The following is a 71,624-nucleotide window of genomic DNA, read 5'->3' as shown; positions in this document are numbered from 1 at the left end:
TTTCTTAGCAAAGATACCAATTTGTTACTTCCTTTACCAGTTCATTTTACAGATGGGAAAACAGGGACAGGCTTAAGTGACTTTCCTAGGGTCATACAGCTAGTAAGTGTCTGAGTTGGCAAGTGCCAAGTTGGTACAAGATTTGAACCCAGGTCTTCCTGACCCCAGGCTTAACACTCTATCCAATTCACCATCTAGTAGCCTTTCATTATTTGCTAAATAGGTTCAAATCTTAGACACCAATGTGAAGTGGGTAAGTTTATCTTCCCTTAACCTCCCTCTCTGCACTTTGTATGTCCTCTTTCCTTAGAATCATAAAGTTGTGGGGCAGCTAGGTGGCACATTGGATAAAGCACCGGCCCGGAATTCAGGAGGACCAGAGTTCAAATGTGGCCTCAGACACTTGACACTTAGTAGCTGCATGACCCTTGGCAAGTCACTTAATCCTCATTGCCCCACAAAACAAACAACAACAACAACAACAACAACAAAAGAATCATAAAGTTAGACCCAAAATGTCCTATCAAAGTTATATAATCTAATCCCTTTACTTGACCTTAGAGGAAACCGAGGTCTAGGGCACTTGACTCACTTGCCAAAAGCAGACAAATTTGAACCTGGATCTTTTCATTCCAGTTCTAACACTCTTTCCACTCTCTCTCCTTTCAGGGTCTCCTTCCTTCCCCCACCCCTCCCCTAGGTTGCCAGTGTTACCCACACTGCTATGCTTAAGGGAAGACTCTAAGAAAGGAGCCTTTTTAAGCTCATTCATTTTAAGATATAGGGACTTATCCATTGACCCAGCCAGGAGCATTTTCATTTTAAAAGATGACATGGAGAGAGAAAAGAGAAACACTGAAGGATCGAGTTAAGAAATTTTAAAGGGATTAAAGTGCTAATGACACTAATAATAAAACTAATAATAGCCAACATTTATATAGGCTTTAAATTTTACAAAGTGCTTAACATATATTAGCTCAGTTGGTATAATCCCAGGCTTCACTGGGTAGAAAGGCGGTGAGTTGCAAAGGAAACCTAGAATCCTTGGAAGGAGGATTGGAAATAGCAATAGATTTGGAGTTGAAGGGCATGGGTGTGAATGCCATGGGAGCATGGTCTAGTACTTAATCAAAATCAGTTTCTTCAGGTGTAAAAGGAAGGGGATGAGCCAGATGACCTTTCGGGTGTCTTCTAGCTCTCAATTTACAGCATGATGAAATCATAGCATACAGATGACCACAAACTCTGCCTACACTAAGGGCCAGCCCTGATGCCAAAGCTTTTGATCTTTTGCCATTTTGGCTTCAGAGGATGCCAAGGACTAGATGGCAAAGGAAGCTCCTAAGTTAATTGAACTCACCTCCTACACTGAATCATCCCATATCTACAGAAGTCAATGCATAATAGGCTTTGCCAACTCCTATGGGCTACACACCAGGCTGTGCTGGGCCTGCAGCTCGATCTCCAGAGCACTGATGGTGCGCCTCAGATCACAGATCTCCTTCTGGAAGTATTGTTGCTCTTCTGAGCTGGATACCACCTGCTGGCTCAGTTCCTGCAACTGAGGCACAGATAACATATTTTAACATTTTTTTAAAATGGCATTAAAAGGTGATGGGAGCTTTTCTAAATGCAAATATGTGTGTGTGCATGTGTGCAAGTATATGTGTGTGTATGTACTTGTGCTTGTCTATCTCAAGGTAGCCCACCTGGGTGTTGAACCATTCTTCAACATCTCTGCGGTTAGTCTCCACCAAAGTCTCATATTTGCATCTCATTTTTTGCAGTGCCTCATTCAGGTCAACAGAAGGGGCAGCATTCACTTCTATGTTGAGTCTGTCACCAAGTTGGCACTGTAATGAATTCACTTCCTAGAGAAAGGGAAAAAAAGAGAACTTGTTCAATGAATGGATTATTACCACATTTCACAGGACAATAGCCTCTTTCTAGGTTCCACTGAGTATCAGCAGTTAGTTTCCTAAATTCTTAATGGTAGTTCTGAAGAAAGGATTGACTAGAACATTGATAAGCCAAGCTGAAACTAAGATGAGGTGAGGAGGGTTTTGCACTAGGGCATAGAAATTACATGGGAAAAATAGAGTAGAGCAACTTCTTAGCAAGAATAATTAAAAAAGAAAGGTACTATATAGTGGATTGGGTTAAGATCTCTACCCTTACTTACCTCTCCCACTATCCCCCCAAAAACTTGAATTGTAAAGGGCTTTGAAATATTTCTGAGGACAACCAATGGAATAAAGCAGTATAGGGGACTAGAGTCATGAGAGATCACTTTTCTCAACTGTGTTAATTGAAAGCCAGGATTGCATAAACCCACTTAGAGAAATTCCCTCAGTCTTTATGTTAGGCTAGAAAATGTGGCTTTTCTCCATCACAGTAGAAGCCAGAGGAGCTTCTGATTTTTCAATCTAGGTTCCCTTATACAACGTTTAAGAGCATATTGCATTGTACCTATACTACTGAGATGGGAACAGCTTGGGTAGATCAGCAGTAGTCAAATTAACTCTTCTTAAAAAACATAGAAATGAAACATTTGGTAGGGAAGGCCACTTGGAAGACTGGCTCAACAAATGGCCAATTCTGAGGTTTGGATCCCTGATGACTTTATTGGTATTTTGCTAACCTCTTCGTGGTTATGTTTGAGGTGAAGGAGTTCCTCTTTCAGAGACTCAACTCGCCCTTCCAAGTCAGCCTTGAACAAGGTCAGTTTATTCAGGATTTGATGGAGGCCATTGATATCAGTTTCCACCAGTTGCCGCTGGGACACTTCAATTTCATACCTTTAAATCCAAGAGAGAGAAAGTAAGAGAAGGGGAAGGAACAGATGGTTCAATAACCAAAGGTAAGAAATCCAAGCAGCAAAAATCCTCTTTAAGTTTGTCTATGGACCCTCTATTTGCTAGCTTTTATACTGTGGAGTATTTTAGAGGTGAACTCCACTCTTTCAACTTTACCCTTTAACAATCATTTTTAATTGTCCCTGGACCAGGAGTAAAGAGACACGCAAACACATTTGCTAGTATGACATCAAACTGTGATTTTCCTGAAAGAAGGAGGATTAGTCATTTCCTAACTATGTTGGAAAGAAAGACTCCCTTTGAACCTTGATGAAGAATCCAGGGGAGTGACTAAAATGTTATAATTCTGTAAGCATGGGAATTAATTAATTTGGATGTCTATAGCTAGTAATTAAATTTAGTTGGTTGTATCAGGGTTCAGTATTAAGGTTTTAACAAAACATTTTTCAAAAAAAAAGAAAAAGAAAAAGAAAAAGAAAAAGAAAGGTCCTTGCTGGACCCCTACATGTGTCTCCATTGGGACATAGTTGGTCCTCAAGTGAATGCTTAACCTTGGGCTGGCCTTGAACAAAACAACATCTTGAAAGGGTCCAAGTGAGCTTACTTTGCTCTGAAGTCATCAGCGGTCACTTTAGTGTTGTCTATTTGGGAGACCAGCCTGGAATTTTCAGCTTTGGTGCACAAGATCTAGGATTTAAGAGATTGTGCGAATGAATGAGACTGGAAAGTCAACAGTTCTTCCTAGGATGTTTTCCTTTGGTGCTATCTCAGCTGCTGTGAAGGACTTTTAAAAATAAAATCTCTATCTGTGGTTTCATCCATGTGGGGCACCCTATCTGTAATTTTTCATCTTAGAGAGAGTTCCCTGAGTTCCTTGACCAGGTTTCCCATGTTTTCCTGACTCAATGGCTCGTCCTCTATCTACTGTGCCAAGGTGCCTCCAGTGAAAAGTTAATGTTTTCAATAATCTTCATGGTTCAGTTTATGATCCCAGAATACTTTTGTAATTGATAAATTAAAAACTGTTTTTCAAGACTAAATAATAATAGCTAACATTATACAATGCTTTATACATATCTCATTTGATTCTTGAATTTGATCCTTAAAAACCTTGGGAGGGAGGTACTAGTATTACTTTCACTTTTATATCTGAGGAAACTGAGGCAAAGAAGGTTTAAGTGACTTACCAGGGTACACACCTACTAAGTGTCTGAGGCTGTATTTGAATTCAGGTATTCCTGACTCTAAGACCAGCATTCTATCCATTCTATTACTTAATTGTCTCTAGAACTGTCAGCTATTATTAGTACTAGGTAGTCCAATTCAACAGCAAAGGGCATCTCTGCAATGATGAAGAGATATACAACTTTGGATGTGACCCTTAGATAACATTTTTCATCCCTACTTGAGGAATCCCCTCCAAAAATATACAGAAAACAGCTTGAAACGCTCTTTGCAAACCTTATACATGAATGCTAGCTATTATTATTTCCAAAAATGTTAAGTTCTAGCAAATACCTTTGTGTCAAAGGTCCTAAGCTGGATTGTACTGAGACGCGAGAATCATTACCTTTTGCTGAAGCTCTTCTATGATCTTGAAATAAGAGAGGTAATCAGGACACACTATAGGGGTCTGTTTTTCATGCTGTTCTCGGATCTTGCACTCTAGGTAGGCGTTCTCCTGCTCCAGGTTTTTCACTTTCTCCAGGTAGTTAGCCAAGCGCTGATTTAATATCTGCATGGTCTCTTTCTCATTGCTATCAAAGCTGCCTTCACCGCAGCTCACTCCACAGGAGGATACCCTGAAGTTGTTCAGGAGGTAGATGGGAGAGCGATAGGAAACTGGATGGCAGGCATTAGGTGGACAGACCTTAGCCTGGCACCAGCTGATTTGACGACCACTTGGTTGGCAGCTGGTACAGGCAGAGAGGGCCCTGGAAGCTGAAAGCTGAGAGTGGCTTTTTAAAGCAGCTGAGGAAGAGCATTTTGGGGGACCACAATCGGAGGCCATAGTGTCAACACTGACAATTTCAGTTTCGTTTCAATGCCTTCCTTATCCTACCTCCATAGTCCACACCACCCAACCCCAAGTCAAAAGCCAGACTTCTTCCTTCTTCACACATTTATATAGCCTCCTATGAGGGGGCGTTACTGTAAGGAGGATGTTTTCCTTTCTAATGTTTCCATCAATTTCCATAGAAACATCTAATTAGTCTGCTTATTTACTTGCCCAAGAACTCCTAGTCCCATAAAAAAAGGTGTAGTTTGAGTTGTTATTAAATTATTACCCATCTCATAACTATTATTTGCTACTGGGCCTAGGGCTTCACAGGATGGCTTCAAAAGAGACGCTCATACCAGCATCACCCAAATTATTAGCCAGCTGTGAGTGGATTCAAAAAGCAAGTCTCTTAAGTGTCTGCTGACTTCTCCATCTGTCACTGATATTTGCCAATAATGAGAAACAGGGAGATGTAGGAGATAGAGAGCTGATCCTGGAGTTGGGAAGATTTAGGTTCAGATCCTGTCTCTGACACATACTGACTGTGTGACCCTGGGCCAATCATTTAACCTCAAAGTGACCCAGGCAGTGTTCTGAGACTATAATTTGTAGAACAGGTGCAGCTGTCCTTTGGTGGAGGGAGTTTTCTCATGGAAAGTTCTCTATACCAATAGGGTTTAGTCAAAAAGAGAAAAGAAATTGGTCTGAAAAGCTATTATGAACTGAGAGGCATAGTTTCCAGAAATTAGGGAGGTGAGAGGTCTTATTCAGCCCACATTTGGAGTACTGTAGCATTTAAGAAGGACAGTGGACTGCCCAGAAGGCAAACAGGAAGGGAAAGGGTTTTGAGTCAATGTTAATATGGAGTTTGGCTGAAGAATCTCCGAATGTTAAAAGCTGGAGGAGAGAGGATTTGGGAGGTGGGGGGAGAGGGAAATAGATATCATTTGTTGCTGTTGTTGAGTTGTTTCAGTCATGTCCAACTCTGTGAACCCATTTGGGGTTTTCTTGGCAAAGATCCTGGAGTAGATTGCCCTTTCCTTCCTTAGATCATTTTACAGATGAGGAAACTGAGGCAAACAGGGTTAAATGACTTGCCCAGGGTCATACAGCTAAGTAAGTGTCTGAGGCTGGATCTGGACTTGAGATGAGTCTTCCTGCTTCTAGACCTAGTACTTTATCCACTGTGCCACCTAGCTGCCTTGTAGATAACATAGCTGTCTGAAATATTTCAAGAACTGTCTTGTGGAAGAGAGATCCATGCTGTTGCTTGGGCCTAGGGGCAGAACTTGAAACAATGAATGTATGGAAGTTGAAAAGAGGTATACTGAATCAGTATCAGGAAGATTAGGATCCTAAGAAATGCAGTTATCTGAAAGTAGAATGAGCTGCCTAGGGTAGTAATGGGTTCACTCACTGGAGAATTTCAGGCAAAGGCTGAATGGCCACCCATCACCCACATGGCACCTACATAGGGTGATGGGTTGGACCAGATAGCTTCTGAGGGCTCTTCCAACTCGAAAAATTCTGTGGTTCCAGCATCTGTCTTCTTCTGAACAGTTATTGTATGGGAGAAATATATAATAGTCACTGGGGAATTTAGTTGACATTACTTTGCATAAACCAATTGATTTTCTTTTTACGACATGAGTGAGTGAAGTTAAACTGTGGGACTAAGTAGTGTTATTTATTTTAAAAGTAATCCATGGGGGGCAGCTAGGTGGCATAATGGATAAAGCACCAGCCCTGAATTCAGGAGTACCTGAATTCAAATTCAGCCTCAGACACTTGACACATACTAGTTGTGTGACTCTGGGCAAGTCACTTAACCCTCATTGCCCCCACCCCCCAAAAAGAAAATAAAAAAAAAGTCATCCATCAAATACTTACTTGATTAGTAGAACTGGTACTATATTAGTTTTCTTCCCCCCCCTTTTTTTCTTTTTCTTCTTGCATAAATACCTCCCTCCCTTCCTCCTCCCCCTCCCCCTTCCTCTCCCTTTTTACCCCCCTCCCCCTCCCTCCCTCTCTTCCCTCCTTCCTTCCTCCCTCCCTCCTTCCCTCCTTCCCTTCCTTCCTTCCTTCCTTCCTTCCTTCCTTCCTTCCTTCCTTCCTTCCTTCCTTCCTTCCTTCCTTCCTTCCTTCCTTCCTTCCTTCCTATCTGTCTATCTGACTACCCATCTTTCTGGTTGTTTTGGAGGTGCTCTATAGAGAAGGTAGTTTTTATCTGAAGTTCTCTGTGTGTGTGTGTGTGTGTGTTTGAGTGTAAGACATTCATTAAGCTCTTCCCTCATTAACAGAAACTCTTTCCTTAGCAAGGGAAGAATTTAATGAAAAATTTGGGCATGTTAATATCAAATAATTTTAGATTATCTACTTGAAAGGTAATGGGTAGAAGAGAAATTATTGTCCTTTTTAGAAAGATGGAATGGAAAAATTACCACCTTTTGTTTAGAAAATAAATGACAGAATTTTCCCTACATTTAGTGTTTTTTTTTTGTTTTGTTACAACATGACAGTCTTCTCTCCATTTCTGCGGCATGTAGAAAAGCCCCACAAAATTCACAAGATACAACAATGGAGGAAATTCAATGCCTTTCTCTTTTCTATGGGCAGTTACTAGTCTGGTAGCTGAGAGAGGTAGATTGTGGGAATAAAGCTGTTGGCCATGGAGACAAGTGGCACAAGGTTATTTTGATGCTAAACAATATTAAAAACAAACTTCTTTTGAAGCCAAATCAGCCCATAGTGTGTGGAGTTGTGAACTAGCCTGGGATATATTTGGTTACTAGAGTTTGAGGAAGTTATAAGCAGGTGTGTGTTTGTAAATGTTTAACCTAAAAATATCTCTCTGAAAAGAAAAATGTGTACACTTTTAAGTTTAATCTGAATTATTAATATTTTTCTTCATCACTTTTGACATGGGTCTTAGGACAGGACAGACATATCAAGGAATCAAGGGACTATTAAAGTTTAAACTGGCCAACTAGATATCAGGACAGAGATGTCTAAGAAGTAAGGGGAGATAAAATTCTATAGCAGGAAAGTCAATTAGGCCTGGCTACTACCTGAACTAGGAGAGAGAGATAACCCTACAGTTCAGGACTATCATTCCAAAAAAAGAAAAAGAAAAAAGAATATCCTCCTGACTCTAAGGAATCTTTCTCCACCCCACCCCCCAAAGGAACTTTTGCCTTCCTTCTATTCTGGGAAGAGAATGTTTCTAAGCCATCTCAGTCATTTTCTCTAGCCCCCAATAAAGGACAATTTTAATTTTAATTGGACTGTGTGAGAGAGTATAATTCTTTACAGAGGAGTACTTAAGGACCCCCAACACCTCTTTCCCCCTTGACAATGTTCTTTTTTTCTTTCTTTTTCTTTTTGTTTAGAATTTTTTTCCAAATTACATGTACAAACAAATTTTGACATCAATTTTTTAAAAACTTTGTGTTCCAACTTTTCTTCCTCTGTCTCTCCCCACCCTGCCCCCCAAGAACTCAAGCAATTCTATATAAGTTATACATGAGTAGTCATGCAAAACATCTCCACATTAGCCAGGTTGTGAAAGAAAACAGAAAAAAAAACTTCAGATTAAGGGATTATCAAAAAAAATTATGCTTCAATCTCTTTTCAGATATCATCAGTTCTTTCTCTGCAGATGGACTGCAATTTTCATAAGTCTTTCAAAGTTATCTTGGATCATTGCATTGCTGAAAATAACCAAGTCATTCACAGCAGATCATCTTACACTATTGCTGTTAGTTTGGATATAATACATTTCACTCTGCATCAGTTCATATAGATCTTTCCAGGTTTTTCTGATAGTTTTCTTTTTTCCCCCCTTTTATTTTTTAATTTTTGTGGGGCAAAGAAGGTTAAGTGACTTGCCCAGGGTCACACAGCTGGTAAGTGTCAAACATCTGAGGTCAGATTTGAACTCAGGTACTCCAGAATCCAGGGCCAGTGCCTTATCCACTGTGCCACCTAGCTGCCCCTGGAAACATTTGGTTTTTCTTATAGCATCCTTCTCGTCATTATTTTTTTTTGTTTCTGATAAAATAATTAACAAAAATAATTATGTTTCAATATGTATTCAATTCAAATACCATCAGTTCTCTTTCTATAGATGATTACATTTTTCATAAGACCTTTGGAGTTGTCTTGAATCATTGTGTTGCTGAAAATAACTGAGTCATTCACAGCAGAACATCTCACAATATTACTATTACTTTGTATACAGTAGATTTCACTTTGCATCAGCTCATGCAGGTCCCTCCGTGTCTTTCTGACAGTATCCTGCTTATCATTTTTTTATGGTAAACTATATTTATATAGTACTTTAAAGAGAGATTTCCTTACGATGAACCCATAAAGTTGATTATTGCAACAACAGTAATAGATGATTTTTATATAGTACCTTAAACTTGACAAATAACTTTCTTCACAATAGCCCAGCAAAATAAGTACCATACACTTTTGCCATCATCATCATCATCATCAATCAAGCATCATGCATCAATTCTCTTCATTATCCTCAGTCAATCCTCATCATTGTCAAGCAATCCTCCTTCTTTCAATCCTCCTCATCAATCAGTCCTCCTCTTCCTCCAATCATCACCAATTCATCCATCAATCCATCTATCACCATCCTCAATCATCCTCCTCCTCATCTTACATCATCTTGCCTCTGCTTCAAAATTTTTTCACAATTACTATTAACTGTTTCCTTCCATCCTATTCCCTTCTCATGATATTTACTGTATTTTCTATCTTCTTTTACCCTATCTCTCCTTAAAAGTGATTTGCTTCTGAGTACCCCCTCCCCCACTCTGCCCTCCCTTTTTTCACCCCTCCCTCTTTATCCCCTTCCCCTCCTACTTTCCTGCCGGGTTGGATAGATTAGTCCACCCAATTGAATGTGTATGTTATTCCCTCCTTGAGCCAACTCTGATGAGATTAAGGTCTTTGAGCTAATTCTGTTGATTGTAAGGCTCATTCACTTCCCCACTCCTCCCCCATCTCTCCCCTCATTCCATAAACCCTTTCCTGCTTCTTTCATGTGAGATTTCATCTGATTCTAACTCTCTCCTTTCTCCTCCCTCAGTGCATTCCTCTTCCCCCTCAATTTTACCCTAAGGATGTCATCATGGGGTAGCTAGGTGACATAGTGAACAAAGCACCCACCATGGACCCAGGAGGACCTGAGCCCAAATCTGGTCTCAGACACAAGACACTTACCAACCTTGACCACCCCCCTCAAAAAAAGATAAACAAAAATAAATGCTTTACAGATATCATCCCCTCATAATTAATTCCCACCTGTGCCCTCTAAATTTATTCCTATCATCTGCCCTAGTACTTAGAAAGCTCTTATGATTTAGACATATCATCTTCCCATGTAGGAATGTAAACAGTTTAACCTTTTAACATCTCTTATGATTTATTCTTCCTGTTAACCTTTTTATGCTTCTCTAGGATCTTGCATTTGAAAGTCAAATTTTCTTTTCAGTTCAGGTCTTTTATCTTCTGCTTCTAAAATATTGGGGCAATTTCCCTGACAATCTCTTGTAAGATGATGTCTGAAGTCTTATTTTGATCATGCTTTTCAGGTAGTCCAATAATTTTCAAATGATCTCTCCTGGATCTATTTTCCAGGTCAGCAGTTTTCCCAAGAATATATTTGCTTTATTGTGTCTTGATTTCTCAAAAAGTCACTAGCTTCCATTTGTTCAATCCTAATTCTTAGGCAATTATTTTCTTCAGAGAGCTTCTGTACCTCCTTTTCTATTTGGCTTTTCAAGGTGTTGACTTTTTTCTCATGACTTTCCTGCATCATTCTCATTTCTCTTTCCATTTTTTCCTCTACCTCTCTTACTTTGTCTTTAAAGGCCTTTTTGAGAACCTCTATGGCCTGAGACCAATTCATATTGTTCTTGGAAGCTTTGGATGTAGGAGCCCTTATGTTACTTTATCCACCGTGCCACCTAGCTCCCCCCCCCCCAAACAACTTTCTTAAGTCAAAAGAATCAACAAAGCAATAAACTTTTTATTTGTAGCGTTTCATGAATTCCAAGATCTAAATGCTCACATTGAAAATTTAACAATTATCTCTCAGAGTTTGCTAGAGCTGGCTCCACAATACCCCTTGGTTATAAGTGGTTCAGTCAGGACTGGGAATAAGACCTGAGTTGTGTGGTTGATTACAGTTAAGAATTAGTCTGAAAGGTTCTGAATTATATATTGGGATTTGTTTTAAAATCCTGATATATATTAAGTGTTCTTAGTATTTTAGGTGTCATGGACCTGTTTGGCAATCTGCAGAAGCCTATATACCCCTTATCAGAGTAATATTTTTACTGTAATAAAAATGCAAAAATGGAAAATTTTGCAAAAATATAAAATATTGACAAAACTATTTAAAATGTTTTGTGCATACAACATATAAAATAAATAGGAGTAAAAAGGAAACCAAAGGTTAATTAAATTAAAGATGCGTTTTTTTCCTACCTAAGCTTACCAACCCCCTGAAACATAAGAGTACTGGTGACCCCAGATTAAGAAATTTTGCTTTTTATGTTTTATCTTTAAATACAAAATTCCATACTGTTGTTTAAGTTGACCAATTTCAAGAAAATATTTTGAGAAAAGGAAACAAGAACTAATATTTACTTACTTCTAATTTTCAAATATCATTCACAGGCTGTTGTTGAAGAGCTTGTGAAGAGGACAGATGATATTATAAGGTGATGTCTTGACATTCATGTGAATTGGATTTAAGTGAGTCAGAACTGCACAAAGTCATCAATTTCACCCTCTCTTCTAGAGTTATCCAAGTGGTGAGACAAAAGTCAGGATGACTGGCAATGGCCTGGGATACAGGAGATGACCGTGGCATCTTGGATGTTTGACCAAACTCTAAGCATTTTATGACACCTCCCTCTGTTGCCTTCATGGCTTTTGGAACAAATTGCTCTCATCCACCCATTCCACTGAGGGAAGTCTTCACATGCTTTGTGTAGACATCCCCCTAACGTGGTTTGTGGTCAGCTGGTTATCTTCAACCTGGTTTAGTTCATCTCCTGGGACCCCTTTTCCAGGTGTGGCCCCTGCACATGCTACAGATTCTTAGAGCCACAGGTGAGAGCTGAGTGACAGGCAGACACCAAAGGTGGATAAGCAGCCCAGAAAAGGGCTCACACCAGAGCCCTCACACCAGAATTGTTAGTCCTCCTTGAATAACTGTACAACATCAATTCATATGTATACTATGTGCATATTTGTTCATTTATTCATTCAACAAGCACTTAATAATCACTTACAATAGGCCAGGAACTATGCTAGGGGCTAGGGAATATAAATATAAAGTAATGGTCCTCATATTTGGAAATTTTATTTCATGAAAGGGGCAAAAAATGTACATTTTTATGAAAAAGAGAAAAGCAACTTGAGGGAAAACACAGATGATTCTGTGAAGAACTGAATGAAGGCAGCCCACTTAGAGACAAAAGTATTGATTGATGGTGAAAATGGTGGCAGGACATTGTTTTTCAGAAAGTAATTTATATGTAACTGTCTTTAGGACTATGGTGTGTATAGCAGGGAAACTTTGAATCAAAAAATTAGTTGAGGATGGTGGGGAAATTGCATATTGAATGTTTCATATTTTATAGAAATATGGATTTTGAATTTCTCAATCTAAGATTGATCTGACCCTACATACAAGGAGGTCTTGTTTCTAGGCAGGAGGAACATGAGAAGCTAGGGAATCAGAAGGAAGAAGTTGACATTAGAATCTACCTATAGAAGCTAACAGAGCTGAAGAGTTGACATTGGCAGAGAAGAGATATAATTGCAATTCCTTTGATCTGAGACTAGCTGAGACCAGATAAGTAGGCTTTTCAATTGGTATATGGAGATGACCTGAGAGGGTGGGGCAAGGAAGCTCTGATACTAGAAGTTGACTGGAGAAAGCTGAAGCCTTTTTAGACTAGGCAAAGGCTGCATTGCTCTTTAGCACCACCTACAGGTTGAGAGAGAGAAGACACTCTAGAAATTTGTATGAGGTACTCTATTGGGAACTCTCAATGAGGAGAACCTTATCCACCAATGAAGATCATCAATCACTTTCCAATTAATAGCCTTAGAGAATTCCTTGGTGGGGGTGGGGTGCTGGGCATGTAATTGTAAAGTTGAGTGACTGCCCTGGAGTCACACAGCCAATTTGTGTCAGGTGTAGGACAAGAAGCCAGCCCTTTATGCACTATATCACACTTCCTCTCTTAATATATGCAGGTGGATATAATCTTGCAGTAAAGTGCCTGAACCTGTCCTGTGGCATGGAGGTAACTATTGATTCTTTAAGACTGTGCCAATGGAGCACAAGTTCTGACAGGTCCTACCTTACTGGAAAAGCCTAGAGTATAGGCCCAGCAAAGGAATGTATGTCTGTTGTTCAAAGACAAATCTACCTAAATTTGGTGAGATTTATCACCAGATTAGCCCTAGGGTAATGCTTTTGTGGGCTACAGTGATTTTCAAAAACCATCTACAATTTATAGAAATGTTATAATTTGCATTGGTGGAGGGAATAAGTAAAGCTGTGGAATTACAGATCTCTGATTTATAGAACTAATGTTGTGGGCCCAGAGCACCCCAGAAGTTCTCTGGGGCACATCAAGGAATCTTCTCCTTGAGGAACTCAGCCAGAGGACAGATACACCCAGAGAGATAAGCAGAACCAGTTCAGACTGAGCTAGCTAGACCCCCACCCTTCATTCTAGTCTCCCTCAACCCTGGGGGGATAAGATTAGGTGTGGCTGCTTCTTTTATGTTCTGAGGAGATGGCTTGAGAGAACAGCAGCCACCCCTCACCCAACTCCTCCAGCAACCACCACTGGGGGATGATCCTCCACCCCTCACCCAAATTCCTCTAGCCACTACCAGTGGGGAATGGTCCTCCCTCACTAAAGGAACTTTCCACTGTGAGATGGTCACCCCAATCTGTCCCCTATAAAAGTACCTGCCAGTCTCCTGCTTGAGGAGATTGGTATCTTAAAGCCACATGCTTTGTGCCATGCCCCTCTCCCCATGAAAAGTCCAAGGATTTCTTTCATGGTTTCTCTTCCCCTCCCTTACCTTGCCCCTAAATAAACTACCATCTTATTCTAACTGCTTTTGTGTGCAAGAGGGTGTAATTCTTTTTTTTTTATTTTTTAATTTTTTTTTTTGGCAGGGCAATGGGGGTTAAGTGACTTGCCCAGGGTCACACAGCTAGTAAGTGTCAAGTGTCTGAGGTCGGATTTGAACTCAGGTACTCCTGAATCCAGGGCTGGTGCTTTATCCACTGTGCCACCTAGCCGCCCCCTGAGGGTGTAATTCTTTAAAGAGGAATTCCTAAGAACTCCAACCCCAAGCCCCCTACCCCATTTTCCCCATGACAACTACTATAGAAAACTTTAAGTATTACAGAGTATTTTTGTTACAACAACCCTATGAGGAAATTTGCAGCACAAACCTTACTACTGTTCAGATCATGTGTCTGTGACTAAGATACCCACCACCACCTGGGGTCATCTTTGAAGAGGTAAGTCAATTTTTGGAAAGATCAATGCAAAATTAAATATCTACTATGATGCTAAATATCTGGTGATTATAATTTTCATATTACATCATATTTTCTCTCTAATTCTCTTCCACATTTCCTCTTAGGAAATGACCTTAGTTACCAAGAAGACTAATACTATCCAGGATAATTGTCCTCAAATTCTTTGATTTCAACTTCAAAATATGTCCCAGAATTATCACATCATTTTGTCACAGAATTTTCTCCCTTCATTTCTCTCTTTTTGTCCATGCCTCTCTTTTTTTTCCCAAAGTTAACCCTTTCTCTGTGCTTCAAGTCTTATCTTTTCCCATCCATATCGGTAGTTCACATAAACATAAAACATGTATAACCAACCATCCTATGTGATTGTGGTGTTATAGAGACCAGTCAGTAAAGAATGGGAGCTTGCAAGATTAGCAGCTTCTCAGATAGACTTAGGGGCCAGCTGCTCCAAATCACTCCTTCATTGGTAGTGATTGGAAATAGCAAATGAAAAAACTGTGCCGGAGGGTTCACTGATCATGATGGTCTGAATATTCTTGGCCAATTTTGTTTTGGGAGAGACAAAACAAGTTTTGTAGCATCATTGAGGTGAATTTCATAAATGACAGATTGGAATGAGATAGAGAACCCAGAGGGACTTCTAAACTCAAGAATTATGTTTGTTACTTCTGTAATTGTGTGTGAGTTCAAGGGTATGCTGAAACCAGCTAGTATAAGCCTAGGAAAATCAATTGTTAAATTTTCAGCATAAGCATTTATATTTCTGAAATTGGCAAATACTACAAACTGGGACTTGGTTTATTGTTTTATTTGTTGTCTAGTCTTTATTATTATTATTTTTGCAGGGCAATGAGGGTTAAGTGACTTGCCCAGGGTCACACAACTAGTAAGTGTCAAGTGTCTGAGTCTGGATTTGAACCCAGGTCCTTCTGAATCCAGGGCTGGTGTTTTATCCCACTGTACTACCTAGCTGCCCCCATTTGTTGTCTAGTGTTAAGAAAAGTGGTTAAAAAATGTGCAGATGAAACTTAAAAGTGTTTCATGTGTACTTTTTTTTCTTCCTGGAAAGCTGATTGTTAAATATTAACAGCACATCCCTATGTAGGTTTGTTTTTCTTCCTGAGGCTTTCTCTTAATGGCATTGGACTCAAGGACCTTGGCTTTTCCTGTTTCTGGGCTAGAGCAGTGATCTCCAGGAAAAGTATGTTCCTTTGTATCAGAAGTAAACTAGAGACATGATCTGGTCTGAGCAGGTCAAAACAGGATTCACCTTTCATGATATCTAAATTTCAGTGCTAGTGAAAAAGTGCATGTTGGCATTCCTTCATTCATAATTAAAGAGTGGGAGATTACTCTCTGGAAGCTTGACTCACAGGTGAAGGACTACCTGTGTGAACATAGGGCAGTCACTTTATCCCTCTGAACCTGTTACTTGATCTGTAAAATGAAAGGGGTTGGACTATATGACCTTTAAAGTCCCTTCTACCTCAAATAAAAGATCCCTACATAGTAACTTGAAAAGAGACTGCATTTGTAGCCAGAGCACCCAAGAGTCATCAGTCAGGGACCTTCCTTTCAGCTCACTTGTGCTTCCACCTATTCAGTTGCCCCTGCCGATTCAGTCCTTCCTGGGAGGTACGTGCTGTTATTAGCCACATTTTACAGGTGGGATATGGGGGCCCTGGTCACAGTTCCAGGTTGGAGAAGAATGCTGGTGGTCACTCACAGACCAGAGCACAAGTCAGGAGAGCAGTGACCATACCTTGGAAGAACTGAGGGGTGTGGAGATTCCCAGAACTAGCTCTGGAAAAAAAAAAAAAAAGGAACTGGCAAGAATGAAACTCTCTCGGAGAAGGGTTGGGGAGATAAGTCTAGTAATGTCTGTTCTGCCTCCCTTGTAGCAACTCCCAATTATAGCCTCTCATCACATGTGGTCCTTCTCTCTACTTGGAGCTCCATATCCTTACATATGAGTGTTCTGTTCACTGTTCATAGAAACATAATTTTTTCTACTTATGTTTTGTAAAATATTTTGGAGTTTGGGGGCTAGAATTTTTTTTTCCCCAAAAGCTAGGACAGCTTACTTTTTGTCCTGTGTATTTTAATTTGTGATTTCTTGAAATATAGCTCTAGAGAAACACGCTTTTAAAAATAATGGTTTTAAAGATGTCCAGTGATTCTCTGGAGCAGCCCATTGTGTTACAAATGGAGCTACTTGACTACCTCTTTAAACCAAAATCACTCTGGCTTTCATTGAATGGCTAATTAATAGCCCCAGTCCAACAAAAAATGAATGTAAATAGCAAATGTTTTCTGTTCTGGCTAGAAACTTTAAGAGTCTTCTCCTCCTTGACTGATATTTTTGTGATGGTAAATTAGACCATCTTTTGTTTGAATTCTTACCTAGCTTAATCACTGAATGGGTGTTACCTCCCACTAGCTGAAGTCTGGAAAGACTTTAATTTAGAAAAGCCTAGGTCACCCTCTGCATCCCTAGCCATCACCAGTCATCTCTAGTTTTGTCTTGCCATTGAACTTTAATAACTGGAAGAGAGAGTGAGGCTGATGACTTTGCACATTTGATCTAATTCATGCGCAATTTGAGGCATCACTCATATAACACGATGTTATTGCTTTTCTTTGAAAATGAAGGATGACCACCACCACAAACAGTATTAAAGAGTGCTACCAAAGAAAGAAGACAACCCCCTGAAAATCAGCTATTCCATTCTCTCTCTCTTTTCTTTTTTCAGAGGTTAAGTGACTTGCCCAGGGTCACACAGCTAGTAAGTGTCAAGTGTCTGAGGTCAGATTTGAACTCAGGTCCTCCTGAATCCAGGGCCAGTGTTTTATCCACTGTGCCACCTATTCCATTCTCTTCTTGCATCTTAAATCTTTCTATTCACCAGCTCCTTCCTCTGTCTACAATCATGCTCAAGTGTCTTCATCCTAAAGGAAAAAACAAACACCTCCCCCCAAAAAAAACCCCCAACTATCCTTTCTGACTAAAATGTCAAACATTTTAAAAGAAGTTTATTCTGTCTAGACCTCCTCACTATCCACTTAGCCCTTGGATTTGGGTTTCTGCTCCTTTCCACTCCATTTTACTGAAACTATTGAGATGGGGGGAAATGGGGGATGGGTTGGGTTAGGGGTTGGGGTTCTTGGGAATTCCTCTTTAAAAGAATTACACCCTCTTGCACACAAAAGTAGTTAGAATAAGGTGATAGTTTATTTAGGAGCAAGGGAAGGGAAGGGTGGGGGGAGGGAAACCATGAAAGAAATCCTTGGACTTTTCATGGGGAGATTTGACATAAAGCACATGGCTCAGAGGTACCAAATCTCCTCGAACAGGAGACTGGAAGGTACTTTTATAGAGGACTGATGGGGGTGGACCATCTGCCCGTGAAAAGTTCCTTTAGTGAGAGAGGACCATCCCCCACTGGTGGTAGCTGGGGGAATTGGGTGAGGAGTGGAGGACCATCCCCCACTGGTAGTGACTGGAGGAATTGGGTGAGGGGTGGCTACAGACCTCTCTTCAGCACACAAAGGCCGCAGCCACACCCAAATTTATCTCCCCAGGGTAAGGGAGACCAGAATGAAGGGTAGGAATCCCTAGTTTAGTCTGATTTGGTTCAGTTTATCTCTCTAGGAGTTATCTGTCCTCTGGTTTAGTTTCTCTAGGAGAAGATTCCTTGGTGTGCCCCAGAGAAATTTTGGGGTGCTCTGCGCCCCATGACACTATTTTCTGGAGGGTAACTAATGACGTCTAATAGATTTTTTTTTTCAGTCTGTATTTTTATTTGCACTTCTTAAGAACCTGATGTTTGACCATCCATTTCCTCTTAAAACTGTGAAAAAATATATTTTCATAACTGTATCCTATGGAAAACAGAGTGAGGAATTCATGGAACAGATCAGACACCAGTTTGGAAAAGACAGCCCTGGTTTATTTGTCCCAAGAGCAAGCAGGCATGTACATGAGGAGACTCCTTCCAAAGATGTTCAGAGACTCCTTTTTTAGTGAAGGTATATAAACTTTCTCTGCTCACTGGTTACAGATCTCGGTTCAGGTCTCTATTGGTAAATCAATCAGATCCAGATTGATTAACTTTTGGTTTTCCTGTCTTGTTACTGCAGGATGTTATCAGTTCCATTAGCATGATATAAATTAGTTTGACAGTTCAACTTAAAAGCAGACAATATAACAAGAGTATATGAAGTACAAATTAAACTTAAAAACAAACAATAAGACAAGAGTATATGATTCAAAAGGGGCTGTCAAGGATAAGGATAACCAGATGTTTTTACAAGAATAGCTCTAGTAGCCATAAAATCTACCAATTATCCTGGGGAAAGAAGTCAGTAGATGGGGGCTTATATGCTAGCTATAAACTCCCATGCATTTACAGAGACAAATGATACATAACATCCCAAATAATTCTTGGATTCACTTGACACTCACTTGTATATTATCTGGGTTCAGTTGGAGGGCATTTTGAATTTATTAATCCAAGATTAATAAAATTCCTTTGGATAAGGCAGCTCCATCAAATCCAGATTGTTTATATAGTCATCAACTATCTCATTTGTATCTATTAGATTTTGAATAACAAAACTAATTCAGTGCTTGTTTTTTTATACCAGTTTTCACCTGTAATCTTATTTTTTTTATGTACTCAATTCTCTCCCTCCCTTTGCTACTCCTCTACATATAAATTTCCAGCAATTTTATCTTCAGTTCTCTCTCCTCTTTTCTATTTATTTTCTCATTCTCAAAGTTCTAAATCCTATAGGGTCATAGATTTAGAGCTATAAGAGACTTGAGAAGTCACTTGCTCCAATTCCCTCATTTCATGGACTTAGAGAGATTAAGTAACATCTCTGAACAAATGAGCCCCAAATTTCTGTCTCTAGCCACAGCCTCTTTCCAAACCTCCAGCTTTGTATTCCTATACTACCTGGTTACTGGACAATTCTGTTTGGATACTCCATTAACTTCTTGAACTCCACATGCCTAAGGGAAAATTCATTATCTTTCCTTCAAAAGCAGTCCCTTCTCATGACTGTGTTCTTATAAATGGTCCTATCAAAATCACAGAATAACTTCTTCTTCATTCCCCAGACCACTCACCAAATCTTGTCATTTTTGTTTTTTTCACTGTTTCTGGCATCTATCCTATACTTACCATTTTTAATTGTTTCTACCACAGGGTCATCTTATGTCTAGACTATTGAAAAGAGCTTCTAATTAACTTTTCTGCCTCCAGCCTCTTCTTCCTCCAATCCATTTTGCATCTTGCACCATATTCATCTTTCCAAAATTAGTACTTTAGTGCTCTCTGATCAGAACATGTCAAAAGACTTACCAGTCTAAAAACTAAGACAAAGACTTTTACTACATAAGAGAAGAGTATTTCATATTGATATGGTGGGAAATGGGGTACGGGTTGTGTTAGGGATTGGGGTTCTTGGGGATTCCTCTTTAAAGAATTACACCCTCTTGCACACAAAAGGTAGTTAGAATAAGGTGATAGTTTATTTAGGAGCAAGGGAAGGGAAGGGTGGGGGGAGGGAAACCATGAAAGAAATCCTTGGACTTTTCATGGGGAGATTTGGCATAAAGCACATGGCTCAGAGGTACCAAATCTCCTCGAACAGGAGACTGGAAGGTACTTTTATAGAGGACTGATGGGGGTGGACCATCTTCCTGTGGAAAGTTCCTTTAGTGAGAGAGGACCATCCCCCACTGGTGGTAGCTGGGGGAATTGGGTGAGGAGTGGAGGACCATCCCCCACTGGTAGTGACTAAAGGAATTGGGTGCGGGGTGGCTACGGATCCCTCTTCAGAACGCAAAGGCCGAAGCCACACCCAAATTTATCTCCCCAGGGTAAGGGAGACCAGAATGAAGGGTAGGAATCCCAAGCTAGCTCAGTCTGATTTGGTTCAGCTTATCTCTCTAGGCGTTATCTGTCCTCTGGTTTAGTTTCTCTAGGAGAAGATTCCTCGGTGTGCCCCATGACAATATGATAAATTATACCACCTACTAATAGCTAAGGACTCTCTATGAAATCCTACATTTGGCAGCAAAATCATCTCTGAATGTCATTACGCAGTAACGGTCAACATTAGGAAGAGAAAAAAAGAATGAAACACAAGCACAAAACTTTACTGTTGTTGTTAAGAGATTTATTAAAAGATACTCTCTAGGCTTTAGGAAGGCATGAGATTGGAAGTCCCCAAAATTTGAATTTATATTGAAGTGGAGGTATGATGGCTCCAAATATGTCTTCAAATAGGGCTCTCCTTTTGTAAAGGAATAGTCCCATCTCTGATATGTGATAGAGATGTTTTCTACTTCTCAGATATTTCAGGTCAGTAATTGAGAGGGGGTCATAGGTCTTATATGTTACCTCTATGCTTTGGAATTTTTAGCCCAATGTTTAGTTGAAGGGGATCAGAATATGGGATTGAAATGGGCCCCAGTTTACCCAAGATTAGATAACAAGGGAGATGTGGAGGGTATTATCCTAAGAAGTTGTAATAGAGCAACTTAGGCCCAGCTAGACACATGCATTTATAAAGTTATAATTGGAGAAACAGAGTGAAGACTTTTTTGCTTGGTTTTATGGGTGAAAACAAAAAGAAGCAAGAAGGAATTATATGTATAGGTAGATAGGATAGAGGCCAGTTAATATGGGCATGAGACTTTCTTGGCATTTCTGATTTTATATTTACAGGCCACTGATAGAAAAGTACCCTTGGGTGGTTCACTCAGTGGAAGGTCAAAGGCCCAATTGAGGAATCTATGACAAAATACTAGCTTGGGTTCCATTTGGGAGAGGCAATAAACTTCCAATGTATAGAGAACTTAGCAAAGGGGAAAAAAGGCTTTCATTAGTAATATAGCTATGTATATGTGTATATGCACATATATACTTTCTAGGAAAAAATGTCAATTCATTTACATTTCCAGGAGGAAAGATGAGATTTCAGTCATAAAATCCTAAGAAGTAAACATACCTTTATTAAGATCATAACAAAGGTCATAAAAAATATAAACCAGACATTATTAAATGATTTCAGGAGCAGAACCAAGATTGCAGATTAGAGACAGCAAAACAACTGAACTCTCCCAACATTTCCCTTTAAACAACTTTAAAATAATGCTTCGAATCAAATTTTGGAATAGCACGATCAACAAAAGGTCAGAGTGAGACATTTTTCTGCTCTGAGAAAACTTAGGAGATCAGCAGGAGAGACCTATAATATCTGAAGAGAAGAGAAGAGAAGAGAAGAGAAGAGAAGAGAAGAGAAGAGAAGAGAAGAGAAGAGAAGAGAAGAGAAGAGAAGAGAAGAGAAGAGAAGAGAAGAGAAGTTAGGCTCTTACTATGTTCTAGGCACTGTGCTAAGTGCTGGGCATACAAAAATAAGAAAACTAGGTGGTCCCTGCTCTCAAGGAGCTGAATTTCTAAAAGGAAGGTAGAAAGAAGGGCATATAGAGTAAGGGAGCCACAGTGAGGGAAATGGGCAGCAATGCAGGGACTTCTGATGACATGGCTGTTCTGGGTAAGGACTCACCAATCACTAGGTAGTTCTTATGATGGAGTCATCCTGGGTTGGGGAGAGGGGAGGAAGCAAAGCAACCAATGTGGAAGGTAGAAGGAGAACTGGCCAGAAAATGAGCAGGGAACAACAATAAGGAAACTGCAGCCTAGAAAAGAGTAGTGGCTTGATGGTGATTCAGTGTATGTATCCTTCCTTTTTTCCCTGCTTTTTTGTCTTTGCTCATGTCATTGACTACTCTCTCTCTAGTATGTCTTTGTTGAAATTTTGTCCATCCCTCAAGGCCTACCTTAAGCTCACATCCTCCATGAAGCCTTTCTTTTTCCCTTCAGAGAAATTTTCAAGTAACCTTGTCTTTCTCTGAACTCATATAGCATTTTTATCACACGGTGATAGGGACTATATCAGGAATTTCATTTGTACAAGGAACTTCTTGGTGAGCAAACTCCCTCTAGCAATGCAGGCCACATTTTCTGTAATTTATAGTTTTAGAGAGCTGCCTACAGCATCGAGAGTTTAAGTGACTCATTCGGAGTCACAAGGCCAGTCTGTGTCACAGGTAGGACTTTATCCCAGGTCTTCTTGGAGTTGAGGATGGTTCTCTATTCACTATGCCACACTTTCCTTCATACTTTTATCATTTACTGACTTGAAATATAATTATTAATGTACACATCTGATTTTCCTTACTAGACTATAATCTCCTTGAGGACAGGGTTAGTCTCATTTGTCTTTTAAAAAATTAATTTTCAAGTGTCTTACTCATCTTTGTCTCCCTTTGTACATAGGTACTTCATAAATGTATGCCAACTAAATAAATATATGTTGATTGCATAAGAAAAAGAATGAACATTAGAACAGAACTAAAAGTGTGCCTGGAGCTTAGTTGCTCAGATTTTCTTTTGTCTTGCAGAGCTCCACTTTGGGCCCCTCCCCCCAAATACACCTGGATGGAGAGAGGACCTGTGTGGCTCATTCTGTGGAGTCCCTCTCCAATAACCCAAGGTAGGCACGTGTGGAGAAATCCTCTTCTTTTCTCCAGATCTGACTGCAGGAAGTTCTGTCTTCCAGAGATACATTACAATGCTGAAATCTCTCAGGACAAGGACCATCTTTTTGCCTTTTAAAAAAAATTCTCAGCTCACAGCCCAGTGGCCAAAGTAGTAAATGCTTAATAAATGCTCACTGTTGAGTGAGACACCATGGAGAATATATGTCTGCCCTATAACTATGACCTTTTGTTGATTCTTGGTTCCTTACCTTACTCCCTGGTTTTCAGTAGTGGCATCTGTTGTACCAGTTCCCCAACCACTTCCAGCTGCCTGACCTCCTGGTTCCCTACTAATGGTCCATTTAATAGTCATATTCTTACCTTTGTTGTTCCCTGTCCAAGCTCAGTACCTGGTTTGTTCCTCATAAATAGGCCATTTCCTAGTGTGAATATTGGTTCCCTTTCTCTTCCTGACCCTTGTTCCTGGAGCTCCCCCATCTGGGGCTTATTAGTATTTCATTACCCCACTTATAAATGACCAGTGCCTTATGTCCCTTTTCTAGGGACAGGAACTGGGAACAAACTCTGCTGATCAATTCAGTCAGATGGTAATAGAAGGGACCTAATATCATAGCTTCACGATTTCTTGTTTTTCAAAATACTATATGCTGGCATATAGTGAGACAGATCCCTATTAATAGCTTCCATGTATACAATGAAGACACAAAAGAGCTGACACCATGGGTGCTCAGGCATGTCCTGATTTCTTCCCTGAATTTTTTCTGCCAATTTTGACCAGATATTCTTTCCATAATAAGTAAAACTTCTTTGACTCTTCACTTTCCTCCTTCTTTCCCTCCCTTCTTTATCTATCCTTCCTCCTTCCCTCCCTCCTTCCTTCCTTCCTTCCTTCCTTCCTTCCTTCCTTCCTTCCTTCCTTCCTTCCTTCCTTCCTTCCTTCCTTCCTTCCTTCCTTCCTTCCTTCCTTCCTTCCTTCCTTCCTTCCTTCTTCTCTCTCCCTACTCCCTACAGGGGTTACTCATGGGCTAAGCCCAGCTCTGATTGGTCTGGGAACTTTGATCTGATGTTTTCTGACCTGGGACATTTTGGCCCCACCTTTGACCTACTCTGTTTTCGTTGTCCAATTTGTTCCTCATTAGGCAATCTGGGGGCCATGCATTCTTGAAAGGCTCACGGCACTAAACTTAGTGCAGACTCCCCATAGGCTTAGACTATTATATCTTTTTTTTTTTTTTGGTGAGACAATTGGGGTTAAGTGACTTGCCCAGGGTCACACAGCTAGTAAGTGTCAAGTTAGACTATTATATCTTAGAACTCCTGGTCCTTGGCTTTGTTGGTAGCAGGGATTATAGGTACCATCATGCCCAGCAAGTAACACACTTTCTGTCCACATAGCCCACAGCCTAACTGAAGGCTGAGCTCTGCCTTACCAAACCAGTCATGTATTAGCCCCCACTGTATGGCATGGTACATAAAATATCTTCAAAGAGATTCTGGCATCAGAGCCAATATGGCAAAGTAGGGGAAGCACTAAAGTCAAGCTCTTCCAATATTCTCCTCCAAAAAACTTTAAAATAATGTCTTAAATCAAACTTTGGAGCCAAAAAAAGGTCAAGGTGAGACATTTTTCTAGCCCAAAGAAAACTTGAGAGGTCAAGGAGAGATCTATAATAGAGGAATGGAGGATGGTCCAGAGCTGTCAAGAATGCTACACCATTGGTGGGACTTGGTGGTGGCAACAGCAGCATCAGCAACTTTGTGAACTCTCAAGCCACAGATGGTAAGGGGATTAGGCAACTGGTCAGAAAAAAATTACAGGAGACCTATGTGCTTGAACTGCATGCAGGACCAGATGCTGTTTGGCAATTCCATTGTCAATACCACCTTCCAGATCAGAGTTCAGGAATAGAAAGGAGCACTCCTCTCCCTGAGGAGCACTATTGATTTGATCATAAGGAATCAGCAGCCTTAAGGAATAATATTGCTTATGATCCCAAGAGAACATGGGCCCTGAGAAGATTATCACTTCTGGTCCCAAGGGAGGAGGAACTCCATGCAAATCTGAACTAGAGGCACATGTAGAATCTTTGAAGGAAAATCTACTTTGTCTCAAGAAAAATCATAATGAAGTAAGGAGGATGGGGTGGGGGGAGAGGCAGTTCAAGTTAAATGAGTAGCCAAATTAAACTGGTGGAACCAGGAACAGGGCCCAACTTTAACATAAAGTTCAAAGTCAAGAAATAGATTAGAAAAATGAGCAAACAATGACAAAAGTCTGTTTATAAAAAAAGAAAAACCTATAAAAATGTTGACAGGGAATAGCAAGACCCAAGCTTAGAAAAAGATGATTTCAAAACAGCTACAATCTCAAAGGAAAAAAAACAAACAACCTATCTATTTGGACACAAACCCAACAAGAATTACTGGATTCAGACAAGAAAGGGTGATATCATAAGTAAATTAGGTGGATCATAAAAAACTTACCTGTCAGATTTTTTTATAATAAACATTTTTATTTAAATTTTGAGTTCAAAATTCTATCCCTCTCTTCCTCCTTCCCCTTGCCCCTTTGTAAGGTGGTAAGCAATCAGATACAGGTTATACATGTGCAATTATGTAAAACGTTAGCATATTGGTCATTTTGTATAAGAAAACTGGAAAAAAATGAAATATATAACATGAAAAAAAGACATGCTTCGGTCTGTGTCAATATCAGTTCTTTCTTTGAAGGTGGATAGTATGCTTTATCATTAGTACTTTGGGATCGTCTTGGATCATTTTATTTCTGAGAATAGTTAAGCCATTCACCGTTCTTCATCAAATAATATTCTAGGTCACTGTGCACAACTTTCTCCTGGTTCTGCTCACTTCATTATACATCAGTTCATATAATTCTTTCCAGGCCCTTGTGAAATCATCCTGCTAGTCATTTCTTATAACACAATAATATTCCATCACAATTATTTACCACAGCTTGTTTAGCTATTCCCCAATTGATGGGCATCCCTTTGACTTCCAATTCTTAGCCACTACTAAAAGAGCTGCTATAAATATTTTTTTGTATAAATAGGTCTTTTTCTCTTTTTTGGGGTTGTCTTTGGATATAAGCCTGGCAATGATATTGCTGGATCGAAGGGCATGCACCATTTAATAGCCCTTTGGGCATAGTTCCAAAATGCTCTTTAGAATGGTTGGATTTTTTCACAACTCCACCAGCAGTAGTTTAGTGTCCCAGTTTTCCTACATCCCCCTCCCACATCCAATATTTTCCTTTTTTGTTATATTTGGCACTCTGATGGGTGTGAGGTCCATTTCTCTGATCAATAGTGATATAAAGCATTTTTTCATATGCCTGTCAGATCTTTGAATAAGGGAAGAATTTATGGCCAAACAAGAGATATAGAGGATCATGGGAAATAAAATGGATAATTTTGCTTATATGGAATTAGAAAGGTTTTGTGCAAGCAAAACTAATTCAGCCAAACATTAGAAGGAAAGAAGAATACTCAGAAAATTGTTTTACAGCAAGTTTCTCTGAGAAATTCCTCTTTTTAAAAATATATTAAAAACTGAGCCAAATTTATATATATATATATATACATATATGTATACATATTATACACACACACATATATATTATATATATATATAATAAAAACCATTCTCTGGTTGAAAATTGGTCAAAGGATATCAACAGGCTGTTTTCAGAAGAATACAGTTATCAATAGTCACATAAAAAATGCTCTAATTCATTATTGATTAGAGAAATGCAAATTAAAATACAAATTAAACTCAAATTAAAACACACCTATAAAACTTGCTAATATGACAGAAAAGGAAAATGACAAGTGCTGGAGGGGATGTGGAAAAATAGTCACTAATGCACTGTTGGTGGAGTTGTAAATTGGTCTAACCATTACAGAGAATACCCAAAGGTCTATAAAATTGTGTAAACCCTTTGACTCAACAATGCTACTATGAGGTCTGTATCCGAAAGAGATAAAAGACAGGTGGATCAAAGGCTTGATTACCAAGAAAAAAGTAGCAAGAAAAAGGGTTGACTCTCCAATATTTCTTCTCAGTGCTATAATGCAAACAGACACAGAGACAGAGAAAGAAAAGGAGAGGGAAAGAGGGAAGGAGAGACAGAGACAGAGAGATAGAAATATATAAAGAGAAAGGGAGACAGAAAAGCACAGAGTCAGAGAAGAAGAGAAAGATAGACACAGAAACAGAGCTATGTTTCCATTAAAATGTGAACTCCTTGAGGACAAGACTGGTTCATTTTTGTCTCTATTTGCAATGTCAAAGTGCTTTGGGAATAGTACAGACTCTTCTTACATGCTTATTGTTGAATTGTTCTCTCTTGTTTTCTCTCTTTAAGAAAGAACATTCTCAGTCATTTAGCAAATCATATTTTTTGAAATCTGGGCAGATATTTGGAAAATTCACCCAGGACTCAATGGCACTTTATAAAAATGCCCATGAGGATAACAGTCACATGAATGAGCAACACCAAAAACTGTATTAGCCATGCCAAAGAAATGAAATGAGTCCTCTTTGAAAATGAACAAGAATCAAAGAACACATGAAAGCCATTAAGGAGAGAATACAGAAAAAACAGAAATGTGAGAAGGATGCTTGGAGGGTGACCAGTGGGGGTTGGGGAGGGGGTAGTAGTGCTTTGAAGTCCATGGATCAAACCCAGTTTCTTGTCTCAGTGGTTCAAGCCAGACTGTTTGCTTCCTTGATGAGAGACATGTCAGTACTGGATACTCAGACTTGGCATCCTTCAACTGTACAAATCAAACAAGCTGTGCAGGGTTCACAGGTATTGCCACAGGTAGAGGATGAGGAACATGGATTGCAGGGAAGTCTGTAGATGAATGATTTAAAATTATATTTAAAGGGAAAGAGTTCAGTGGAAATTTGCATAAATGGAGGAAACTACTTAAATGAGAAAGGTGGTATTGAATTTCACATTAGAAATTTTGGACATAGAAAATACATTTAGAATAAGAGTTGGTTTGAAAATATCTTTTGACTCAGTGATTCAACTACTGGATTTACACTGGAGAGAACACAAGGGCGCTGAAGTTCAAATCTGGCCTCAGATACTTACTAGTTATGTGACCCTGGGCAAATCATTTATTCCTGTTTGCCTCAGTTTCCTCATCTTACAATGGAATGGAGAAGGAAATGGCAAACCACCCTAGTATCTTTGCCAAGAAAACCCCAAATGGTGTCATGAAGAGTCAGACACAATTGAAATGAAAACTCAGATTAAATGCAGTGGATAACATTAGTGCCATACTATGAAAGTTAAAGCATACATTCTTCCTGTCTCTTAATTAATTACAAAAGTAGGATGTGACCTGTAAAATCAATAACAACCACAACATTATGGGTTTTATTTAAATGATTTTTGGCTTGTATTTTATCCCCAGTTCTTAGAACAGTGCTTGGCATATAAGAAATGCCTAATAAATGCTTTATATATCTTTACTCTCTTCTCTGTCTCTCTCTTTTTCTCTCTGTCTCTGTCTTTCTATCTTTTCCCCCACTTCATCTCTCCATCTATCTATCTATCTATCTATCTATCTATCTATCTATCTATCTATCTATCTATCTATCTATCTATCTATCTATTTGACAGATGTCCTACAAGGCAGCTGGGTGGGACCTTTCTCCTCATGATGTGGGTAAATGAAGTCTTAGAACAAGAATCCTTTGGCAGGATCTAAATCTTTGCAATCCCATTGTAATTATTCAGAGATTGGCATCCTACTGATCTGATCACACCTACTTGCAGTCTTCACTCTCCAGCAGGCTTTGGTAGGTGGCGATCTCACACTCCAGCAGTGCCTTCATGTCCAAAAGGACCTGATATTCTTGGTTCTGCCGCTCCAGGTCACAGCGTATGTCAGCTAGCTGAGACTCCACATTATCAATTAGGCATTGCATCTGGGCCAGCTGAGTGGTATATTGTGCCTCTGTTTCTGTCTTGGTGCATTCCAGAGATTCTATCTGTATGAAAAAAGAGGAGGCAGCAAAAGTTAAAGAGCCGTGAATTCTGGGATAACCTCCCCTCTTTGGACTTCAATCTCCTTTTCTATAAAATATGGTGATTAGACTAGGTAAAGGACCTTATAGCTTTGTGATGTTGCTCTTACAGATTCATAATAGAAACCTTCAATATAAATTGTCTCCCCCTTTAAAAACATGAGTTCTTTGAGAGGTAGGACTGTTTTACTTTCCTATTTGGATTTATATACCTAAAACTTGGTACAGTGTTGTGCACCAAGTAGATGCTTAATAAATGCCTTATTCATTCATTCATTCATTCATTCATTCATTCATCAATCAATCAATTAATTCAAGAATCTTTATGTTCTATAGTATTTTTGAAGCCTGAGAGGTTTTGCTGTTTAATATTTTAACATTTTGAAATTTACAAAGCAGTTTACATGCCTCATCTCATTTAAGTCTCATAATAATCCTGTGAGGTAACACATTTTTTAAAGATGAAGAAACTGAGGCTCAGAGAGGTGGCCCTTTCCGCATGGGTTATACCTGGTAAGTGTCAGAGATAAGATTCTAACCTGGGTCTTCCTGACTCCATGGTCAGTACTGCTTAGTATTCTATTACTTGGGAGGAAGGCATAAGTACTACTATCTTTTTTAATTACATGACACTCCTGTTTCTTCTTTTTCTTCTTTGCTTATGGGAGAGGTCAAATTTCAGTGGTAATATGGCACATATTACCTGGTGAAACTTAGGGACTTTCAAGATTAACATTCGATCTAAGAATTGGACAAATGTTTGTAAGATCCATAAGGATAAAGCCCTTGCTTTATTTATAATTTGTACTTTTCCTAGACCTTAGTATACTGTAGCTCCTTGATCAATGTTTCTTTTTTATTTTTTTATAGATTAATGTTTCTTGAATGAATGAATGGATGGATGAATGAAGCACTTATTTTATGCAGAACTCTGTGCTGGATGCTAAGGAAGATGCAAAGCTTAGGTAAAACATGATCTCTAATCTCATGGAAACTACAATCTAGTAAGATGAAAAAGTTTTAGAAATTCACTGGTGGTGTCCTATCCCTGAAACACCTCTCCTCCTCATCTCCACTTCCAAGCTTTCTTTGCTTCCTTCAATCTCTGTTCAAGTTTTATCTTCTGCAAGAAGTCTTTGTAGATTCCTCTTAATGCTAATAGAGGCACATTGGATAGAGTGCCGGGACTAGAGTTAGAAAGACTCATCTTCCTGAGTTCAAATCCAGCCTTAGACATTTCCTAGCTGTGTGACCCTGAAGTCACTTAACCCTGTTTGTCTGTTTGCTCATCTGTAAAATCATTTGGAGGAGGAAATAGCAAACTCCTCCAGTATCTTTACTAAGAAAATTTCAAATGGGGTCACAAAGAGTCAGACATAACTGAAACACTGGTACAACTTAATGCTAGTGCCTTGCCTCTGTTGATTTTCTCCAATTTATCCTGGACATATCTTATTGGTACACGGTTGTTTGCATTTGATCTCTCTCACTAGAAAGTAATCTACTTGAGAGCAAGGACATCTTTTGTCTTTGTAGTATCTGGTACCTAGTAGACACTATTACATTAGGGATAGGAGTAAAATCAACTATTTGGCCATCAGTCAGTCTTTGACACCTAAATGAAGTTATAGAGTTGGGAATTAGCACCATTGGGTTACTCGGATCCTTTGATGACTGTCTAATTTCAGGCCCAGGTGGCTGTTCTATATGGTAGCCATCCATGGATGTTGTGGACTATGGTTGCTAGGGCCTGTATTGATTTCGGTCCTAGATCAACCCAGGCCATTCCATTAGATTCATTGATCCCTCCCCGGGGTACTGGCATCTGTGTGTCCCATACCAAGCCATGCTGTGCCTGGAGTTCAATGTCCAGAGCATTTGCTGTCCTCTTCAGCTCAAGAATCTCCGACTGACAGCACTGAAGCTCCTCAGAGCTGGACAGCTGCTGCTGATTCAATTCCTCTGTCTGAAACACAGGAATGATTTTAAAGGGAGAAGAAAAAAGAAGATGCAAAGAAGGGAGATGGATATAAAAGCATGGCCTGAAACCTCTCGTTACTTGTTAGTTTCTGGCCTCAAGTACTGACCTGAAGGGTGAACCATTGCTCAACATCTCTGCGGTTATCAGCAACCACTGCTTCATACTGGCATCGCATGTCATCCAGGACCTTGTTCAGATCAACAGGTGGGGTTGTGTCTAGCTCCACACTAAGTCTGTCCCCAAGCTGTTCCCTCAATAAATTCACCTCCTAAAGTAAAGTAGGTCAGAAAGGTGACAGTGTAGGCAGAAATCTTTGGTTCAGCCACCATCCCATCACACCAAACATTTGTAATTAAAATAGCTACTGCTGTTATGCATGCAGCATGTCTTATTACAACATTCAATTTCCTCTTCTGTGTGTTCAGAAATATGTGATTTTCTTTCATGCTATATAGTGGTAATAATTCCAGATTTCACTATCAAATATTTCCATCAAATAGGATTAGAAAAATGATTCTTTTAAGGTAATAATAATAATGATAACTCAAATTTATAAAGCATGTTGAAGTTTTTAGAGCACTCCTTAAACATTATCTCAGTTGATCTGCATGACAACCCTGAAAGGTAGATACTGTTATTATCCCCATTTTATAGATGAGGAAACTGAGGCTCAGAGTGGTTAAATGGCTTGCCTGGGACACTCAGCTATAATTTGTCTGAAGTAGCGTTAGAATCTAGGTCTTCTTGATTTCAAGTCCATAGCAGAAGGTAAAGGTTGGTCTTGAAGTCAGAGACAATCTAGATTCAAATCTTGCTGTGGGTGCTCAAATGACCATAGATAAGTCATGAAGTCTCCTTGAGGCTCAGTTTCCTCATGTGTAAAATTGGGATAATAAAGACTTGGCAAATATTAGAGCACTATATAAATGCTAGCTACTGCAGAGAGGTAGCCATGGCTGGTCAAGTGTTGTGTCCCCTCCATGTCTACAGAATGTGTGTCATTATAGCTACAGAACAGAAGTGGCAGAATTCAGCTGGACACTGAAAGTGCTTCCACCATTTTATTCTTGATCAGTTAGTTTCTGCATGTGTTGATCATATATTTTGCAACATTAAATCCATAACTTTAATTTGGCTACTTGTTCTACTTGGATTGCCCCTCTCCCTCCCCTTCATCCTCCTCCTCCTCCTTCTCTTTCTCCTCCTCCTTCTCTTTCTCCTCCTCCTTCTCCTCTTCCTTCTCTCCTCCCCTCCCCTCCCACATCCTTACTTCATGATGGTTTTTCTTGAGACAGAGCAGATCCTCCTTCAAAGATTCCACGTGGGCTTCTAGGTCACATTTGCACAGGGTCAAGTCAGCTAAGATATTTTGGAGGCCATTGATGTCAGCCTCTACTAGCTGGCGAAGAGACAGTTCAGTCTCATACCTTTAATCACAAGAGAGAAACTTAATTTCATTCTGTTCTTATTCTTCATGATGCAACCTATTTAAAATCACACAGGTGAGGGGGCAGAGCCAGGACCGAAACTTAGCCTATAGATACACAACTAATATATATCAGAGGTAGGATAGGTTCTCCTGACTCCAAGGCTAGCCCTTATACAAGCAGCTAGCCAGTGCAGTGGATAAAGCTTTGGACCTGGACACTTGCTAGCTTTGTTACCCTGGGAGAGTCACTTAATCTCTGTTTGCCTTAGCTTCCTTAACTGTAAAATGGGAATAGTATTCCTATTTGGAAGGGTTGTTGTAAGGATCAAATGAAATAATATTTATAAAGCATTTAGCACAGTGCCTGGCACATAGTAGGTATTATATAAATGCTTATTCCCCTCCCTTCCCCTTCTCTATCCCATGCTACCAGACTTACTTTGATCTAAAGTCATCCGTGGCCAATTTGAAGTTGTCAATTTGAACAGCTAACCTAGAATTCTCTGCCTTGGTACACAAGATCTGAAAAACAGGAGATTAAATAGTATCAAAGATTTGAAAGGAACTAACATCCTTCTTTTAAAAACCATGACATTTCGGGTAGTTAGATTATGTAGTGGTTAAAGCACTGGCCCTGGATTCAGGAGTACCTGAGTTCAAATCCGGCCTCACACACGACACTTACTAGCTGTGTGACCTTGGGCAAGTCACTTAACCCTCATTGCATGCAAAAATTAAAAACAAAACAAAATAAAACAATTTGGGGCAGCTAGGTGGCGCAGTGGATAGAGCATCAGCCCTGGAGTCAGGAGTACCTGAGTTCAAATCCAGCCTCAGACACTTAACACTTACTAGCTGTGTGACCCTGGGTAAGTCACTTAACCCCAATTGCCTCACTAAAAACACCCCCCAAAAACAAACAAAAAAACAAACAAAAAACCCATGACATTTGGTGGTTGTGGGGTGTGGAAGAGGGTGAAGGGTGGTGGCTGTTTGAGTGTTTGTTGGGAAGTATATTATGTCAAAAAAAAAAAAGAGATCGCTTAAAATGTAACAAAAAAGGGTTATGAGACTATATCTCTTCACTATTACTTCCATTTTTAGATTCATTTTATGCTCTTTCACTCTCAAAAAGAAAGAACTGAGAATTTGTAGACCAACTAGGGAAGAAGAAAACATTTCATTCATTTAATTAGTTCACTATAATTCTACAAACCCAGTACCTCTAATACCCCAACAGCTGTAAAACAAAGGTATTTTCTTTCTAGAAAGGATTTTTTAAATGAATATCTCTACCATCCAAGTCTTTAAATAATGACATTCTTCTATAATTTCCATGATTGTAAATGTTATACCTCTGCTTAAAAAAAGGTCCTTTTCAGAGAATCCTAGATTTAGAACTGCAATGAGCCTTAAGAGGCTATCACGCTCAACCCTCCCATTTTATAGATTAGGAAACTGAGACACAGAAGGCTTAATTCATTTACCCAGTGTGATGTAGCTAGTTAAGTGTCTGAAGTGGGGAATTAACGCAGGTTGCTCTGACTCCAAGTCCAAGATTCTATGCAGCAGCAATAGCAACAGCAATAGCAATGGTAGTAGTATAATTTATGTAGTGTTTTAAGGTTTGCAGAACACCTTACCATGTTATTTCATTTGATCTTCCATATAATATACTGATAGTATTTCAGATTTTACTTTTAGGAAATATTTTTAGAGCTCTCTCCCCCGCCCCCCATCCTCATCTCCCTCCATTAATAAAGTAGCCCCATTCTCCTAGGGAAAATATTCCAGCAGATTGGGGGCAGGGGGTGGGGAAGAAGAATTGGCCAACAGACCTTTTGTTGGAGATTTTCAATCGTGTTGAAGTAACACTGGTAGTCTGGACACACAAGAGGGACTTCCAGCTCACATTGCTCACGGATTTTGCACTCCAGGGCTGCGTTCTCTTGTTCCAGGCCTCGGACCCTCTCCAGGTAACAGGCCAGGCGGTCATTCAGGAACTGCATAGTCTCCTTCTCATTGCTGTTGAAGACTCCTTCCTCGCACCAACCACAGCTACCCACAAAGTAAGAGATGTTACAGCTCCCCGGTGTGTAGCAAGTTGCTAGGCGACTGGTTGGCCGACAGGATCTGGCAAAGAAAGTTGGTGTTTGGCATCTGGATGTTACCCCAGTACTATGGAGGCAGGGAATCTCAGTAGAACAGGTTGAAACAGAGGGACAGTCTGATGCCCCAGAACAGGACTCAGGAGTATCACTTTTGGGGGAGCACTCAGAAGTCATAGTATTAGAACACAAGGACAAGGACTGGCTGCTAGGCTCAAGGTGCCAACACTTGGTCCTTTCCTTCCTCATTGGGATTTTTATATAGCCTCTCCAGGGCTGTTGACAGAATGCTCAGAATGTTTGCTTAAGCCCTGTTTATACTAGTTTTCAAAAGAACATTTCATTAATCTGTTGTGTATTTACAATGGAAGAGTTCCTCGCTTCATTAAAAAGGTCAAGTTCATGTTGCTGGAATAGGACCTATCAGTGTGTCCACGTGCTGGTAGGACAATAAAATTGAGTTCTTGGGTATGTGGGAAAAAAGTGTGATATGCTGAGATGTCTTTGTCATTGGCATCTAGATTTGAACTAGAAGTTTTGGGAAGCAAAGCTGTAAACATTCATTATTTCCTCTAGGATAAAATAGAAATTATTTACTCTAGTATTAAAGCCCTTCACAAGGGGCAGCTAGGTGGTGCAGTGGATTCAGGAGGACCTGAGTTCAAATCTGGATTCAGACACTTGACACTTACTAGCTGTGTGGCCCTGGACAAATCACTTAACCCCCATTGTCCTTCCCCCTCCCCTCCAAAGCCAACCAACCAATCAAAAAAAAATGTTGAAAACTGTCTTGGGGATAGCTAGGTGGCACAATGGATAAAGCACCAGCCCTGGATTCAGGAGGAACTGAGTTCAAATCAGACCTCAGACACTTGACACTTACTAACTGTGTGACCCTGGGCAAGTCACTTAACCCTCATTGCCAGCCCCACCCCCCCCCCCCAAAAAAAGCCTTTCACAATCTTGCTTTAGTCTACCTTTCCAGGCTTATTTGCATATCATTCTCCTTCATTCATTCTATATTCCAGACAAATTTGGTCAACTTGGTGTTCTCCAAATATGCCACTAACCATCTCCCATCTCCAGGTCTTTGTACATAGTGCCCCTTATGCTTGGTGTGCTGCCTTCATGAGGTTTTTCCTGACCCTTCCTACCCTCAGCTGGTGGTACCTTCTTCTCTTGATATTACTTGATATTAACTTTTTTATGTACATATTCCCCCTGCCCTTTCAAAATAAGCTCCTTGAAGGAAGGGACTATTTTTAGTTTTGTCTTTTATTGCTCGACACATGATAGTCACTTAATAAATATTTGTTGATGAATGAATGAATGAATGAATGAATGAATGATACAGATGTTTTAGATAATCACCCCAGGAATTCTAGAAATTAAAGCTTCAAGAATGTGGGAAAGGAAGAGAAAAATCTTGGTCAGCCTATAATCCAGGGCTCTAATTTGTCATAAATAGGAGATGGAGGACATGGTTTTGTACTTTATAATCTTCTGTGTCTGTCTTAAATGACAATGCAATGTCAAACATGCAGGTTGATGAAGATTTGCAGAAGAATCTTCCAGATTATTATCATTTTTGCTGAGTCGTCCCGTCTCTTTAACTATAAAAATAAAATTTAATGTGTTTAGAAATTCTTTTAATAGCCTCCCCTCCTTAGGGGGAAGAGCAGACATGCTGAAGGAATGAGGTGTGCTTGGCTTAGGAGGCATCTCTTTGTGTGATTGGCTCATTATACTCCATGCCTAATTTGGAAGGTCAAATTACACCACTGATGGCTACCTCTGAGGCTGCTGACATGTAACTTTATATGCAGGTCATGGCACAAACAAATGATCAGGAATTTCACTTTAGTAGGATGATTTGCTGAAACTGGGCAATTTGCTTGAATTTTCCATGTCCTCATTGTCTTATGGAATCAAAGGATTTCAGATTTAGTCTAACCTGCATCTGAATTAGAATCACCTCTATAGAGCATGCTGTGGCCTCATTCTAACATTCTTTATTATGGAGCAGAGTGGGGCCATGTTGCTTCTGTCTTTGTTTCCCTAGAACTTTGCACACAGTTGATACTTAATGTTTGTTGAGTTAGCTCAGAAAATGAATTCCTTTTTGAGGACTTTATGTACTCAAGGAGCATTTAGGATTTTGTATGTTGTCATCAGGGTCATTAGGGTTGAATCTGTTTTCTGGTATTTATATAGCTCCATTGATTGGGGCCTACAGTGGATACTGACAAGATGGGAATAAAAATTGTACAATGCAGTGTGTGTGGAGGGGATGAAAGGGCCAGTGGAAGTTCTACCTTTTAAGCATGTACATAATTTCGCCTGCTACAGCCCCACATGGATGCCTTGGGGTCCTGAATCTGGAAGTTTGTGATGAAATGGCATAGGGGGCCCAGCTTGTCAGTATAGAGTGTGCTTAGATATTCTCTGACTGTTTCCAGTCTGCTTAATGTAGGGTAAACACACACACACACACACACACACACACACACACACACACACACACACACACATGCTCCTTTGATTGTATTCTAAAACTTGCCAAAATGATCCACCTCTTTGAGTACAACTACATCTGACCCAAGTTAACTGTTTGCAATACTACTTCACCCTTCCACCATCTAAGCTAAATTGGCCTGAGTTCCAGGATTCCTAGTTATAGCTCTGAGTAAAAACAAACAAATAAATAATTCAATGAACAGTGACAAGATTTAACTTTTAAAAAAATCAGATGATTAAAATTCAGGTGCTTAATTTTAAAAGCACAAGAGCCAAGTTAAGAAGATAAAGCTCCCTGAAGGCAGGAATTGTCTTTTTTTAAAATAGTAAACATCTTATTTAAAGTTTTGAGTTCCAAATTATCCCTTCTCCCCTCCCTCCCTCCCTTTCCCCCTCCCTGAAGCTGTAAGCAATCAGATATAGTGTGCAATTATGTAAAACATTACCATATTAGTAATTTTGTATAAGAAAACTGGAAGAAAAGAAAGTGAAAAATAGCATGCTTCAGTCTGTGTTCAATCAATATCAATTCTTTCTTGGGAGGTGGATAATATGTTTCATCATTAGTCCTTTGGAATTGTCTCGGATCATTTTATTGCTGAGAACAGTTAAGTCCTTCACAATTCTTGATAAAAAAATATTGCTGTCACTGTGCACAACATTCTCTTGGTTCTTCTCACAATACAGCAGTTAATACAAGTCTTTCCAGGCCTTTCTGAACTCATCCTACTTGTCATTTCTTAGAACACAATAATATTCCATCACCATCATATACCACAACTTGTTTAGCCATTCTCCAATTGATGGGCATTCCTTTGATTTCCAATTCTTAGCCGCTACAAAAAGAGCTCCTATAAATATTTTTTGTACAAATAAGTCTTTTTCTCTTTTTTTGGATGTTTTTGGAATATAAACCTATCAATGGTATATCTGGATCAAAGGGTATGCACAGTTCTATAGCTCTTTGGGCAAAGTTCCAAATCACTTTCAAGAATCGGATCAGCTCACAACTTTAGTTAACTGCACCTTGGCTTAGTAAGACCCGAGATCAAATCCAACCTCAGATGCTTGTTAGCTGTATGACCCTAGGCAAGTCACTTAACTTCTGCCTGCATCAGTTTCCTTAACTGTAAAATGGAGATAATGACAGCATCCACTTCTCAGAGTTGTTTTGTTGTTGTTGTTCAGTTGTACTTGATTCTTCATGACCCCATTTGGATTTTCCTGTCAAAGGTACTAGAGTGCTTTGCCGTTTCCTTCTCCATCTCATTTTACAGATGAGAAAACTGAGGCAAATAGGATTAAGTGACTTGCCCAGGGTCATATAGCTAACAAATGTCTGAGGCTGCATTTGAACTCCAGTCTTCCTGACTATAGTCCCAGTACTCTATCCATTGTCTCATCTAGTTGCTCCTAGAGTTGTTTTTGAGGATCAAATGGCATAATTTTTGCAACAATAACAACACTTGGCACAGTGCCTGCCACATAAATGCTTATTCCCTTTCTATGGCTTTTGTTAAAATATATGCACGTTTAAAATCTTAACGTAAATAAGTTTTATCTGACACAATGACCTTGATTGCACTAAGACCTGCCAGTGTTACAGGTTGCAAGTCTAGAAGACCTGACCACTATTCAATGAGTCAACAACCAAAGATTTTGAAGAAAATGCATACCTGGATTCTTGAGCATGTGGTTTAACAAATTAAAAAAATTGTTTTCTTCAGAAAGAATACAAAGAATATATCATTATCATTAAAATAATAATTATTAATAGTAAATATATTGTTTCTTTGAGCAAATTTCTATTTGCAAGATGGTAATTATTATGGGGGCAGCACAATGTAGTTTATGGTGAGAATGTCAATATTGCCACACAGTTCATTTTCTCTAGCTGTGTCTCAACTCCTTGGCTATTGGTCAAGGATCTCCCATTTAGCATGCCATCAGTCAAATTAATGTTAATAGCTGGTCTAAGACTCATGTGATCCTCAGCACCCTCAACTTCCCTGTCCATCATTTTGCCACCATCACGAGGGGAGTCATAAGGGGATTGCACAGAATTGAAGGCTATTTTTTTATTCATATGTTTCATGGGTTCAATTCAATTCAAAACAACACATAATTACTAAGCACCACTATTTGACATATAGAGGCATCTATAAAACGCATAGAGAGCCTGCCTCACAGTCAGGAAAATCTGACTTTAAGGCTCATCTGCCACAACAACCTGGGAATACAGTGGATAGAGAGTCCTGCAGTCAGGAAGACCTCACCTGGGAATTCCCTGTATCAGTGAATTCACAAGGCAGGTCCCTTTCCAGGAGTATTGAGGAGCATAAAATGAATCATATCCAAAGTATGGCTAATAATCTATCCTTAATTCCTTTTCTGTAAAATGGGGGAAATTTTTCCTGTCTTATGTATCCCATGAAATTATTGTTTAAAAATAAAATACTGGGGCAGCTAGGTGGCACAGTGAATAAAGCGCCTGTCCTGGATTCAGGAGGACCTGAGTTCAAATCTGGCCTTAGACACTTGACACTTACTAGCTGTGTGACCCTGGGCAAATCACTTAACCCTCATTGCTCCTCCAAAAAAAAAGGCAAAAAAAAAAAGAATAAAATACGATATTGGAAGATTATGTTGTACAATAGAAGGGTATTGGAATTGGAACTTGGAAGATCTGGATTTAAATCCTTACTCTGTCACCTACCAACTATATGATCATGGGAAAATCATTTAACTTCTAATTTTTATAAACTTTAAAGCACTGTGCTAGGTATTACCATACTATACATGAGAGTACTTTGAAAAGTATAAATTACTACCCAAATGGAAGTAATAGCTGCTCTATTATGAAACTTGCAGCTTTACCTGAGAGCAGTTAGATTATCTGACAAACAACCATATTTGATTTATTGGGTAATGATAAAATCCTAGTCAATTAAATTATTCTAAATAAATAAATGTGTTGGGTAGAATGTATAAGGTTATTTAGCTTAAAACAGCTTCTATTGTCCTGCTCTTATTACAAATATGCCAGATGTTTATTGTTTTTGATAACTAGACTGGCTCCTCCCTACTTTATATTCTCATCTCCTCTTGTCCAGATAATTGTAATAATATTCTGTTAGAATTATCTCCCCTTCCTCAAATTTTTCCTTTCTCTAAGTCATCTTCCATTTATGCCAAAGAGATTTTCCTAAAGGGCAGATGTGTAACCATGTCACTATTCTGTCCAATAAACAACAGGGACTTCCTAGTATTACCTCTAAGATTAAATATAAATTAAACTGTTTGATAAATTGTTGCTGTTCATTCATTTTCAGTCGTGTCCGACTCTGTGACCCCATTGGGGGTCTTCTTAGCAAAGATACTGGAGTGCTTTGCCATTTCCTTTTCCAGTTTGCCATTTCCCTTTAAATGACACTCTTTGACATTTAAAGCCCTTTACAACATGGCTCCAATCTACTCTTCTAGGCTTATTAAATATTACTCCTCTACACATCTTCTGCTCTGGATCACTAATGTGAACTTCTTTCCTCACTTTGATTCATCTCCCATACCTTCCTTTGTAAGGCTATCATTTATGTCCTGGTTACAATTCCTTCATTTCTGCTCTTGGAATCTTTTTTCTTTAAAGCATAGTTTACAAAGGACTTATGTAAGCCCTTTGCTCATTCCTCAGATGCTAGTGCCCCCAGTTAAGTTGCATTTATTTTCTATATACTTGTCATAGTTGATAGGAAGCTATCTTTAAAGCCAGAAAGATCTGGGTTCAAGTCTTGACTTTGACACACACAAGCTTTGTAGTCCCTTTGAACAAATGGATACTCTCTCAGTAGGCTAGGCAACTCTCTAAGACTACAAGTTGGAGAAAAGATGCCAACTTACAGTAGTAAACTCAGTAGTTAACTCAAGAGTTTTCTATACCAATGAAATAGCAGGTATAATCTTATTCCTATATCTTGAATATACTTAGAGGTTTGCATATTTTCTATCTTGATAGAATGCAAAATCTTGAAGGGCAGGGCTGTTCCTTTATTTTTATCTCCCCAGTGCAGATAACAGTTATTGGCATGTAGCGGGAGACTAATAAATGCTTATTTATTGATTTCTACTCCTAAAAATCTAGAATTACTTTACGTTTTAAAAATTCTGTTTGGAAAGTGGGGAAGACATACAAGAGTGCATAAATAATTAAAAAAAACAACAATCAGACATTTGTGCTATGCCAGAATGGGGGGAAAGGTTTATTAGGAAATTCAGACAGAAACTCCTTAGTCTCTAGGAAGACACAAAAGACTGTAAATGGAACCCCCAAAATACCCCAAATGAAGAATCACACACACACCATTCTGAGAAAACTAAATCTCCTTGGAAGGACAGGTGATATTCACCTCTTAATTTTTGAGGTTACCATTGGGAACTTTGCAATTTCCTTTGCATTGATGTTGAAAGTGGTTCTACCACATCTGGGTTGTGGCTACTGAAACAGGTCAGTAATAGAAGATAGGCATCTTGCAGGTGTTGTCAGGCTCTGGGCAAAGATAGTCATCACTCAGCAGTTCTGGGGGATGCAGGGGTCACAGGGGCAAGGCTGGGTGTAGGTGGTGAGGTCCAGGGTCTCCAGGCTTGGTCTGGGCTGGGCAGAATTGAGCAGGAAGCATGTGGGCACACAGGGCTGAGGGATGTGGCAAGGGGGTGGGCAGCTTTCACAGCAGGTGGGCTCCAGCAGCCAAGTGGTGTGTGGGCAGGTGCTGGGCAGGCAGACTCCACAGTGGCAACACTTGTCAGAAGAGCAGATGGTGGTGGCGGGTCCAGTGGGGACACTGCAGCAGCAGTCATGGTAGAAAGACATGGTGTAGGGAGTTGGTTTTCCTGCTTAGTAGGAAAGAGCAATGGCTATTTGGATGGTTTGAATGTCTCCTCTCTTTGTGGGCCTCTTATATACCCTCTATAGCAGGTGTTGGTCCAATCCCAAGGCTTCTTTCCTCATTTCTGTTTGTTTTCATGGATCTATTATCTCTTGACGGATTTGACATTTAGATGCCAGCAAAGAGTCTCCATTCTTGGCAATTATATTTTATTTGAGTTCATTGCTAAGTCTGAACTGATTACTCTTGCCATTTGTCACTGGGAGTAAAGCTTTATGAGGTACATCAAAGAGTTTGTCATTACAGCAATTTACACAACAGTCCTGATGAGGAACATTGCAAAGTGACACATGCCTAGGGCATCTCAGACCTTTCCTATGGTGCTATTTGTACCTTCTTTCCTCTTAAGTTTTGGCTGTTGAGTGATGGGCAATGAGCTTGTCCTCTTTTCATAGAATTTTCTTTTAAAAATTATCATTCTGGGAGCAGTTAGGTGGCACAGTGGATGAAGCACCAGCCCTGGATTCAGGAGGATTTGAATTCAAATCAGACCTCAGACACTCGACACTTATTAACTGTGTGACCCTGAGTAAGTCACTAAAACCTCAATGCCCTGAAAAAAATATCATTCTGAAATTGACATATTTTTCTGGTTTTCTTAAGAGCAGGAACTATTTTTCATGACTTTCTTTTGCCTATGGAAAAAGCTTATCTATGGAAATCTGTTCTATCTAGGTTGGACCTAATCCCTGCACTCTAGTATATATGCCAATGAAGAATGTTGAGAGAAAAATAGACACTTTGGGCAATGTTGATGGAGATGAGAATATAAACCAGTTTTTTTGTTATGTATGTGTCTTGAGGTGGGGGTGGGGGCAACAAAGTGTGGGGGGGAATGTGAATTTTAGGTCATGTCTACATTTAGTCAAACCGACCTTTTTACTGTTCTTTATACATGACATTCTATCTCTAATTTCCTTCCTTTGGTATGGGCTGTCCCCCATGCTTGGAATGTACTCCCTCCTCATTATTACCTCCCAGAATCCCTAGATTGAAGACTCAGTTCAAATGTCACCTTCTACATGAAGTTTTCCAAAGTTTCCTTAGCTGTGAGTGCCTCCCTCCTCTTACCAAATCACCTTATGTTTAATCTGTGTGTGTATACACATCAATCAATCAATCAGTTCATCCACCGAAATATTTATCTATCTCTCTATTTATTTATTTGCTCATTTGCTCACTTACCCACTCATTTATTTATTTGTTCATTGTATGCTTATTTTTTATTTATGCACACATACATGTATATTTTTAATTCTTGGAATAAAACAGGCATTTCTATAACATAGTATAGTCAAAAAGATGATTGCACATGAAACTGAAAAACTATCATGTACAACTTGCTATTCTTTTTTTGATTATGGCTCACTACATAATATGTGTCATATCTCCTCTGATGGAATGACAGCTCCTTGAGCTCATGGGATTTTAAAATTTTGACTTTGTATCACCAGTACCCACACAGCAGGCCCTTAATCAACATTTCTTGGTTGATTACATGCAAGTGCAGGTGGTAGCAGTGACACTGATAACCAGGTAAAACCTTTACTCCTGAGAGGGAACATGCAGTGCCAGATGATGTTGGTCCTATTCCACTGGTACTTATAAGCTTGGTATAAGCGGGCAAGTCACAAACTCTCTGAGTTTTGGCTTTCTTTTCTCTAAAATGGAGATATTGATGCCTATGATAACAATCTCTCAACGTATGTGTGGGGGTGGTTGGTGGTGGTGCTTCAAATGAGATAATGCACATAAAGTGCTTGTCAGACTTTAAAGCATTTTATGAAATTAGTTATTTTTACTGAGGATCAAAGATATCTATACTGGGGATATTCACCAGTTTGACTCACCCTTTTCCTCTATCCCAAAGTGAATTAGTTCAGAGTTAGTTTTATACTCAGCCTATGGGCTGCATCCTCCTCAAATCAATTTACAGGATCCTTGAGACCTTAGCACCTGAAGCTTCTTGACAAAGAAGAAATGTCTCAAGATTCAGTGAGCCCAGCCCATAGGACAAACAAGGAACAAAATTAAATGAATGGACATCTCTGAAGTAACCCATCTTCTCTCCTGCAAAGACCCAATCTGCATCTAGGAAACACTCACCATGGATTCTTATGCATAGGAAGGATTGAGTAAATGCTTGGTGAATTGAATTGAATGAAGGAGAATGGGCAATGCCTATACCAATAACTCAAATTCAGAAAGAAGTCAGATGCGTGTCCCCTATTTTGAACAGGAATCCAGCAAGCATTTATTTTTTTTAAATTTTTTATTTTTTTTGCAGGGCAATGAGGGTTAAGTGACTTGCCTGCCCAGGGTCACACAGCTAGTAAGTGTCAAGTGTCTGAGTCTGAATTTGAACTCAGGTACTCCTGAATCCAGGGCTGGTGCTTTATCCACTACACCACCTAGCTGCCCCTAAGCATTTATTATTAATCTATTAAACACCTACCATGTACCACACACTGTGCTAGTAGCTGGAGATGCAAGGGTGAAAATGAATGTCTCCCTCAGACCTCAAGGAGGGTCTTGGTGATGGCAGGAACACAGAGAAGTAAACATGGCATAGATTCATAGTTAATATACAAAGTAATTACAGGAGTAGAGAGAGCATGAACAGCTTGGGGATGGGTGGGAATCAGGTAGAAGAGGGGCTTTTAAACTGACTTGTGAATGGCTAGTTAAGGATTTATAACTAGGATTGTTGACATATGCATACACATTTATGTGGCTCTGGAATTTCTCATGACATTGTATGCTAGATCACTTTCACTTTTCACGTTTCTGATTTTCTCTGTAATGCAACAACCTTTTCCTTCTAGCACCTGCTGTGTGCTAGGTGGTCAGATCACTTAGGTTCTTCTGTTTTCCCATGCCTGATACTCTTCTGAAGGGAAGCTTTAGCAAGCAGAAATGCTAACACTATAACCTCATGACAGAAATAACATTATTTTCTCTAGAATGGCACATTGCCTTCAAGACAGCTATGTCATGATAATACAGCTGTCCAATATAAATTGTAGAGGAATTATGCTTATTATCGCAGGCTGTAGGCCTTAAGGCACAAAAATAAAATGGTAAATGTATAATCATCACTTTTATATCTCTATCAGTTTTCATTGGATTCCCTGAGAGTGTTTTATAAATAATAATTAATTCTCACCAAGGTACTGCCCTATCTTGGAGTTGAGTATTACTCTCCTTATTTCATAAAAGAGGAGACTGGGTGCTCAAGAGGGGAAATACCTTGCCTGAGGTGACCCAGTGACTCATGGATTGGAAGCTAAGAATAGGATTCACACAACCAAATTCCCCTCTGTTGTGGTCTGAAAGGCAAGCGAAAAGTCTGCATCACTGATGGGAAGCATGATTATATATTCTTATAAACAAGCAAAAAACAACAACTCTTCGCCCTTTCTGCTTTCTCCTTCAAGTCCATGTTTATTTGAATGATGGGTCAATTCTAAGCAAAGGGGTAAATTTCAGGCCCTGGAGGTTTTATTTCTGTGACAAAGGGATTAGAATTGCAAGCATCATCATGGCCTTATCCAATGATCATTAATCCTCTCATTCCATAGTCCTTGGAGATTGAGTTCCAGGGATAGTGAAAGACTGGAAAGGCATGGAAATATATCCAGGCACAGGAAGCAAGAAATAGAAGCAGACACCCTTGCTAACAGTGGGGTACATCCTAATTTATGTACAAACCCCACTCTGACTATTAGGTTTATTAAGGTCTAGGAAATAAGCATACCATACTTATAGAGAACATAGGACAGTGTCTGACCCAGAGTAGGAGCTTAGTAAATTCTTATTCCCTTCCCTTTCCAAGAGAAATAATTTCCATGCTCCTTAGATCACCAAACCAGAAGGGAATTTAGATGTCATAAGACCATAAGATTCACACATCTAGATTAACCTCTTATTACAGATGAGGAAACTGAGGCCCATGGAATCTAAGTTCTTTACTCAAAATAACATAGTTAAGAAGTGGTAGAGGGGCAGCTAGGTGGCACAGTGGATAAAGCACTGGCCCTGGATTCAGGAGGACGTGAGTTCAAATTCGGCCTCAGACCCTTGACACTTACTAGCTGTGTGACCCTGGGCAAGTCACTTAACCCCAATTGCCTCACCAAAAAAAAAAAAAGTGGTAGAGACAAAATTTGAACCAAATTTGGAATCTCTGGATCCAGATCCTTTACTCTTACCATGGTACCAATGACATCTTTATTTTCTTTTTTTTCAGTAATGAACTGAATTGTGGTGGCTCGCCTAAGATCACCCAGAAAGCAAAACCAGTATTTGAATCCAGGTCATTCGATTTCAAATCCACTGTCCTGTTATGGTACCATGCTGTCTTTTGTTGGTTTTGGGGGGATGGTACCCAGCTTGAGGGCAGCTAGGCGAAGCAATGGATAGAATGTTGGGCTTGGAATCAGGACGACTCCTCTTCCTGAGTTCAAATCTGGCCTCAGACACTTATTAGCTGTGTAACCCCAGGCTAGCCACTTAACCCAGTTTGCCTTGGTTTCCTCATCTGTAAAATGAACTGGAGAAGGAAATGGTAAACCACTTCAGTATCTTTGACAAGAAAACTCCAAAATGGGGTCACAAAGAGTTGGAGATGACTGAAACAACTCGGCAGTAAGAATGGCCCAACTTGAGAATGGCATATGACACAATGGTTTGTGAGCATGCCCAGGTAGGCTTTCTCAGCATTTCTACATCTCTTCTTCCTCCTCTTCCTCTTCCTCCTCCTCCTCCTCCTCCTCTTCCTCTTCCTCTTCCTCTTCTTCCTCTTCTTCCTCTTCTTCTTCTTCTTCTTCTTCTTCTTCTTCTTCTTCTTCTTCTTCTTCTTCTTCTTCTTCTTCTTCTTCTTCTTCTTCTTCGCTTTATGTTGATTCATTATACATTTAGCCCCAGTGTCTTCCTGATTATGTCCATGGCCCAAGGCTTAGTTGAGTGGAATGTACACCTAACACTGCCAGTCGAGGGCCTTTGGGCTGGGATACTTGGTAACTGAAGATGTGTGAGATACAGAGAAGATGTTTTATGCTGAATTTCTATTAGCATAACAGTCAGGGTTTCATCCTCCATCCATCCAGCCCTCTGGGACCCACTGTAATTCTCTAGGTTGTAGAGTGAGGTCCTCTCTCCTGAGTTGTGGGTTCAAGGAGAGCTGTGTCATCACAGTAGTGTTGATGCACATGATATCCCCACAGGCAAGCCCTCTTTGGACTTCTTATGGTTTAATTGGGAAGTACATGGTTTGTTTAGTAGTTTTTAGTCATGCCTGACTCTTTGTGACTCCATTTGGGATTTTCTTGAGCAGGATACTGGAGTGGTTGGCCATTTCCTTCTCCAGCTCATTTTATAGATGAGAAGACTGAGGTAAACAAGGATGAGTGACTTGCCCAGGGTCACATAGCTAGTAAATGTCTGAGGCCAGATTTAAACTCAGGTCCCCCTGACTCCAAGGGCTAGCACTCTATCCACTGTGCCACCTGGCTGCCTCAGTATAGGGTTGACCAAGTTTAAAAGTGAGACATAGTGTGTGTTACTAGGAAGTGATGGGTTAAAATAGAAAGAAAATTTCTGCTTAAATCAAGGTATCCTTAGCTTAGTTAAGTACTGATTTCATACTTACAGTCCTTGGTCAGCTATGATGCTATGGAAAGAGAGCTGGATCCAAGTCAGAAGATCTGGGCTAAGATCCTAGGTCTTCTCTTTGCTTGGTGTGACTTTGGGCAAATCACTTGCTCTGCCTCAGTTTTAGCTTCTCATCTGTATATTGGTGGTGGGGGGGTTTGACTAAATGACCTCTGATGACCTTTTCAGCTCTACATCTATATCAATGATATATTAAAGAGTGGGACTTGACATCCTGTTGTAAAAGTGTAATATTTATTACATTTTCAAGTCCTGCAGTACCTAAGACTCAAATTGATCCTACTCATAGAGCATTTATTGAATTCCCACAATGTGCAAGTTTTGGTAATTTCATACATGACACAGAATGAAAGACTATTAGACCTGCAATGGATATTTGGAGATTATTTATAAATGTTTGATGAATGAAGAAGAGTGATCAGTGCTTAAACAAATAGCTCAAATTCAGAAATAGTCAGGTTGTATACCTTGCTCTAAACAGGGGGTTTAGCAAGCATATTGTATCATTGATTTATGAAGTACCTACTATGCTGCAGGAAGCTTCTTATTTTACAGATGAGGGTATTGTGATCTAAAGTGGGGAAATGGCTTTTCCAGCCTCCCCTCTGTTGATCGTTTCCAATTTGTTCTGTCTATGGCTTGTTTATCCATAATTATTTGCATTAGACAATGAGCTCCCTGACTTTCTTTGTATCCCCAGCATTTAGCACAGTATCTGGCACATAGTAGGAACTTTATTTGTTTGTTTGTTTGCAGGGCAATGAGGGTTAAGTGACTTGCCCAGGGTCATACAGCCAGTAAGTGTCAAGTATTTGGGGTCTGATTTGAACTTAGGTCCTTCTGAATGCAGGGCTGGTTCTTTATCCACTGTGCCACCTACCTGCCCCTCAATAAACATTTTAAAGCACCTATTATGTGGCAAGCATTGTGCTAAGCTCTGAGAATACAGAAAGAGATAAAAAAGAGTTCTTGCCCTCCAGGAACTTATAGTCCAATTGGGGAATACTTGCTGTTTCCTTTCCACAACATTCCATCCCTGTTGTTGTTGTTGTTCAGTTGTTTTCAGTCATATCTGACTCTTTGTTACCTCCATTAGGGGTTTTCTTGGCAAAGATATTGGAGTGATTTGCCATTTCCTTCTCCAGCTAATTTGGTAGATGAGGAAACTGAGGCAAACTGGGTGAAGTGACTTGCCCAGGGTCACACAGCTAGTAAGTGTCTGAGGCCAGATTTGAACTTAGGAAGAGGAACCTTCCTAACTCCAGGCCCAGTATTTTATCCACTGTGCCACTTCCTTACCTTTTTATAGACTATCTCCCAAGTTTGACATTAATTTCCCTCTACCCTTACCTGTTAAGATTCCTAATTTCATTTAATATGCTTATGTGCCACCTCATTTGGGAAGGCTTTCCTGACCCTGATAGCTGTTGGTGTTGTCTCTTTCCTCAAAATATTGTGTATAGGCTCATCTGGGTTTTTGTCCTATTTTCTATCTGGGTTCTTGTTTTATTCTCCAAGTGGAGTATAAGCCCTTCAAGGGCAGGGCCTCATCTTTTTGTTTGTCATAATAGCACCAAAGTCTTGCACCTAGTAGATACTTAATGAATATTAATTGGATTTGATCAATTACTTCTCTGGTAATGGGAATCTATATTTGCTTCCAATTCTCCTTTATAAAAGAAATGCACAGAAAATTCTGAAATTAAGCGCTTGAGAAATCAAGTTTATTTTGAAATTCCCAAAGAAACCCCAAGCCTTGACAACAGCATTCAGGATAGGAAAGGCAACCCAAGGAACAAATTGACTAAGAAAACATAATCTGAAGACTCAAGAATTCCAACAATATTTGGATACACCCAGCCAGGTCAATAGCTTATCATTCATATTTCTCCAAGTTGCCAAAGGTGGCATCTTGATTTCCTTTTCATTGATGATAAAAGTGTTCTTTGCCGCATCTGGCATCCCAATATCTGTTGAAGCTCCCTGGGGCTACTGAAATAGGTCAATAATAGAGGATAGGCATCTTGTAGGTGTTGTCAGGCTCTGGGCAAAGATAGTCATCACTCAGCAGTTCTGGGGGATGCAGGGGTCACAGGGGCAAGGCTGGGTGTAGGTGGTGAGGTCCAGGGTCTCCAGGCTTGGTCTGGGCTGGGCAGAATTGAGCAGGAAGCATGTGGGCACACAGGGCTGAGGGATGTGGCAAGGGGGTGGGCAGCTTTCACAGCAGGTGGGCTCCAGCAGCCAAGTGGTGTGTGGGCAGGTGCTGGGCAGGCAGACTCCACAGTGGCAGCACTTGTCAGAAGAGCAGATGGTGGTGGCGGGTCCAGTGGGGACACTGCAGCAGCAGTCATGGTAGAAAGACATGGTGTAGGGAGTTGGTTTTCCTGCTTAGTAGGAAAGAGCAATGGCTATTTGGATGGTTTGAATGTCTCCTCTCTTATATACTCTCCCCCAATGGGTGTTGGTTGACCCAGGGCAAAGACTTCCTGTCCCCAATTTTCTGCCTTATGCCACCTTCTTTCCATGAGATCCTCTAATCAGTTTGGTATTTAGTTATCCATGAGGATTTCTGAATCCTATTAAGTTAGTCATATTTGCTTTGCAATATTTGGATTCATTGTCCAGGAAGTTCACCTGTGGAGCTCATCTTCAAAGTGACCTGTCATCACAGGTCATCATCTCCAATTATTGTCATTGGTTGAGGCAACAATTCAGCAAAGTCCATGAGACTAAGTAATTTCTTTCTGTCTTTTCTTCTTGGTTCTATAAATGATCCATGGCTGGTGAGACCATAGCCATAACCACCAAAATGAGGATCCTGGATGACTCATTCTCCTCACGTGTTGCTTTTGTCTATTGAGGGATATAACAACAGCAACAGCAACAATAATAGATGGTACATTTAGACAATGCGGTAAGATTTGCAAAGTATTTTACATGCATTTTCTCATCTGAATGCGTCAAGGATAGGAAGAAGTTTCTCGGACCCTGCCACTTGAAAAGTATATCCATCCCTACTCCAGTAGACATACCTGTAGACTGGGTTAAAGTTCACTGCCCAGGATGTGTTCTGGGAAGCACTGTCTGACCACTTGCACTCTCCAAAAGGGGAATGGGATGCTGAGTCTTCGAACTTTGGACTCTGACCCTGGAACTACCCTCATCTCTGGTAGTTGAGTTCTTGAATGATTTTGCTTGGAAGCAGTCTTCCATATCATTTCCCATCCACCACTTACAAACCATCCCTCTATCTGCACTCCCTTTTGGCCACCACCAGAATGTTGGACTCACCTTGAAACCCCTCTGGGCTTTTGTAGATGAGCTTTCACCTTCTCTTGCCTGGGATTAGATTTGTTCTCACTTCCTGGCCACTATTTCCAAGTATCCCTTTCCAGTTCTTCCTTTATGTATTTTCTCTCGCCTATTAGAATATAGAGGCCAGCTACATGGTGCAGTGAGTAGAGTGCTGGTCCTGGAGTCAGAAAGACTCATTTTCCTGAGGTCAAATATGGTCTCAGACACTTACCAGCTGTGTGACCCTGGGCAAGTCACTTCATCCTGTTTGCCTCAGTTTCCTCAGCTGTAAAATGAGCCAGAGAAGGAAATGGCAAACTACTTGTATCTTTGCTAAGAAAACTCCCAAAGATTCACTCTAGGAATCCTTCCAACACCAGGTTCCCCCAGCGCATTAAAAAGCAATTCAATCAGCACCTGGTTTTTCAGGTTATGTAAAAGCAAAGGTATATGTGTACTGATTTCTCAGTGACTTGACCTGACTGAGCATTGGACAAGGCTTCTACACAACTGACTTTTCTGCTCCAGCCAATTCAAGACATGGCTGCCCATGGCCATGAAATGACCACATGTGGCTGAAAACTTGAGAGACACTTGCATTTCTTTGGCAGAATAGTGATTTCCCCATGTTCTTTATAATTCTAACAGCCTTTCCTTATGTTTGATTTTGTGACATTCGTTCATTCCTCCCCTTCCATCTCTAGAAAAATGCTTGTATATCATTTATTTTTTAATGGAATGATAAAATTTTTAAAAAAAGAAATCAAAAAAAGAAAAACTCCCAAAGAGGTGTGAAGAATTGCATAAGACTGAACAATACCACCCCCCCAAAAAAACCCCAAAAAACAAAAAAACCAACAACCCTGAAATGTAAGTTCCTTGAGGGCAGGGACTGTCTTGCTTCTTGTATTTGTATCTCTTAGCACAGTATCTGACATATAATAAGTGGCAATAAATGCTGATGTCTATCTCTGTCCCTCTCTTTCATTTTGTCTTTGTCTCTGTCTCTTTTTTCCTTTTCTCCCCCTACCCCCTCATTGAATGATTACTTGTTGGGTATGTTGTCAAAGGAGCTGTCTGTTCTACTCTAGCATGGGCTGAACTAGATGGCCACCAGGGAGCCTTCTGACAGACATTCTGTGATTCTGAGGCCCTACATGTCATGTCAAATCATGACAAAGTTTGAGAAAGTATCCTGCCCAAATGCATAGTCCTGTGGGGATTTACAGGGTCTTTTCTCTGCAATTCTGTCCAGTAAGTAAAGACATGAGCCATAAGCACACTGAAGAGAGGAGTCTAGATTTAGAGCTAGAAGAAACCTGGGAGGTCATAGAGTGCAAGCCTTTCATTTTAGAGACATAGAAATGAAGTGACTTGTCCAAGGTCACACAAAGAGTCAATTAGAGAGCCAAGGTTTAAAGTCAAATCATCTGTCTCTAAATACAGTGATCTTTTGACAACACTTTCCATGCTTTTAGCATAGTGATGATCCTTTAAAAAAGTATATACAGTTTATATAAAGGAAAGAGGTCTTCATTTCTTGGGGCATATTGCAGGGAAAGGACTGCTAGGCTTCACTAAGTGATTCTATGGTGTTTTATAGGTATTAATTAGTCATCCCTACAGTAACTGTTGCTCCTTTGAACTGAGTTTTATACTTTATACCTTAGATCTGGGTTTGAATCTTATCTCATCCATTTACTAGCTGTGTGACCTTGGGAATGTCGTTTTTACTCCTCAGGCCTCAGTTTTTTCATCTGTAAAATGAGATAGTTGGGCTTGATGACCTATGAGGTCTGATATTCTATAATTTTGTGATTTTTAGGCCAATAATTCACTTGATAATGAAAATAAATCAAGGAAAAAAAATAATAAATAATAATAAATAAAAGAAATAATAAATTTTGGGAAAATTAAAAGAATACTATTGGGGGACAGGGCAATGAGGATTAAATGACTTGCCCGAATTCACACAGCTAGTAAGTGTCAAGTGTCTGAGGGCCAAATTTGAACTCAGGTCCTCCTGAATCTAGGGCCAGTGCTTTATCCAAAGAATAAGTAGTTTACTATGACTTTAACCTATAGATTCCAGTTGGAACATGGAAAAGATGTGTCAGTGAGAAGGGCTGTAAACTACGGCATGTTTCTGGTTTTGCCATTCACTCTGATCCTTTACTATCCAGTCCCCCAAATGATCAGCTGATAGTTTCAGGTGCATATCTCCCCTGTGACTATAGATTATATATTCTTTGAGTGTAAATTAATTTTAAAATGCCCCACAGTGCTACTGTTCACATAGAAACACCTTGATAAATATTAGTTGAATGATTTAATGATAAAATAGCTACCATTTATATAGTGCTTTGAGATTTGTAAAGCATTTTATAAATATTGCCTTATTTGATCCTTATAACAACCCTGGGGAGTAGGTGCTATTATTATCTCCATTTTACAGGTGAGAAAACTGCAGCACACAGAAGTTCCCCAGGGTAACATTACTAGTAATGCTCTGGGACCAGATTTGAGCTTATGCCTCTATCTACCACATAGCTGCGTCCTAGGTGATACAAGGGTGCCAATTGCTTGGAGGTAGTTTTATGAGAACTCAGGGGAAATAAAATAATCTAACCTGGTCAGAAAAAGGTAACCAAATCAATTACAAAGAGATCAACATCCTTAACTTAAAAAAAATCACCAATAGCCTCAAGTAATTTTTAATATAGTTTGGCTGCTACAGATTTAAATATTCCCATTTATCATTTCTTGATATAGACCATTTAAAATTTAAATAGAAAATTAGAGATGAAAATGGGAAATATGTGATTTCTAAAAGATTCCTTCTCTTCTTCCTCTTCCCCATTCCTTCCTCCTTCCCTTCTTTGTCTCTTTCTTCCCTCCTTTTTTCCTTCCCTCCCTTTTTGTTCCTTTCTTCCTCCCTCCCTTCCTTTCTTCCCTCTCTCCTTTCCCTTACGTTTTTGTTATTCTTCCTTGCTTCTTTCCTCCTTTTTTCCTTCTTTCCACCCCTCTTTTAAAATATTTAATTATCCTTTTCCCCTTACATTGTTAGCACTTCCCATTGAATGGAAAAGATGCAATGTCCATATAAACAAGTTAGGGATAACTAATTAATAGCTTGCATACTCCATTGGGATCTTTATGATGTTAAAAGAACTAAAGAAAGGCTCCCAGTAGTGGTGAACTTATGGGAGAACATGGACAAGAGATATACAACATTCACTATTGGAGGGAATACCTACATTCATGGGACTATACATTCACTAGGATTTTAGACTTCCAAATAACCCTCTTCCTCTACCTCCCTTCCCAATAGAACCACCATATTTTAAACAAAGTATTGTTAAGCAAAATAAACCAAAAACATAGGCTCTTTAACAATGGATGACTCATTCTATACCTGTAGTCTACTATCTCTTTTCTGAGAAGAGGGAAGAATGCTTCACCTTTAGTCCTCAGGAGTTCTGATGAGATAAAGATTTCTTCTGAAAATAATTCAGCTCGAAGGGATTATCTTCTTTCTTTTTCTTCTTTTCTACAGTTTAATTGATAAGATCAAAATAACCCCTCCTATGAGTGATAGCAAGTTCTTCAGATTTTAAATGATAGAAGTAACTTGGTTGTTGGAGATACTGGAAAAATGAACATATAAAGCTCAGTCTGAAAAGTTATGCATAGTAGTGTTGGACTTGCAATTTTAAATAATTCTTGGTTTTGAAATAAGCCCTCCCCGCAATGTAATTTTTTTTAGGCATTAAGGTGTTGCTTTAAGCTACAAGATTTCTACTGATGTCATCAGAAAGTGTAATTCTGCTGAGTATATTTATGCAAGTATGATGCCCAGGTTAATGGGCTTTGGATAATTATGGCTTGGAATGATGAGGCAACACAGTTTGGGAGGCATGAGTGTTTATTTGCTTTTGAAATATGGGAGGGCTTAGTGACATTTTCCATTTTTTAAATTTTATTTTTTCAATGAAGCATTATCTTTTCTCCTCATCTCCCCAACTCCCCAAAAGAACAAATCCATGTAACAAATATGCATAGTTATATTCTTTTGGGGGGGGGGCAGGGCAATGAGGTTTAAGTGACTTGCTCAAGGTTATACAGCTAGTAGTGTCAAGTGTCTGAGGTCAGATTTGAACTCAGGTTCTCCTGAATGCAGGGCCAGTGCTTTACTCACTGTGCCACCTAGCTGCCCCACATAGTTATATTCTTAATAATATTTTCTGTTTCTCTTTTCAGATATTTTAAAGCACATTGAGAAAACTTTTTATAAAATTTAATGTCCAAGAACTGAGTAGTTTCTTTGAGGGATTCGATCGTTTGCTAAACTGCCCTTAGCACATACTAAGGGTCCCCAGTGTCACATTGATAAGCTGACTAATGTCACAACATCCCTTAAAAAACAGCTACCTAGCAGCAAGATGGTTCACATGCATAGGGCTGAATGCATGTGGTCACAGAGATGCCACATAGGTTGGGGGCAGGATGGCAGGAGTTGAGTAGCCAGCATGTTGGCACATAGGAATCGGGCACACAGCAGGGGGGAGGGCAGCAGTCACAGCAGGTGGGTTGGAGAAGGCTGATCTCATGGGGGCAGGTGCTGGGCAGGCAGACTCCACACCGGCAGCATTTGTCTGAGGAGCAGATGGTGGTGGCTGGACCTGTGGGGACGCTGCAGCAGCAGCCTGGCAGGCAGGTTCCATTGCAAGACATGGTGTCAGTAGGTCAAGCTTCTCTTTGGGGGCACAGGAAAATGATGGCTAAGGTGGAAAGCCAGCAGGCTTGGACAGATGCTCCTGTGTTGAAGGGGCCTCTGGGTCTTTTATATACTGTCCTCCCCTACTGAGCATTTCCTCAAAACTTAAGGATTCTTCCCTGTTGTTGTTTGTGTCTTTTCTCACGTGCATAACTAGTTAGTTTATTTTTTTTTCTAGGAGGGCTAAACGTAGGGGCATGTTGCTACATGAAGGATCTAGTACAGTACAATAGAAGGGGCACTTGGTTTATGAACTGGAATCAGTCCTGACTTTACACACTGGGAGAGAGCTAACTGAATCTGAACCTTTCGCTTTACTTCTTTCTCATCTATAACATGTGGAGTGCAAACCCATTTTATGGATGGGGAGTCTAAGGCCTTGAGAGGTTAAGTGACTGGTTTAGCATTGCACATGCTGAGGTTGGACTAGATCAGAGGTTTTTTTTTTTTACATTTTAAAATGTTATTTATTTATTTATTCATTCATTCATTTAGTCATTTATTTATCTATCTACATTTCCATCTGCCTACTTATTTATATATTTATTTATTTGTCTATTTATTTGTTTGTTTATTTTTTAGATCAGGGGTTCTTAACCTGAGGTCCATAAACTCCCAGGAGTCTATGGATAGATTTCAAGGGGTCTGTGAACATGGATGGGAAAAATGCATTTTTGCTATAATTGCTTTTATTTGTAATCCTATGTATTTTATACCTTTAAAAATTATTCTGAGGACTCTTAAGATTTCACCAGACTTTCAAAGAAGTCCATAACACCAAAAAGATTAGGAACCCCTGGAACTAGAAAATCTCTAAGGTCCCTTCTCCTTTGATATTACATCAGAAGGGATAGTGACCCCGCCCCCATATCAGTTTCCTCACCTAGAAGTAGAGAGAGTTGGACAAAATAGTATCCAAAGTCTCTTAGAACTTTAAAATTCTATAAGAAGAATATTTCTATGACAAAAAGACTTCCCTGATTTAATTTTTTTTTCAGATGAGCAAGCCTGTGGTTTCATTGGTATCTAGAACCCAGGTCTCTATACTCCTAGAACAGTGAATAAATGAAAAAGCATTGAATAAGTGATAACTATGTGCCAAACACTATAGTAAGTCCTGGGAAACAAATATGAAAAGTGAGACAATCTCTCTCTCTCTCTCTCTCTCTCTCTCTCTCCTTCAGGACAATAAGGGTTAAATGAATTGCCCGGGGTCACACAGCTAGTAAGTGTCAAATGTCTGAGGCCATATTTTAACTCAAGTCACCTTGAATGCAGGGCCAGTGCTTTATTCACTGCACCACTTAGCTGACCTCCCCCCCCCCCCAGTCTCTTTTCTCCCAGACCTCACATTCTAACTATAAGTTAGACATGAGTTTTAGGGAGGATATAGAGGCCTAGCTAGAATCAGGAAGACCTGAATTAAGATCTGATCTCAGACACTAGTTGTGTGATGCTGGACAGGTCACTTAACCCTGTTTGCCTCAGTTTCCTCACCTGTAAAATGAACTAGAGAAGGAAATGGAAAAGATATTAGAGTGATTTGCCCAAATGGGGTCATGAAGAGTCAGACATGACTGAAACGACTGAACAATAGCAATAACCATAGTAGCCATGTGTATAATTTAAAATTCTAAATGTGGGTTCTAATATGTCCCCCCAATTTTGGGGGGAATCTGACTAAAATCACTGATAAACGAGTTTAGGTTTTATAAGGGTTTATTGAAAGATAGTAAAAGAAAGAGAAAGAATGAGAAAAGATTTCTTATACCCTGAAATCCTCACCTTCCTAAACTCCCCTGTGAAGTTCCCTGCCACCATGCTGATGTCTCACAGCCAAAGAGAGTGAGCTCCCTGTGCAGGCTCAGCTTCCTCCTTCCTGTTCCCTCCCAGAAATGGGAGGCTCTTCAAGCTGATTGGTTGACTGGGCCGGAAGGTGGTCAAAGTTCAAAATTGTTAGCTTCTGAGAACCATGCTTTCTTAAGTACTCTCAAGTACCAGCCAGATGTGTTTAGAATCTAGTTAACTAGAAGTCAGCCATTAATCCAGTCAATTCAATCAGTTTATCTGCTAAATCCATTATTTTAACACACATGGCAATAGCCGGCTCTCACAAACCAAATTCTAGAGAGAGCATGGTACGGGATTCCTCATTTTTTGCTCAGACCCTGTCACTCATTTGTTTTGTGACCTGGGAAATGCTTCTTTATTCCCCCTGGTCCTTAGCTTCCTCCTCTAGAGAATGAGAGGGTTGGAGAATGATATCACCTGATCTCTGGCAGTTTTTCATGGACAGAACAGGCAGGGCCTCACGTCATTCTCTAATACCTAAAGTTGCAGAGGAGTTGTTGATATGCTTCGGTGGAGGTGCGTTTGTACACTAGGGAGATCCCCCATGCTGATGAAATCACTGGTCCAGACCAAAATAAGAATTGTTTTCATAATTCACTCTCTTAAAATTACTTAAAGCAAATGTATGAGAGCAATAAATATTCTAGGACATCTTGGGGAAATGGAAGTTGGGAAAGAACTTTAGACTTATTAAGTTTAATCGTTGTGTAACCTGCTTTGATTTGAAAAGAATCATGCTGATGGCATCATCTTATGCCTTAATTAAATATGAAATATTTTAAAATCTTAAATAAAGAAACAGTCTTGGTGTTTCAAAAATTTCTGGGTCTTTAAAAAATTTGTTTTGCTCATTGCATATACTGTCAAGCTTCATTGATGAATGGACTAGTTTTTACCAAATACCTTGTATACTTTAAAAAAGAATTTTTCATCTGGAAAAACAAAAGCTCAAGGATAATATGGGAATCAACAAAAATGCAAAAGGAGGTGGTCTAGCAGTACTAGATCTCAAACTGTATTATAAAGTGATAATTATCAAAACAATCTGATGTTGGCTAAGAAATGAAGAGGTGGATCATTGGAATAGAATAGGTAGAAATTACATATAGTAAATTACTATAGTAATGTAGTATATGATAAACCTAATGATCCAAGCTTTTGGAACAAGAAAATCATTATTTCACAAATACTGCTGAGAAAACTGGAAAACAGTATAGAAGAAACTAGGTATAGACTAACAACACACACCATATACTAAAATAAGGTCAAAATGGGTACATAATTTACACAGAAAGGGTGATACCATAGGCACATTAAAAGAGCATGTAATAGTTTATCTCTCAGATTTATGGACAGGAAGAGAAATAAGATGGAAAAAGCTATAAAGAGTAATACAATATGTAAAATAGATAATTTTGATTATATAAAATTAAAAAAAAACCCTTCTGTACAAACAAAACTAATGTAACCAAGATTATAAGTAAAGCAGAAAAATGAGAAGGAATTTTTTAAACAAGTATCTCTAATAAAGGCTTCATTTCTCAAATATATAGAAAACTAAGTCAAATTTATAAAAATACAAGTCATTCCCCAACTGAGAAATAGTCAAAAGACATGATCAAAGCTATCTATAGTCATATGATGAAATGCTCTAAATCACTATTGATCAGAGAAATGCAAATTAAAACAACTCTGGGGCTTCTCCTCACACCTATCAGAGTGGCAAATATAACAAAAAAGGAACATATAGGATGTTGGAGGGAATGTGGGAAAATTCGGGCTCTAATCCACTGTTGGGTGGAGTTGTGAACAGATCCAACCTTTCTGGAGAGCAATTTGGAATTATGACTAAAGGGTTATAAAACTGTGCCTGCATTTGATCCAGCAATACCATTGTTAGATTTATATCCCAAAGATAGCCCAAAAAAGAGAAAAAGGTTCTTTTTATACAAAAATATTTATAGCAGATTTTTTGTGGTGGCTAAGAATTGGAAATAAAAGGAATGAGCATCAATTGGGGAATGGCTAAACAAGCTGTGGTATACGATGGTGATGGAATATTATTGTGCTATAAGAAATAGCAAGCAGGACGACTTCAGAAAAGCCTGGAAAGACTTGTATGAACTGATCTATAGTGAAGTTATCAGGACCAAGAGAATGTTGTGCACAGTGATAGCAATATTGTTTAATGAAGAACTGTGAATGACAGCTAATCTCAGCAATACAATGATCCAAGACAATTCCAAAGGAAAAATGATGAAGCATACTATCCACCTCCAAAGAAAGAACTGATATTGATTGAACACAGACTGAAGCATGTAATTTTTCATTTTTTATTCATTTTCTTATACTAATGGTAATGTTTTACATTTGTACATGTATAAACTATATATGATTGCTTACCACTGTAATTAACACAAAGGATCAAACAAACAAACAACTATTTTTTTTTAACAATTGAAGTCAAAGCAGAACCCTGATTCACGAATTTGGAGATTTATTTCCCTTTCCTCTTCTGATCATTTGTTTGGTCTTTAGCTAGAACACTTAGACCTAATGAATTAGGATGGGTTTGTCAAGGCTAAGATAAGAGCTGCTAGGTAAACACAGAGGATATAATGTAAAAGGATATTAAGGGATGGTATTTGATAGTGAACAATTTTCCTTGAGTAAGGAAGGAAAATGTACTGTTGACATTTCTCCATACCTGTCCATTCTTTGCTTTTGTAGTTTATGCTATACTACCCCAGTTCCAGTATCCATGAGGCAGCATGGAGGTAGAATAGATAGAGTGCCAGATTAGAAATCAGGAAGAACTGATGGGGCTCCTATCCTGCCTAAGGGGCCCTGAGGAAATTACTATATCTTTTCTACCCTCAGCTTCTTCATTGGTAAAATAGGTACAATAATATCACCTTCCTCTTAGGTGCTCATGTTGAGGATCAAAGGAGACACTATTTGTAAAGCGCCTTTCCAACCTAAAGTGGTATATAAATTTTTTTTTGGGGGGGGAATGGGGGTTAAGTGACTTGCCCAGGGTCACACAGCTAATAAGTGTCAATTGTCTGAGGCCAGATTTGAACTCAGGTCCTCTTGAATCCAGGGTTGGTGTTTTATCCACTGTGCCACCTAGCTGCCTCCAGTGCTATATAAATGTTAACCATTATTATTATCACAATGGATAATTGTGATCGACTCCTAACTGGTCACCCTGCTTCTAGTCTCTTCCCTTTCTAATCTATCCTGCACACAGTTCCAACAAATTCATCTTTCTAAAGCACAAGCATGATAACTGACTTTCTCACTTAATATACATCCCACGTGAGCCTCATGATAGCACTTTGAAGTAAATACTTTAGGAATTATTATCCCCTCTTTGCAGATGAGGAAGGCACTGCTCAAAGAGGTTGTGATTGGCTCATAATTACACAGCTAATGGAGGCAGCTAGGTGGTGCAGTGGATAGAGTGCTGGGCCTGGAGCCAGGAAGACCTGAATTCAAATGTGACCTCTGATACCAGCTGTGTGACCCTAGGTAAGCCACTGAACCCTGTCTGTCCCAGTTTTCTCATCTGTTAAATGAGCTGGTGAAGGAAATGGCAAACCACTCCAATATCTTTGTTAAGAAAACCCCATGAATTCTAATGGTATACTATGGTCCATGGTGTCACATAGTCTGAATAACAACAACCCAGCTAATAATTGCCAAGGGTGGGCTTTGAACTCGTGTCTTTCTGATTCTGAGTTTGTTGCGCCATCTGTCTCTCTAATCATAGAAAGAACATAGAATGTCAGAGCTATTTCTTTTGGTGGGGAAGAATTGAAAGCCAAGGAGGTGGGGGTGCCTATCAATTATCAGCACATGGCTATGGTATTATAGCATATGAATGTAATGGAATACTCCTTTGGTGCAAGAGATGACAAATGGAATATCTTCAGAGAAACCTTGAAAGACTTGTATGGAGAACAAAGTGGGCAGTATCAGGAGAGCAATTTATAAAATAACAACATCGTAAAGAAAAACAACTTTGAAAGACAAGTTTGATGAATGCAATTCCAAAAGACAAATGATGAAGAATGTTACGAACCTTCTGGTAGGTTATGGTCCAATCTGCAGAATTAGATGCAGACATGGTGCAGGTGGGGATTTTGTTGCTTAACTGTGTATATTTCTTGCAAGGATTTTGTTTTTTGCATTTTCCATTGGAGGACCAAGAGGTTGGATAGAGAAAAAATAAATGTGTGTTAATTAAAAAAAATTAAAAGATTATTAAAAGTCTATCATAGGGGCAGCTAGGTGGCGCAGTGGATAGAGCACCGGCCCTGGAGTCAGGAGGACCTGAGTTTAAATCCGACCTCAGACACTTAATACTTACTAGCTGTGTAACGCTAGGCAAGTCACTTAACCCCAATTGCCTCACCAAAAAAAAAAAAAAAAGTCTATCATAGATCAGAGCTGGAAGGTATTGTATAGATCATTCCATCCAACCTTCTCCTTTTACAGAAGAAATTGTCTGAGGTTAAGTTACTTATCCAGGGTCACATAACTGGTCAGCGAAAGAACCATATAAGTACTTAGTACAGTTCCTGGCATATAATAGGTGCTTAACACATGCTAGTTGATTGACTGATTGATTGATTGATTGATTAATTACTTCCCCCTCTTCACCTTCACTTTCAGCATGGTGCAATGATGGAAAGAGGATTGAACTTGGAGTCAAAGTACCTAAATTCAAATTCCATCTCTGCTACTTACTACCTGTACAGTCGTTAAGATTTAGCATGTATAGGCCTTAGTTTCCCCATTATAAAATGGAGTTAAACTAGATAACTGATAAGGTTCCAGATCTTAGGGCCTTCAGTGCCCTACAGAATAAAGGTTAAACTCCTTAGTTTGATATTCAAAGACTTCTCTCATCTGTCGCCCTTCTACCTTTCTTTTATTATCTTACATTGGGGCAGTTAGGTGGTGTAGTGGATAGAGCTCTGGCTCTGGAGTCAAGAGGGTAGAGTTCAAAACTCACCTCAGACGCTTAGTAGCTGTGTGACCCTGAGCAAGTCACTTAACCCCAGTTGCCTCAAACATCTGGGGCCATCTCCCGTAGTCCTGATATCTATCTTGCTACTGGACCCAGATGACTCTGGAGGAGAGAGTGAGGTTGGTGACCTTGCACAGCCCTCCCTCACTTAAATCCAATTCAGTGCAAGTTATGACGTCAGCTCCATGTCATGGTCCTCTTTGAGGATGAAGGACAAACAACAACAACCACCACAACAAAACAACAATTATCTTATACTACCCCCTTCATTCACCTTATGATTCAGTCAGACTAGGCAATATACATTTCACATTTCCTATTTCTTTCCCTTTGTTTATAGTATGCTTTGTGAACCACCAAGCATTCAAACTCTATGGCAGGGAGCACAACTCTGATGGACTAGCCACATTGTTCCAATGTCAAAAGTACATTTGCTTAAACAATTATTTTACTGGGAGCTCATACAAGGCACACAGAGGTCAGAAGAAGTGATGCAAGGACACTCTCAAGGTCTCTCTGAAGAACTCTGTAATCAATTGCGAGACATGGGTGACCCTGGCATAGGACCACCCAGCATGCTGTGTCTGAATCAAGAAGGCTCTGTGCTCTATGAGCAAAGCAGAATTGCAGTAGCTCAAAGAAAAAGTAAGATGTGCAAATTTAGAGCCATCTCCATTCCAAATCTTCATATGGACCTGTGACAGACCCTTCCAAGCTTGTATTGGTCTCATCAGCCACAATCAGTCACACTGTACCTTGACCCCAACATAGTCATGTCATTTTGATCCTCTTCAAGAAAAAAGTACAAAAACCAACCAACCAACCAAAATATACCTTATGCCTGCCACCACCTTGGTGTACACTTCACCATCTCATTCCTGGGCTATTGCAATAGCTTCCTGGTTTTTCTCCTTGCCTTAAGTCTTTCCCCACTCCAGTACATCCTCCACTCATTTGTCAAATTGATCTTTCTAAAACACAGGTCTGACCATATTCCCCTCCTATTTAGTAAACTCTATTGGTTCTTATTACCTACAGGATCAAATATATGATCCTCTATTAGATTTTAATGCCCTTCATAACCTGCCCCCTTCCTACATTTCTACTCTTTTTATAACTTATATCTTCCCTACCTCACCACCATGGTATTCTGAGATTTAGACACTGGTCTTCCTAATGTTCTTCACATATGAGAATCCACAGATAGAGTTTTCACAAACTCTCCCCTAGCCTGAAACTCTCTTCCTCTTTCTGGTTTCCTGGGGACCTCAGGTTTCAACTAATGTCCTGTCTTCTGAAGTAAACCTTTCCCAGTCCTCCTTAATCTTAGTACCTTTACTCTAAGTTACTTACAACTTATTCTGTTTATATTTTACTTGTATATAATGGTTTGCATCTTTTCTTCACCACTATACTATGAGTTCCTTGAGGACAGGGACTGTCTTTAGCCCTCATAGTACCTGGCAAATAGTAGGTACTTAATATATGCTTGTCGACTTGATTTGACAAATAGAATTCCACCAGCTCATTCCACCAGTCTGCTTGATGAAATTCAATCAATTCAATTTGATTCCAGTCAATTCAACTGAACAGCCTTTTATTAAGTGCCTGACATATGCTCTCCTGGCACTGTGTGAAACATTTAGATATGGGAAATTCAGGGGCTAAACTACACCATGATGGGTTACCATCTATAGAGGTCATTCAAAGAGCTGTCCAGCACATGAGTTAAATATTCCACATTCCTTTTAAAAGGAGAAACATTAAACTAAATGAAAAGTCACCACAATCATATTTGCTAAGCCAGGAAAGTGAAGTTTATTAACCCATGAACAGCAGAATTTTGTTCAAATCCCACACCAAAGCAATAAGATAGCATTAGAGAAAGACAGACCTCCCAATCTCCCATGAGTGTGGAAGGATGGATAGATACTCTGTGGAGTGAAGAAGTTGGACAGCTTCAAGGAAACACTGTCCAAGGACTTGGAAAATGATTCTTCTCAAATCCTTCCACAGGAATCATTGAATTGGCAGAGGGTAATGTCGGAAGCTAGGGAATACTTCAGGGTCTGGACAGACTGTTCACTAGAGAGAGGAGTCTTAGATTAGCATGGTTCACAGGCTCTCTCCCGCTCACAGCAAGGCTCAGTGTAGGTGGTCACATTGATTCCATAAAGACCAGGTCTGGGGTTGGAGGAGTTCAGCAGCCAGCAAGATGGCACATAGGCATCAGGCACACAGCAAGGAGGAGGGCAGCAGTCACAGCAGATAGGCTGGAGAAGACTGATCTCATGGGGGCAGGTGCTGGGCAGGCAGACTCCACACCGGCAGCATTTGTCTGAAGAGCAGATGGTGGTGGCTGGCCCGGTGGGGACACTGCAGCAGTCCTGTCGGTAAGCTCCACAGCAAGACATGATGGGAGTAGCTTTAGCTTGTCTTTCTAGTAAATGTGGAAAGAGGAGGATTTTTCAAATATGATGATGTACTGTCTCTCTGCCACCCCTATATATACTCAGCCCAGTGGGCGTTGGCCCTTGATAGGTTATGTCAATTTCCATTAAAAAAAACACCTCATTACTTAGATGTTTATTTCGTAGGAAGTGTTCCTCACCTCATAAAAAGGTGATTGGCTTGTTTGGTTACCAGATTAGAATTCTTTCCAATAGCTCTTTGTCATTACAAAGAGGAACTCATTTTCATGTTCAAAGGGTAAAAGTCATTATCTTCTAATCATTATCCATCATTAAAGACGACTTGGTATGTATGGTACCTTACTAGCCTTCATCATGTCTTCTGACTTACTGTTCCATTAGCAGCCAACATGTTCCCTGTGACTTTTTTTTTCCTTTTTGGTTAAATAAATGGTAGAATAGACACTTACTAGCTGTGTGTGACCCTAGGCAAGTCACTTAACTACCATTGCTCTGCAAAAAAAATAAATGGTAGAATTTTAGAATGATTTATGAGGGGGAAAGAGTTATTTGGCTTTTGGAGAAGTGAATAATTTGATTTTTAGAATTATAGGAATGGGCTCTTAAGAGAAGGAGTAAACAATCTATACCATTGAAAGGTGTCATTGAAACCCTATATATATTTTTTAAAGTCAGAAAGAAGTAAAGACAAATCAAACAGTTTTGAAAGCTATTGGTTGAACTTGTTTACTTAAAAAGAAAAGAAAGTTGTACATAATGGAAATCTGAATTTTTATGTACCATTTCCCTTTTCTGTTCTACTCTGTGTATGGAAATGTCCATTTTATTTAACATTTGCTAAGTTGAGAATAAAAATAAGACTTAAAAATAGTGAAAAATCAAATAAGCAAGCACAAACAAAACAAAACAAAAAACCTTCCAATTTTTTAGGAAATGTTAGTGGGGGGGGAATCTATATCAATAACTATAAGTAATCTATAACTATAAGTAAGTTGTAGTGATTTATACCATTAATTAATAATAAGCAATAAGGAATTTGCAAACTAGGTAGTATCTTCTGGGATCTCACATCAGGGATCTGGATTTAGGAAGTATAACTTTGGCTTATTGGCAAAAGTGGGTTTTTCATATCTTTTCCCCCTTCCCACTAAAGAGTTAATTAGAAGATAATTTACTTGTATGAAAGTATAAAAGACAGTAAGTTTATAAGTGTGATGTTTGCTGAATATTTTTTTTAAAAGGGGGAAATAGCCTGAGAAATCATTGAAAAATAGCAGGTGCACACATGTACTACCTCCCTTGCCCCCAGTTCCCTAGTTGGGAAAGGGGATGGAAGCTAAGTGTATGTCAATGGATAAACTGTCAGAAACAAGAAATATAGTCATTAGACTTGATGCTTAGTAGAATGTAAGATCTTTGAGGGCAGATACTATTTCATTTTGTCTTTGTATCTCCTTGGCATACTAGAAAGCTATTATGTACTGGGCTCTTAATAAATATTTGTTGATCTGAGTTGATGGTGGTTGGCTTGTCCATTCACCTGCTAATATATTTGTGGCACTATGTGATCATGCTAAGATTAGTTCTATTCACCTGCATTCCAAAAAATATACATGGGTTCTCTAAGTACCGAGTTCCCACAGGAGTCTTCATTCAGCCATTTGATTTTTCAAGGACTGCCATCCTTCTGGTAGAATCTTATCATAGAGTCACAGACAAAGGATTGGGAAAGATCTCAGAGACCATGCAATACACATCTCCTCATTTTACAGATGAGGAGACTGAGACCCAGTTGACTAAGGTCAATCAGGTAGGAAGTCTCAGAGTCAGGATTTGAAAATTATCCCTCTTTGAACCCAGTGTTCTTTCTATTATAACACATCATGTTCCTTATTGATCAGTCAATCAGTAAGAAATTATTGAGGACCTTCTGTATGCCAAGTACTATGCTAGATATTGGGGATACAAAGAACAAAATGAAGCAGTCCTTGTCCTCAAGGAACTTACATTCTGTCAAGAGAAATAACATGTAGATAGATGTTGTTATAGTTGTTGTTTGGTCATTCACTTGTGTCTGACTTTGTGTCCTTGTGTAGATTTTTCCTCAGCAAAGATATTGGAGTGGTTTGCCATTTCCTTCTCTAGTGAATTTAGGCAAAAAGAGGTTAAGTGACTAGCCTAAGGTCACACACAGTGTCTAAGGCTGGATTTGAACTCAGGTATTCCTTCCTCCAGGTCCAGCACTCTATCTATTGAGCTACCTAGCTGTATTCATGTGCGTGTGTGTGTGTGTGTGTGTGTGTGTGTATGTTTGTATAGGTATATATGTATATATAATATAATAAATATTAAATAAATCTTTAATATATATCTATACAAAACACATGCAAAGTAAAGGTAATTGGGGGTGGGAGGATGCAGCTGGGGAGATTATAAAAGACTTCCCCTTTTTGGGAAGGCTTACATGAACTAATGTAGAATGTGTGAAGTGCTTTACAAATTTTGAAAAATTATAGAAACATTACTTCTTATCATCCCCACTGTTATTATTATTTTGTTTAAATTTCTGGACTAGCTGCAATGATTCCCTAAGAAATGTCACTTCTGTGCTGAACACGTGATAATCTTGAACTTTCTTTCAAAAAAATCCCCCTCCTCCTACCTAACAACCAAAATTTAAATTGTATTAAATATATAGGGTGTATTTCACAAAATAAAAATTGATGCCATTCTAGGTCAAGGTCTTATTTTATAGGTACTATGAAGTTATATGCAGTGAGAGCAAGGACTATTAAGGAATCATTAGTCACTTTTTTTTTAAGATGGCCCCTTGATGCTTTACTAACTTTCCTCCCACATCAAAGCTAGTTAGGTCTTTCACGCAAAGACTCATGGATTTACCCAAGAGCAACCTGTGAGTCAGTAATAGAGACAGTATTGGGAGCCATCTACCCTTCAGTGCCATTTTTTGTTCTTAAGCCTGAGACAGCATTCCATCTCTCCCCAGAAGCAGGATGTAGGATACCTTCCTATTTGTCACTCTAATAAAAATGTCAGTAAGTAAAAACCATTGGGCTTTATTTCTTGAGTTGAGGAGCTTGTGTTTATTTTGTTTTAAATTTTCAATGAAGTTCTGAACAAAACAGGCTGGGGAAAATTTTTTTGTGATGCCAGTGTTGTGAATGTGTGATATGGGGCAAGTTGCTTAACCTCTCTGGTCCTGGGTTCTCCTCTGAAAAATGAGAGTGTAGGACTAGATAGAACCTAAATCTATGATCTTGTCATCATTTAATATTAGATTGCTCAAAGATTCTTTGTTGGTTTCATTTTAAAATTTGAAATTCTTTTTTCTTTCTTTCTTTCTTTCTCTTTCTTTCTTTTTCTTTCTTTCTTTCTTTCTTTCTCTTTCTTTCTTTTTCTTTCTTTCTTTCTTTCTTTCTTTCTTTCTTTCTTTCTTTCTTTCTTTCTTTCTTTCTTTCTTTCTTTCTTTCTTTCTTTCTTTCTTTCTTTCTTTCTTTCTTTCTTTCTTTCTTTCTTTCTTTCTCCTTCTCTCTCTCTTGTTCTTGTTTTTGTTCTCTTCCTCCTCCATGATCATCATCTCCTCATTGCACCAGAAATTTATGCCAGTAGTATAATAGGTAAAATGGAATAACTCTTATTGATTTCCAAATTTGACCTGAAAGTAACTCCTAAACTAGGAGTCTCTGATGCCATTTGGGTTGTGTAGTCATGTAAGCGTAATTGGTATAAGGTAAAAGATGTATAAATGTGTTGGAGTGAATGGAGAAATTTTATCAAATACATGCTTCTTATATGATATGTGGAGTGTAGAGTCTTGACATAAGAATATTTTAGATATCTGTGTGATGTTCACCTTCATGACTAGCTGCTGGGTGGGCAGGTACTCAGATATAGACCGTAACTAAGAACTGAAATTAATGGCTCCCACCCATAGATGATCCTTGTAAAGATAATGACATCAGGTCTTTAAAAATGCAGTTAAAGCACTTATAAACAAACAACTCAACATATTTCTCCCTTCTAGGTGTGTTTCATTTTGCCTGTGATTTCCTCTGCTGTTTCTCAATCTTTTGCATTCCCCAATAAGCATTTTTTACAACTTGGCCAATAAAGTATGGCTCTGTCATACTAATCTTGGTTCTCATTGATATAGATGCAACATAATATTTTTATTGAAGATTTTGTAAAGATTCATTTCAAAACAGATATGTGAATGTCTTGTTTGACTCAGGAAGTACTTAAAATATCCATTAAAGAAGGAAAATATTCTTATATCTATTTAAGGGTCAGTGATCATCAAAAGATTAAATTAACCAGCATAGCTATCCAAAATATTTGTAAAGATTGTTACCTTGAAAGCTAATATTTATACTTGAGAAATTTAACTTTTAGTCTGTGAAATAAAACTACTGAAGGGAATAGCTGATTTAATTGGCATTGTGCTTGACGTATGTGTATAATAAATGCTTTTTCATTCATTTAATTCCATCCCATTACCAGGCTTCTTGTCTAAACAACCACTCCAATTGGAAACAAAAAAGGAAGATAAAGCTGAGATTTGAAGAATGATGTCAATTAAAAAAATAATAAAAGTTTTTTGGCTTATATTCCCAATTTTCAATAGCTCAATGCTATCTTTCATCAAATTACAGTGAGAAAATGTCAAATATCATAGAACCACATATGTAACAATCTCATTTTTCCCTATCATTTTGATTTTGCTTCTTTATCTTGAATATAAGAAAGACACTATACATAGGGCAAAGCTTCTTAAATTGTGGGCTGCAACCCCATATGGGGGTAACTGAATGTGGGGGTTGTGAAAAATTTTGCAACAGTAAAAGTTAGGTAGACCTATTTTATATACCTATATCTCCAGGGTCTTATATAGATTTCTTAGGCAAAAAGGGGTGGGGAGTGGAAAAAGTTTAAGACACCCTGGTATAGAGTGTAGCATGGTCCATCAGTGTTCTAGGACCAACTCCTACAGGAGAGCTCATTGTTAAACTTTCTTTCTTTCTTTCTTTCTTTCTTTCCTTCCTTCCTTCCTTCCTTCCTTCCTTCCTTCCTTCCTTCCTTCCTTCCTTCCTTCCTTCCTTCCTTCCTTCCTTCCTTCCTTCCTTCCTTCCTTCCTTTCTTTCTTTCTTTCTTTCTTTCTTTCTTTCTTTCTTTCTTTCTTTCTTTCTTTCTTTCTTTCTTTCTTTCTTTCTTTCTTTTAAGGGCAATGGGGGTTAAGTGACTTGCCCAGGATCACACAGCTAGTAAGTGTCTGAGGCTGGGTTTGAACTCAGGTCCTCCTGAATCCAAGGCTGGTGCCTTATCCACTGTGTCACTTAGCTGCCTCTAAACTTTCAACATAGGAATTTCCACCTTGATAATTGGCAAATGTTACAAATTGGGGTTTAATTCATTGTTTTGTGGATTGTCTGGACTTAAGAAAGATGGAGGAAGTCTATATTTTCTAGATTCATCCATGTAGAAATATAGATTGAATTTAAATCCTGAATTTTAAAATTCAAATCCTTAAGTCCTAAATTTTCGATCTTCAATGTATCCTGATTTTTCATAGACCCAGTTGTCAAGGATTTACTTGCCTGCCCCTGTAGGGACCCCTTTGGCAGTCTGGAGAAGTCTATGGTTAGACCCCTTCTCATAATAATGTTTTTAAATGAACACAACAAAATACTAAGACTACAAAGGAAACCAATTACATTGAAATATAGTTATTAAAATATTCAAACAAAACAAGTTCACAGACCCCAGTTTAAGATCCCTTGGTAGAGGATAGAGAGATAACTTAGAGGGCAGAACAACTAGAGTTCAAGATGAGCCCTGAATTGTTTGTCAGACTCTGACCAAGTCATAGTGCTTCATACTGCTCAAGGCCAATGGTTCTTAAGCTTAGGACCCTCTTTCACACTTTAAAGTTACTACTCATATATAACTTATTTTGAATTGCTTGAGTTCTTGTGGGTGGGGGGTGGGAATGGAGGGGGGAAGAGAAATTGGAACACAAAATTTATTTAATATTTGATGTTAAAATTTTGTTTTTACATATATTTTGGAAAATAAAATTCTATTAAAAAAAGTTACTAGCACAGGCATTGTGCTAAGCACTGGGGGTACAAAGAAAGGCAAAAGCAATCCCTGCTTTCAAGATATTCCCATTCTAATGAGGGAGATAATGTGTGTATAAATATAACTTACATAATATTTAATTATATATGATGTGCATATACACAGAACATATGGACATATGTCTATGTACATATAGACATGTACACAAAGGCATATGTATATACATACCCACACATACATACATGCATGTTTATGTATTTGTGTTTATGTACACACACAGATATATAATATACATTTACACATACTTAGACAAGATGCATACAGAATAGAGACAAGAACCTTGGATGGGAAGGCACTAGAAAGGCTATTGATAGATGGTGTTATAGGAGCTAGGCCTTGAAGGAAATTAAGGAAACTAA

At 39.2% G+C, this 71,624-nt stretch overlaps 6 protein-coding genes across 6 annotated transcripts in view; all 6 read right to left on the bottom strand.

The window, feature by feature from the left end:
- The window catches only part of LOC122755094 (keratin, type I cuticular Ha4-like), a 9,769-nt gene extending 4,942 nt beyond the window's left edge, over positions 1–4,827 (bottom strand). The window contains exons 1-5 of the mRNA XM_044003462.1: positions 4,387–4,827; positions 3,421–3,503; positions 2,642–2,798; positions 1,710–1,871; positions 1,436–1,561 (exon numbers count right to left, since the gene is read on the bottom strand). Coding sequence (XP_043859397.1) covers positions 1,436–1,561; positions 1,710–1,871; positions 2,642–2,798; positions 3,421–3,503; positions 4,387–4,827 — 969 coding nt within the window. The remainder of the gene's footprint in view (positions 1–1,435; positions 1,562–1,709; positions 1,872–2,641; positions 2,799–3,420; positions 3,504–4,386) is intronic.
- Positions 4,828–27,779: 22,952 nt separating this feature from the next.
- KRT40 (keratin 40) lies at positions 27,780–34,761 on the bottom strand. The gene is made up of 7 exons (XM_044003023.1): positions 34,315–34,761; positions 32,916–32,998; positions 32,318–32,474; positions 31,154–31,315; positions 30,907–31,032; positions 28,810–29,030; positions 27,780–27,879 (listed from the first exon to the last, which is right to left on the bottom strand). The coding sequence occupies exons 1-7, from the start codon at positions 34,759–34,761 to the stop codon at positions 27,780–27,782; spliced, it is 1,296 nt and encodes a 431-aa protein (XP_043858958.1).
- Positions 34,762–41,354: 6,593 nt separating this feature from the next.
- Positions 41,355–41,965, bottom strand: LOC122725942 (keratin-associated protein 3-3-like). Its single transcript, XM_043963305.1, has one exon. The coding sequence runs from the start codon at positions 41,963–41,965 to the stop codon at positions 41,666–41,668; it is 300 nt and encodes a 99-aa protein (XP_043819240.1). The 3' UTR covers positions 41,355–41,665.
- Positions 41,966–49,558: 7,593 nt separating this feature from the next.
- On the bottom strand, positions 49,559–50,078 carry LOC122725981 (keratin-associated protein 3-3-like). The gene has a single exon (XM_043963388.1). It carries the CDS (start codon positions 50,076–50,078, stop codon positions 49,779–49,781), a length of 300 nt encoding a protein of 99 aa, XP_043819323.1. The 3' UTR covers positions 49,559–49,778.
- Positions 50,079–55,425: 5,347 nt separating this feature from the next.
- LOC122726051 (keratin-associated protein 3-1-like) lies at positions 55,426–55,763 on the bottom strand. Its single transcript, XM_043963489.1, has one exon. It carries the CDS (start codon positions 55,740–55,742, stop codon positions 55,440–55,442), a length of 303 nt encoding a protein of 100 aa, XP_043819424.1. The 5' UTR covers positions 55,743–55,763; the 3' UTR covers positions 55,426–55,439.
- Positions 55,764–64,484: 8,721 nt separating this feature from the next.
- On the bottom strand, positions 64,485–65,100 carry LOC122725898 (keratin-associated protein 3-1-like). Its single transcript, XM_043963254.1, has one exon. It carries the CDS (start codon positions 65,086–65,088, stop codon positions 64,780–64,782), a length of 309 nt encoding a protein of 102 aa, XP_043819189.1. The 5' UTR covers positions 65,089–65,100; the 3' UTR covers positions 64,485–64,779.
- Positions 65,101–71,624: the final 6,524 nt, after the last annotated feature.

Source organism: Dromiciops gliroides, chromosome 4, assembly GCF_019393635.1.
Source record: "Dromiciops gliroides isolate mDroGli1 chromosome 4, mDroGli1.pri, whole genome shotgun sequence".
Classification (NCBI taxonomy): Eukaryota; Metazoa; Chordata; class Mammalia; order Microbiotheria; family Microbiotheriidae; genus Dromiciops; species Dromiciops gliroides.
Note: the sequence above shows the minus strand (reverse complement) of the source record. Positions and strands in the feature narration are given on the sequence as shown.

What these genes read in the sequence shown, in the direction of transcription:
- KRT40 (XM_044003023.1), bottom strand. Translation starts at nt 34,761, where the DNA reads ATGACTTCTGAGTGCTCCCCCAAAAGTGATACTCCTGAGTCCTGTTCT. An exon ending in TCAAGAAAAACCATCATGAA is followed by an intron (nt 31,316 to 32,317) that starts GTAAGGATGTGG and finishes ACTTTACTTTAG; the next exon opens with GAGGTGAATTTATTGAGGGA. An exon ending in TCCAGGCACAGCATGGCTTG is followed by an intron (nt 29,031 to 30,906) that starts GTATGGGACACA and finishes TTTTTCATACAG; the next exon opens with ATAGAATCTCTGGAATGCAC.
- LOC122726051 (XM_043963489.1), bottom strand. Translation starts at nt 55,742, where the DNA reads ATGTCTTGCAATGGAACCTGCCTGCCAGGCTGCTGCTGCAGCGTCCCC.
- LOC122725942 (XM_043963305.1), bottom strand. Translation starts at nt 41,965, where the DNA reads ATGTCTTTCTACCATGACTGCTGCTGCAGTGTCCCCACTGGACCCGCC.
- LOC122725981 (XM_043963388.1), bottom strand. Translation starts at nt 50,078, where the DNA reads ATGTCTTTCTACCATGACTGCTGCTGCAGTGTCCCCACTGGACCCGCC.
- LOC122725898 (XM_043963254.1), bottom strand. Translation starts at nt 65,088, where the DNA reads ATGTCTTGCTGTGGAGCTTACCGACAGGACTGCTGCAGTGTCCCCACC.